At 35.6% G+C, this 71729-nt stretch overlaps 3 protein-coding genes and 1 pseudogene across 4 annotated transcripts; 3 read left to right on the top strand and 1 right to left on the bottom strand.

Annotated features, from left to right (window-relative positions):
• The first annotated feature begins 6055 nt into the window (after positions 1 to 6055).
• LOC100786551 (cryptochrome-1-like) lies at positions 6056 to 11798 on the top strand. Of its 2 annotated transcripts, NM_001253926.1 has the most exons (5): positions 6419 to 6901; positions 7380 to 7598; positions 8434 to 9140; positions 9865 to 10667; positions 11320 to 11544. In NM_001253926.1, the coding sequence occupies exons 1-5, from the start codon at positions 6589 to 6591 to the stop codon at positions 11321 to 11323; spliced, it is 2046 nt and encodes a 681-aa protein (NP_001240855.1). In that variant the 5' UTR covers positions 6419 to 6588; the 3' UTR covers positions 11324 to 11544. The 2 variants fall into 2 exon arrangements, with proteins under 2 accessions (XP_025981060.1, NP_001240855.1); XM_026125275.2 differs by having other exon boundaries at positions 6056 to 6901; positions 9865 to 11798.
• A 138-nt stretch (positions 11799 to 11936) lies between these two features.
• Positions 11937 to 14181, bottom strand: NIP3-1 (aquaporin NIP3-1). Its single transcript, XM_003544160.4, has 5 exons — positions 14068 to 14181; positions 13699 to 13917; positions 13184 to 13390; positions 12543 to 12604; positions 11937 to 12370 (listed from the first exon to the last, which is right to left on the bottom strand). The coding sequence occupies exons 1-5, from the start codon at positions 14179 to 14181 to the stop codon at positions 12160 to 12162; spliced, it is 813 nt and encodes a 270-aa protein (XP_003544208.1). The 3' UTR covers positions 11937 to 12159.
• A 10950-nt stretch (positions 14182 to 25131) lies between these two features.
• On the top strand, positions 25132 to 27856 carry LOC100798908 (uncharacterized; annotated as a pseudogene).
• A 30197-nt stretch (positions 27857 to 58053) lies between these two features.
• LOC102669335 (uncharacterized) lies at positions 58054 to 59661 on the top strand. The gene is made up of 2 exons (XM_006596816.1): positions 58054 to 58290; positions 58372 to 59661. Exons 1-2 carry the CDS (start codon positions 58054 to 58056, stop codon positions 59659 to 59661), a joined length of 1527 nt encoding a protein of 508 aa, XP_006596879.1.
• The last annotated feature ends 12068 nt before the right edge of the window (positions 59662 to 71729 follow it).

Consider the following 71729-nt stretch of genomic DNA (forward strand, 5'->3'; position numbering starts at 1 on the left):
ACATGTTGCCTAGAAGTTACTATCAGGCCAAGAAGATACTGTGTCCGATGGGTATGGAGTATCAGAAGATTCATGCTTGCATGAATGATTGCATACTGTACAGGCACGAATTTGAAGAAATGTCCAAATGCCCTAGGTGCGGGGTATCTCGGTACAAAGTCAAGGATGGTGAGGAGTGTAGTAGTGATGAAAACTCAAAGAAGGGTCCCCCAGTGAAAGTGTTGTGGTATCTACCGATCGTTCCAAGGTTTAAGCGTCTTTTTGCTAATGGAAACGGCACTAAAGACCTTACATGGCATGCAAATGGAAGAAATTGCGATGGAATGATCTGTCATCCGGCTGATTGCTCCTAGTGGAAGAAGATAGATTGTTTGTTTTTGGATTTCGACAAAGAGGCAAGAAATCTTAGACTTGAACTACCCAGTGATGGAATGAATCCATATGGTAATTTAAGCACTCAACACAGTTCATGGTCAGTTCTACTAGTAATTTACAATTTGTCTCCTTGGTTGTGCATGAAGCGAAAATACATGATGTTGTCTATGATGATATCGAGCTCCAGACAGCCAGAAAATGACATTGATGTTTATCCAATAGTTTTTAACCATTCAAAAAACAACATCTAAAAAATTAATGGTCACATCATCATTTGATGCAACTCTTTAACAACAGGGATAAAAAATCCAATCAAAAAATAGTTGAGGGATCAAAACCGATTAAATATTAATTGAGGGACAAAATCAAAAATCCTTAACTAACGTGAGAAAAAGTGAGAGGAAAAAGTTATAATTCAAAATTAAAAATTAAATTTTAATTACGATAGAATAATTAGAGTTTGTTTCGAATCATAATTAAGTATTTTTATTATATAGAAAACATAAAATTAAAATTTTGAGTTCATATGTAAGAAAAAAATATGTTTTTGTTCCTTATGAATATTTTTATTATTTAATGAACTAAAAAAATTTTCGTTCATAACTAATTTATAGTATAAAAAATATTATTATTATATAGATAAATATAAAAAATATAAATATTAGTTAAACTACTTTTCTTGTTTCTTAATTAATTTATTATGTTTAATTTGGTTCCTTTATTTTTAATAGGTTTAATTAGGTATCTTACTTCTTAAGATAAATTAAATTATATTTTTATTTTTAAAAGTTTTAAGTTAATCACGTAGAATGAATTTAATTTGGTCTTATTTTATTCTGTTAGCTTCAACTATTTTTTTAAAATACCCTCAAATTTGGTTTAAAATATGAAAAAATTGAAATAATTTTTAAAAGTAAGAACTTAATTAAAAAAATTAAAATTAAAACCAAACTAAATATATTATAAAAAATAATGACCTAATTAAAAATTTTAAGAATAAATGAATGAAATTGAACCTAATAAATGAATTTCTTGATTTCTTTCTTAAAAATTTATTCACAAAAATATTTTTAACATCTATTTTATGTTAAATTAATTGATATTTTGTAATTTCTAGATGGAATTTATAAAAAAGTAGTTTTGTTTTTCAAATTTTGAAGGATTATCGGTATAACCGACTATTATTTGAAAACTGTCATATTTTTTATTTTAAAATTCCAAATTAGAATAGAAAGGTTGACTCTATTCTTGTTTTTTTATAAAAAAAATCACTATTATTTGAAAATAGGTTGTTTAATTTTATTTTTACAATTCCTAAATGTCATTATTTAAAAACTGTCCTTAAAAAAAAAAAAGAACGTGTAGATCAAATGGGAACCATTTTTATAATCTTTCCCTACCAACTATATTATTAAAAAATTATTTAATGATGGGTTCAGACGTTGTTATATACACATATGTTGTGTAATTGTATTGTTGCCTAATCGATTGCAATGAAGTACATCACCATTGATATCTCAAATCACACAAATAAACAAAAGATCAAAATAAAAAGGATAATAAAAAAGAAAAAAAATAGCAATCATTCTTATTTTAAGAAATTAACTAAAAATTTTCAATAAAATACATTCCTTATGGTATTTTTAAACACACAGGAACATTTTTTTTAAAAAAAATAGTAAAAAAGAAAAAATAATAAGAATCGTTCAGAACTTAATTATAAATTGGTAAATTTTATAGTTGATTAAATGGACTGTTTCATTAATCAACTAATAGATTATTTAATTTAAATTAAAAAAATAGACAGTTTTCAATTTAAATGAAAATTGGTTACTTGTCAAAAAAGAACTGAAAAAAAAAAGCTTTAACATCAATGAGATTAGTACGCGTTCAAAATTTAAATTAGTTATTTTTTTTCTCCATTATTTATTTATTTTTTGTAAAGGGAGACAATAATAATTTAAAAAATTACTTAAAAACTGAAAATTTGCAGTTATTATAAGAGTGTTTCACTGTAAAAAAAAACTTAAATTAAGAAAAAATAAATAGCAGTTGAAATATTGTTGAAACATAATAAGAATTCTTTTAAAGAGATAATAAAAAGAAATTTTAAAATTAGCATGATAGTTTAGAAATTTATAATTAAAAAAAACAAACTGTCCATTTTTAAATAACAGTGTATTTACGTTTATTGATCCTTAATTGGTGAAAATAGCATCTTAATTTATTATTCTAACAATTGTTGTAATATTTTCTATTGCTAATAATTGTGATACTTTTAATTTTAAGAAATTGAGTAGTTTAAAAAAGCCTAGAAGAAAGTAGTGGTTTAGTTTGTAATTTTAAAATTTTAAAAATGGAAATTATTTATCAATGTTTAAAAAATGGAAAATATCGATCAAAATCTTTAAGTGAAAAAGCAGGTTACACTCATTTCTTGACTATCAATTAAAAGTTTCAAATGAATGATAACCATTAATTAATACGGGACATTTAAATACATACGAATGCTAAAATTAAGAATTCCCTTCTTCTTCATGTGCAATCATATGAGAGAGATGAATGAATGAAAAAGTCGTGTTCGTGTTCGCTAGTAATTTAAGGGACAGAGAAAAAAATGAATCACGGTTTAAGAGAATTCATTTATTCAATAGCTTTAATCAACTACTATATTTTTCAATAGCTTTTAATTGGATTTTTTTTAATTCTAACTTTAATCAACTACTATATTATTCAATAACTTTTAATTAGATTTTTTTTAATTCACCGTTGAATTAAAAGTTCATTTCACACAAATTATATATATAAATTTTATATAAATTTAAAATTATTTATTACCTTATTCATATAGATTAAAATCGATTTAGAATAAACTTTTCAAAATAGATTAAAATATAAATTATTTTATTATCATTTTATTGTTGTTCACTTTTGATAAAATCTGATATCAACGATCTTGATAATATATAGATATAATTTAATAGTTAGATCAAAAAATCACATTTTGTCAAGTTATTGAATGGATAATAATTGTTTAAGTTAGACGATGTAATTTTATTCATCCTCATATATATATATATATATATATATATATATATATATATATATATATATATATATATATATATATATATATATATATATATATATATATATATATATATATATATATATATATATATATATATATATATAAAAAACATAATATGATATTACACGGTGAGAGAGAGTGACCCTCCCCCCTTCATTAAGGGAGAGTGTGCGAGTGAGTGTGTATATGTGAGAGAGAGAGAGAGGAGAGTGGGGGGAATAAACACACACATACACATATATGTATATATGTTTAAAGGTAGAGGCATTTGAAAGATACTTGATGTATTTGAATAACCTAAATGATAAATTTTTCAATAAATATTATAAGAAAAAAATAAAAGGTACAATAATTTAATTTGTCTCATAATATATAGTCTCGTAGTATAAAGATTATTCTTCTAAAAATTAATTATAGTTGACCAAATAATTGATAGTTACATGAAATATTCAAATATGTAATTTTATTTATCTTAAGAATATTTTAGATTAAATATAAAAGTAAAGTAAAATATATTTTTTTTAAAAAGAAACCGGTTGAACCCGTCCTTTGTATTGTTTAACACCAATTTTGAGTTGGTTCTTTATCAGTTCTAAAATATTGTGATATTTTGAGGTGTTTGGACCGCTTGGCTCCCGGTCGGGGCCGATCTGATTTCTAAAACAATGATTAGAAGTATAAGAGGATATATCATATGCATTTTTTAGAGAGAATATATCATATGTATTTAAGGAGAGTAAAATTCATCACTTCATTAGAGACGAATATGCTAAAATATTTTTAAGATAAATAAAATTACATATTTAAAATAAGAACACATATAAACTTAGAGGTTCATATATACAAGGAGATTTTGAAAGAGATTTGATGTATTTAAATAACCTAAATTATAAATTTTTTAATAAATATTATAAAAAAAACATAAAAAGTTAAAATAATTTAACTTTTCCCATAAGATAAAACTCTTATGAATTTAAACTTTTATAAAATCTCTTTTTTCTAACTTTTTTTTAAAAGGTAAGATGTATTAATTATTTTAACTTGTAAAAAAAGTTTGATTAATTTATTTTTTTCTTTTAGCTTTTTCTTGTCCATCAAAATTTAAAACAGTCTAGTTTCATAAGTATAAATCGTGTATGCAACTATAATTAATGTAAGATATTTTTATATTATCATCAAACAAAATATTGTAAAATATTTTCAAAAAAAAGTTTTTTTTATCAATTACATAAATAGTATTGATGACTTATATAATAATTATTTTTAATAGAATATATACTAATAATTATCTTAAAATTCATATTAATAATTAATCGCTAGTTAAAATAAAGTTTATATAGTAGAAATTAAACTCTTGTTAAAGCTCCTTACCTTAACATGGGGAAAATAATTCCGTATGTATAATTCTTTTAGGCCAGCTGTAATTAGTCTCTTAAATCAAATTAGATGAGACACATGGGTCTATTAGTAAAAAAAATTCATTACAATAGAATGAAATGTCTATCTATTTTTCAAATGGTAAAATTATAAATTTGGTTTCCTATTATCTCATAATTGATTTTGATTCTTTTATAATTTAATTCCTTAGTTTTTTACAATCTTGTTATTGTAATCCTCAACATGAGGTTGGACGTTAACTTATTTGTCAACGTTGATCATCACATGTCATGTTTTTGTTGGATATTGACCACCATTTGTTGCAACGATAATTTCGTGCACACAATTAAGGTCAACCTCCAATAGAATTGTAATACGTGACTATCAAGGTGAGTAATTAATCATCAACGTCTAATTTAGGGATTAAAGATTAAAATAACATGATAACAAAAAAATTAAGGGATTAAATTCGTGAATTAAATTATAAAGGAACCAAAATCGAATTTTGGACTAAGAAAATCAAATTTATAATTTTTTCTTTCAAATTAAATATCTTACATCATCATTTTATGCCGTGTGTTTATATTAATGTAGCACTTTACTACATGCCGTGGGTTATATGTCATCAATTTTTTTTTTTTTTGAGAGAAGTACACGGGGATCTATATATACCACCCCTTAATGAATTAATTAACATATAGAAGTAACCAACCCGAATCGTTGCGTAAAACAAGGGAACATGTTACACAATTGACTAAAATAAAATGACGTAAGAGATTGACCATTCTTTTTATTTGGTTATTTATTTTTTTGTGCTTGATTTGCAATTCTACTATTACACAAATGAATCTTCTATATATTTCCGTGTCGAAATACAGCTAAAACTTGAAAAGATTCTAGACCTCAAAAAAGGAACGTAGGTTTTCAATGCTGGATCAGGAAAAAATAATGTGACATGCCCAGGTGGGTTTTTCTGAGATAGAAAATGTAACGTAAAGTACGTACGCTGAAAAAGAAAAGAGTGTAATAATTTTTTGAATAGCCATGACCATGAGGCAGCACTACTGTACATGTATCTGTATCCATCCTTTTTCTGATTCCGCGTCATGTCACTTGGACAGAAAAAAAAAATAGAAGAAACTAGAGACGTAGATCAGATGTGATTTGTTTTTGTTGCATAGGATAAATAGAAATACGAAAATCTACGTGACATAAAAAAGGTGTGGCTGTGGTTTGCCTATCAATTCATTGTGTATCCCCATTCAGTTGGCCAATCCTCTTCACTTGTTCTCTCTCTCTCTCCTCAGTGTCTCTTCTCTCTGGTTGCAACTTGGTCTGTGTGTGTGAAAGCACCAAAAATAAGAATTTTCTGCAAAAGAAATCAATCCCCTCTCTCCCAAAAGAAATGCTAAAGTGTGGGAGAAAAGGGTATTAAAAAAGATAAGTGCCAAACCTCAAAGTTGTGCTTTTTACCTCCCTCAGTTAAAGAAAAAACCAAGACCAAAAGGAATAAAAAATAAGGTAGAGAGAGAAGGCATTAAGGTAAGAGTTAAGACTAGTTAGCATTTCTTGGTGGTTGTGGTGTTCTTGAGGTGAAAGGGAAAGGAAGGAAAGAAAGAGATCTATCTGGTGGTTAACAGAGAGGTTGTATGTGTTTGTGTGTTTGAATAATAATAATAACAACAAGATCAACAACAATAGACTAGTTCTTGAGGTTGTGGTGTTGGTGAAATTTTTGTGTGGAGATGTCAGGTGGTGGATGCAGCATAGTGTGGTTCAGGAGAGATCTGAGGGTGGAGGATAACCCTGCACTGGCTGCAGGAGTGAGAGCAGGTGCTGTGGTTTGTGTCTTCATTTGGGCTCCTGAGGAAGAGGGTCAATACTACCCTGGAAGGGTCTCTAGGTGGTGGCTCAAACAAAGCTTGGCTCACCTTGATTCCTATCTGAGAAACCTTGGCTCCCCTCTAATCACCAAACGTTCCACTAATAGTATTTCTTCTCTCTTGGAGGTTGTTAAGTCCACCGGGGCTACCCAACTCTTTTTCAACCATTTATATGGTACAGTTTTAATTTTATTCCTTTTCTTACATGACTTACTTCTCATGCTTATGTATGATATATGATATGATTCTAGTGCTTCCTAATTCATCTTCTTTGCTTTTCTTTTCTTTGATTATTATATATCATATCATACTATTTTGTTTTGTTCGTCAGATATAATTGTTTTTGTACAACTATTTTCATGTATGCAAACATGATACCAACCAAGGTTTTGGAGATTTGATTACTTAGTAATAAAAAACATCATTGTAGACTATAGGATCCTTGATTATATCAATTAGAGTTGTGTATATTATAATTTGGTAACTTTGTCTGTTATTTTTTAGTTGTTTGATTACGGTTTCTTCTTTTTTTCTTCTCTATTTAAATAATTGGATTTCCTTTTTCATAGTTTCATGAGAAAAGTGAAGTTCATCCCTTCAGCTTCATGATGATGATATCAAAGTAAGTAAGTAAGTAATTATCTGTGTTGCAGATCCGTTGTCACTTGTGAGGGATCACAAAGCAAAGGAGGTTCTGACGGCTCAAGGCATTACCGTACGTTCCTTCAACTCGGACTTGTTGTATGAGCCATGGGATGTGAATGATGCTCATGGCCAACCATTCACAACTTTTTCTGCTTTTTGGGAAAGATGCCTTAGCATGCCTTATGACCCACAAGCACCTCTTCTCCCACCTAAAAGGATTATTCCAGGTCTACTTTTATTCATTTTTTTCCTCCCTTGGCCGCACATTTTTTTATTAGTAGTATTATTATTGCGTGTTGATTGGGTGCTATTAGCTGCATAAGTCATTTACTTCTGGCTCTAGTTTGAAGTCGTCACTTCAACGAATTATCCAAATTGGGAAATGAACAATGATGCTTTTAACTGCTTTAAAAGTTCCTTTGTAACATAGCGAAAAGGTACAGAAGTTAAATCATATTATTTAACAAGTTGGAGTTTTTTTTAAAATTTTAAATGCAATTAAAAATTCATAGATCATTCTGCCACGTCAACTAATAGGCTTCCAATGTAGTTGACCAACCATTGTAGAAAAAAAGAAATTAAAGATGCAACAAATATTCTATTGCGTAGTTACAGCTGGCGTCTCATGTAAAAATCGGATAAGTCTGCAAGTTTTGTTTTTCAAACGCCTATTTTGGTTATGTAGATAAGCTTTAGTAGTTTAGTCTTAGAAAAAAATTCACCATTTTATGCAAAATGTGATTAGTTAGTTCTTTGTTCAACGGGAAAAAAAATTCATGTAACGCGCAGGTCTAATTTAAAGACTAATTTCATGACAGTTTGAATGATTAATTGAATAAATTAATGTCAAAAACTTTGGAAGACCATGGTAACACTTTTCATTATTGACGAACAGAATCAAGAACCAAAGTAATGACATTAGTATGGGTCTTACTTTGGTACATTGTACATATATGTCGACGTGTACTTCAGTATATTTGGTACATGTTTTTTTCTTTGTAGCATTGTCATTTGTAATGAATTTCTTTTGCACTATGGTAACAATTTTTCGCCTTGTTTCAGGTGATGTATCAAGGTGCCCTTCTGATACATTGGTGTTTGAAGACGAATCGGAAAAGGCAAGCAATGCGCTTCTTGCTCGAGCATGGTCACCCGGGTGGAGCAATGCTGATAAGGCATTGGCAGCATTTGTAAACGGTGCTCTAATCGAGTACTCGAAGAATCGCAGGAAGGCTGACAGTGCCACAACCTCATTTCTCTCACCACATTTGCACTTTGGTGAGGTGAGTGTGAAGAAAGTGTTCCACCTTGTCCGCATCAAGCAAGTGTTTTGGGCCAATGAAGGAAACAAGGCTGGTGAAGAGAGTGTGAACTTGTTTCTCAAGTCTATTGGTCTTAGAGAGTATTCAAGGTACATTAGTTTCAACCACCCTTATAGTCATGAGAGGCCCCTTCTAGGCCACCTTAAGTTTTTCCCTTGGGTGGTGAATGAAGGGTACTTTAAGGCTTGGAGACAAGGCAGAACAGGTTACCCTTTGGTAGATGCTGGCATGAGAGAGTTGTGGGCAACTGGTTGGTTGCATGATCGAATACGTGTTGTGGTTTCAAGTTTCTTTGTGAAGGTGCTGCAGCTTCCTTGGAGATGGGGAATGAAGTATTTCTGGGACACCCTTTTGGATGCAGATCTTGAGAGTGATGCTCTTGGTTGGCAGTACATATCTGGCACTCTCCCTGATGGTCGCGAATTTGACCGAATAGATAATCCACAGGTGCAGTTGCTTCTGTGTATAAACTACAAAATCTTGCTTTAGTTGATGATGTTCTTTGGTGTATGGTCTTCTGTTCACATGTTCTTCTTTTTATATTGAAAAGGAAAGCCATGTCATGAGTTTCATAAGCCTGTTGTTATTACTTTTCTGATTTGTGTAATTTATGAAGTCATAAACTCTTATTTCCACCACTGAGTCTTTTCACAGAGAAATGAGACAGAAAGTATTTCCACCCTCTTTTCTGAACTTCCTCAAATAGTGCTATGTATATTACAAGCCAGTTTTTTGTTGGAACAACAATTTAGATGAAGCAAAAACTCCATCCGACTATTGTTTACATTTCAGTCAGTGGAGAAGCTTCAATTGTCTGATCTGGTATGATGACTCTTTTAATTCTCAACATGGATAAGACAACACTCTGGCTTCTTTTGCCTTATCTGAACTTTTTCGTGTTGAAAATTTGAGATAGTCATTTGTATCACTTGAATGCCGTTGAATATGGTTGATCAATCATAACTATTGAGTTAATTTTTTATCAATCATAACTTTGTTTCTTCAATTTTGGGGGCAATTGGATTGAACTCTTAAGATTTGTGTTATACTTTATGAACTTTGATATTGACATTTTGAGACTCGAGTTATATGCTACTGTCAGCACTTTGAATGCTTAAAGATGATAAATACCCTGTGATAAATCCACTAATTTGAGTTTTGTATTTTCTAGTTTGTGGGCTACAAATGTGACCCAAATGGAGAATATGTGCGACGCTGGCTTCCTGAACTTGCTAGATTACCAACTGAATGGATACACCATCCATGGAATGCACCAGAGTCTGTACTCCAAGCTGCTGGAATTGAACTTGGTTCAAATTATCCTCTTCCCATTGTGGGAATAGATGCAGCAGAAGTAAGACTGCAAGAAGCACTTATTCAAATGTGGCGACAAGAAGCAGCTTCAAGAGCTGCAATGGAAAATGGAACCGAGGAAGGGCTTGGAGACTCATCTGAATCAGCCCCTATTGCCTTTCCTCAAGACATACAAATGGAGGAAAGGCCTGAACCTGTTAGGAACAACCCACCTCACGGTACTCGGCGCTACCAGGATCAGATGGTCCCAAGTATTACTTCTTCCCATGTGAGAGTGGAAGAGGAAGAAACATCTTCAGACCTTCGAAACTCGGCTGCAGACAGCAGAGCCGAAGTGCCTATAAATGTAACCACACAACAAAATGCAAGAGAGACAGTGAATCAAGGGGTGTTACTGAATACAAATAGAAACACTCGAGTACAGAATAATCCTACAACGTGGCTGAGAAATGCAGCTGAAGATTCCACAGCAGAATCTTCAAGTAGTACTAGGAGAGAAAGGGATGGGGGTGTAGTTCCAGTATGGTCCCCCCCAGCTTCTAATTTCTCAGAACAATTTGTAGATGATGAAAATGGTATAGGAACCGGTTCATCTTACTTGCAAAGGCAGCATCCTCAGTCTCATCAATTGATGAACTGGACACGGCTACCTCAGACTGGGTGAGATTTCCCAAAGCACTGAAAAGATTAATATGTACTTTGTGCTCATGCTAGTCAATTTCATTACAAATTTACTAGGTCATTCTCCAACCATTTGAAGATTTTTGAAACATAGTATGGCTAGCCTGCTTCTGTTCATTAGGCTTCTTTAAGACCTATAAAACACTTTCCGTGTGCCTGCTTTTTTGGTTTTTTTCACTCTTCTGGTACTCTTCACAATAATTAGATAAGTTGTAGAATTTTGTTACATCTACAACCACTCATGCTCATTTGTAAAACATCAATCCTGTCTTTTGATTTAAGATTTATGTTTTAACTTCATATTAATTTTATATAATGTATTGTCATGCTATGTTCTATGATTTGTATCTGTAGTTTCTAGATGTAAAGAGTGTACTGCAATATTTTCATGTATTAGTAATTTATCAAGAAAATCATATAACGAATTCCAATATTTTGGATAATGTTTATGGCAATGGATCCTCTATTATATATTTTTTATTTTAAAATTGAGGTTTAGAAGAATAAACAGTGAGATCATAACACATGACCATGTCTAAGTTTTTGTAACCATTCCCTTGTTTCTGATCTAATGTTTATGATTTATTTTGGTCTTCTTGTTATCTTGTTACAATTAATACTTCAATTACAGGTAAATTACGTCTAGAACATGCCGATTAATATCAGGGAGATGGAAAATGCACTCTCCCCTCTTCTTTTGGGAAACATGGGATGGGCATTAGACATACATGTGATCATTTCCTACATCCTTAAACCTGTCTTGACACATGATTAACGGCTGACCTCCAATGTGCATGAAAATTTCAGTTCATGCAGGCGGTAGTTTCATCTGCGGTGCCTTTTGCTCTCTTGTACAAAATTTGTAGGCCTACTGTATAGTATAAATTTGTATTGTGGTGGAGAAAGAGCCACTATTCGATTTGGACCTTTGGTCCTGTCTTAAAACTCAGGGTTGTGCTTATCATTCAAGGTAGTTATTTACATTTCCTGTCCCGTTATCCTGTACATTTATTTTGACTACTGTAAAGTGCACTCATCTCAGTGCTCACATCTCCGAAACTTCTCTATGTGGCAAACTAAAAGACAGTGCCAAAGACACTTTTTGTTTTTTGTTTGCCCTGTCTTAGTAATGCTTATTCCTGAAATTTCCTATGGTTGAGTAAAGATATGCAAATAATTCCTGCAAGTTAGTAACTTACTCAACTGTTTTACTTTAGCCAGAATAAACTACATTTTAGAAAGATAAAGAACTTGCATTTTGTAAGGTATCTACTAAAGTAATCGGATTGTTTATTTTTAAGCTAACTAGAGATTATAGATCCTCAAAGAGTTTGATCAAGTACATGGAAGTGTATAGTTTGATGGTTTTTCTGGGTACAATGGTCTTAATGAAGTTTGAACTAAGACTCCATGCATACTACTCCAAATGCCCCCACCACTAGGCCGACCCTAGTGGTTATAGTTTGATGGATTAGAAAGGTAAATGATTATGATTGCATATGTTACAATGGCATGGTTCGGGTTTAACTGGTTTGTTTACTTCTAGGAATTTGTAAAGTGTACTTGCTGAGACTGCACCAAGAATTGGGCTTATGATATAAACCCAAATGTTTTTGTAATCACCAGATACAATAGCTGGACCTAAACTCCTTGCTGGATTCATTGAAGCTCCAGTAATAGGCCTGCAAATGTAAAACAAATGTTCTTATATATATTGGGCTTATGATATAAACCCAAATGTTCTTATATATGTTGTTTATATATAAGAACAAAATTTCTGATTGTCATTTTTGTCGTGAGGAGATTGCACTAACGAGAATTGTTATAAGATGACCATGGCAGTTGTCTGCTTACCCGGCAATGATGACGTTAATCAGAACTGAAATGCCTATTGCAACTCCAGTGAGATCTTTGCTCTGTTACAATCAGTAAAGGCACCAAATTAGTTCTTACCTCATCAAACAAAATAAAACAAAATTCCAGATTTATAAGTGGAATCTTGTTCTTCCTAAGCAAAACCATTCACTTTGGAGACAAAGATGCAGAAATATAGTCATTGATTGGAAAATTGTCCTTAATGATTTGTTACATATGTGCATTTATTATTTTTCTTAATTTTACTATTTTATAACTCTTTAGTTTTCTCTCTCAAGTGCATGAGAAATTATTATAGGATCTAGGATCATGTGATCTTGATCAATAATTTTCCAGTGGCACGTTAGTTACTCTTTTGTAAACTGACAGATATGATTACATTATCAAGTGGAGATTGGTCAGAATCATATAGTCTCAGACCATGAAAAATTTCTCCAATTACACCTATCTTTATAGAGAGACCAAATCTAAAGGAGCGGAAAGTTTCTCCTTTAGCCATTAAGATGTTCAAGTTCAACATAGTGCATAAAGAGTATGCTATTAATTGTTGAGCAGAGAAATAGAAAGAATAAAGATAGCTACTACTAAGATAATCCATGGTAAATTATAACTAATGGTACCCCTCTGTGATCAGTGGCAACACCGCGAATGGTGAGCATTAGTATGGATGTGGTGATGAATTCCCACACTATTGCTTCTAGATCAGAAGTTGAGCTCAAGTATTTAGTCACTGTTACTCCAATATCTGCCTTGTCATGATACAACACTTTGAGGGTGAGAGGGGCCAGTGTAGCACCCATCATCTGGCACAACACATAAATAGGCACCTAGGAAACAATAGGGACAAAAAAAACAATGGAATCAGTGGAAAGAAGAAAGTTTGAGCACCAAATGATCCTTGTGTTTGAATGATATATAATATTGCAATATTACATGGTACTATTACTATAAATGGTGTTACTACCAACAGGGACTGGGTTTAGCAGAAGGGATTAATCTCCCACATTGTGACAAACCAAGGTTTAATTTTTCGCTGAGTGTTCAACTGTGCTTCGAACAGAGCTTCCTTCGAAGAACGATATATAATGTGGGAAACTGGAAAAAGTAATGGGAGTTAATAGAACAAGTGTCTTACAAGTTTAAATTGAACTTTTCTGACAGCAGCCAAAGCAATTGTGACTGCAGGATTGAAATGGCCACCAGAGACATGGCCAACAGAATATGTAGCCACCGTTAGACCTAGACCCGAAACCATTGCTATGCCTACTATTGTAAGGGGCAACTTCTCATTTACAAGAGCAGCTCCACATCCTGCAAATATAAGAATGTATGTACCAACAACCTCAGCAATAGCCTACACAAGCAATGGTGGAGTTAGACAATAGACATTAGACACATATGAAAATAACAAGAAATTGATCTTGGAGAAGATTGTTATAAAGATAAGTATATATGGTGCATTTTGATTATTTTGATGTATACATTATGCTTTAGAGCTAGCTACCTTTTGGATGTTAGATGGAGAGTGTTTAGCCTCATGGGTAGTTTTGTGTGCTTGTTCGGTGGAGAATTCAGACTTGATTGAAGAATCAAAATTAACCGATAGTGAATCAGCCATCATGGAACTTGAAATCTTGAATGCCAAACTGCAGCTTTGTATTCTTATATACAGGAATGCAGTGTCTGTTTCAGTTAAATGCACGTAAGGAGTCCGAGCAACACAGACTCTCTAATACTCTCTGTAGGTTAAAATTAATTGAAAATTACAAAATTATGTGAGGTTCATAGACTCACAATTTCATTATTTCCAATCAATAATAAAGAATGTTATAAAGAATGTACTAGAAAATATGTCACTAACATTTGCCATGCATCATTTCTTGGAGAATATTAACTTGAATTTTAAAATAAAAGCTTTACATATTCAAACGTGACTCTGATATATGACTAGTGAACTTTGGTTTTTATACACTTACCTACAACAATAAAAGGTCGAAACGATTTGGAGGTAACACTAGTTAATTATGGGTATGGCATCTATGATCCATGTGATTCATTGGCTGAAGTCAATGTGAGATTTCCATTTGTAATGTTAGGAGAAATATTTTAAAAATAATAGCATGCCACATAATTAAGGTCAGGTAGTTGACAACAGGAAAAGAAGAGAGAAATAATCTAGAGCTTCAAATCCTTGGCCGGCCAAAATGTTTCTTTGTTGAGCTGATTACGTTAGTGATGTTCAAATACTTGTACTATATTAATGTTGAGCAAATCAACCGTTTGATACATTGGCTGCATATTGAGTACGCTATTATGGCGACACTAGCTAGTGTCAAGGGTTGTCTAAGATTAGAGCAAAAAAGATCATATTAAAATATTTTATTTCAATAATTGTTCCTTTTTTTTTAACAAATACTAATCCTAATTTCTCATGATTAATTTTTTACCTTTAATTATTTAGGAAAAAGAAAGAGTAAACTCAACCCACCTGTGGACTTTTCTCTCTTTTTTCTGTAATAAATTAAGGAAAAATATATTTTGTTCCATCGAATTTAAGATAAATTTGTTTTTTATCCTTGAAATTTAAAATTAATTTTTATTCATCGGTCAGAAACCACAAATATCTCTTATCCTATTAGACTAATTCTGTTGGTTGTGCATGATTAAAGGTCATTGGTCTAAACTAATTTTGCACACAATCCTATCAAATATAGATTGTTCCTTCAAATGTGAATTTAGAGATGTCTTATATCATTACATCAACTCTATAAGTTTGTTGGTGAAAGCTTTATTACACCTATAAGCATTTATTTATAATTTTATATTTATCTAACCCAATTCATTTGATTTTTAAAAAGTTATAATTGGCGTTTCAAGGATCTTGATAATATGATTTGTGACAACTAAAAAATTACTAGTATTTATTTTAAAATCAAATTTAAAATGTCTAGTGATTAAAAATTATTAGTATTTATTTTAACTCAATTACCCCTCTGTACACCAACAACTCCTTGACGCTAATCTTTTCTTTACGCCACATTTGGATCTCGAACCATTTTGTAACAGTTTTCGTGTTTCTTTTTATTTTCAATTTTTTAGTACGAAGGGGAGGGGGGTGGGGGAGCAGGAGGGCAAGGACGACTGTAACATCCCATTTTTTATAAACTAATTTAAAAAGAATTGTTATTTATAAATAAATAGAGTTTTAGAAAAATGATGAGATTTTATAAATAAATAAATAAATAAGGAGATATAATTATTAATTAAAATAATGATTTGAGAGAAAATAAAAAGGGTATTTCATTTATTTGTTTGATAGAAAATAAAATAGAGTTTATTTTTTTAAAATAAACAAATAAATAAATATAGAGCAAATAATAGGCTGAGTACCCTAGGTATAAATAGTTATGTTAAGTCAGATGCCTCTTTTTGGCCTCATTTTCGAGCTATCCAAGATATGTATGATAGGGTATCGACTAGTGTTAGGACACAGGGTGGAGAGTCAGACGATTTTCCCATCACAATTGGTTTACATCAAGGGTCAACCCTTAGCCCCTACCTTTTTACCTTAATTCTGGATGTCCTCACGGAACAAATCCAAGAGATAGCGCCGAGATGCATGCTTTTTGCAGATGACATAGTCGTCCTTGGAGAGTTGAGGGAGGAGTTGAATGAGAGGTTGGAAACTTGGAGACGAGCTCTAGAAACACATGGCTTTTGCCTAAGCAGAAGCAAATCGGAGTATATGGAATGTAAGTTCAACAAAAGAAGGAGGGTTTCTAACTCAGAGGTGAAAATAGGAGACCATATTATCCCTCAAGTCACACGGTTTAAATATCTTGGGTCTGTAATACAGGATGATGGGGAAATTGAAGGGGATGTGAATCATCGCATTCAAGCAGGATGGATGAAATGGAGAAAAGCATCGGGGGTGTTATGTGATGCAAAGGTACCGATCAAGCTAAAGAGAAAGTTTTATCGGACTGCGGTAAGACCGGCGATTTTGTACGGAACAGAATGTTGGGCGGTCAAGAGCCAACATGAGAATAAAGTAGGTGTAGCGGAGATGAGGATGTTGCGGTGGATGTGTGGTAAGACTCGACAGGATAAAATCAGAAACGAAGCTATTAGAGAGAGGGTTGGAGTAGTGCCTATTGTAGAGAAGATGGTGGAAAATAGACTTAGGTGGTTTGGGCATGTAGAGAGAAGACCGGTAGACTCTGTAGTGAGGAGAGTAGACCAGATGGAGAGAAGACAAACTATTCGAGGCAGAGGAAGACCCAAAAAGACTATAAGAGAGGTTATCAAAAATGATCTCGAACTTAATGATTTGGATAGAAGTATGGTACTTGATAGAACATTATGGCGGAAGTTGATCCATGTAGCCGCCCCACCTAGTGGGATAAGGCGTTGCTGTTGTTGTTGTTTCATTTTTCCCCTTCTCCTCTCAAAATCCTTTCTTTTTCCCGCAGCCCACCAAACCTGTCTCAGAAAATGACGATCTCGGACTCATTCACCGTTGGATCGTCGTGAAATTTGAGTACCACGTTCGCAACCCAATTTCGAACATTCTCACCGTTAGGAATTTCAAAACCATATCTGAGCTTAGAGGAAAATCCTTCGCATTGTAGCATTTTAATTTCCCATAGAAACCCAAAACTGTCTCGGTAAAACTATGATCCCGATTTTGTTAACCGTTGAATTTTCATGAAATTTGGATATGTTGTTCGAAATTCAGTTGTGCACACTTTCACCGTTGGGATGTTTGAGATAATATTCGTGGAGGGAGAAAAAGGAATCTCATGAAGACAGTACAAGGGGAAGTTTGAATCTCTTCTCCGTCTCTCTGACGTTTGGGAATTCTATCGGAGCAGTCGGAGGAATAACTGAAAGAATCTTAGGAAACCGCTGGAGATGTTACTATCGCTGGCTAAAGACACGTGAGTCCGCTCAGAGGTAAGGGATGAGTTATTCGCAATTGGGGGTTAGAATGAACATGTGTAGGGATCCTTAGAGAACTAAATTTGGGTTTATTTTGGGATGTTTATTGAATTATAATTTTTCCTTTATGATTATAAATACAATATTATTGTGTTCTATGTACCAATTGATGTCCTGATGAGAATTGATTGATAAACTTGAGTGCTTTTGATGTCTTTGTGTTTAACCCATGAATTTGATTAATTGATTTTGACACAATTGTGAGAAACTATTTCAGAGGTTTTACACCCCATGTTGTGATAAAATCTTTTGTATAAATTGTTATGTTTAGGTTATGAAATGATGATTCAAACTGTGCGTATGTGATAAATGGAACATGTGACGGATGATGAAATACATGTTTATTGAGATGAGATGTATGTATTGAGTTGTGAACTATGAACTGTGCAATCACACAATTGTAAGACCCTTTAAGGACGACGAGTATTGTGATGGGGTCCACTGTGGGAACCCGACGAGTTAAAATAATTTTGAAAACAATTGAGTAAATGTGTGTATTGCATAGTTCATAAGTAAAGTGTATATGATCCATGAGGTGTGATAACATGCTATTTTGATATTATACCATTGTGATTGAGATCGAATGTATGTGATAAATTGTGTATGTATGTGATTGAGATATTATGTGCATTGAGTATGAACTATGAATTGTATAATCACACGACTATAAGTCCCTTTAAGGGCGACGAGTTAATGTTAAGTCCCTTTTAGGACGACGAGTTAAAACTATTTTGAGAACAATTGAGGAGTCATGTGTTTTGTACAGTTCATAGATAGAGTTTGTGTGCTAAAATGTTTTCTGGGTTGGACCTGAATCAGGAGGGAGAGGCCTTGACGGACTCTTCAGAGTGTAGGCCTTGGGGGTCACACGGTTTGAGTGCTCCTTTAAGCCTTTGTTGATCCCATATGGTTGGAGCATTCTCGCAAAACACTGTGACACTGACTGGTCTCCCTATGATATTACCTAGTGAGAGTGACTTGACTTACTATTGTGTGGTTTGTCTTGTCATGTACTCCTAGGCGCTCGACGAGGTTTTTCACTGACATGGTACCACATTGCATATAGGCTTGAGTCTTAGTATAACTGTTGCATACGCTTGCTAATTGTTTATTATGAAATTGGTGTGTTATTATGTCTTGGTCGAAGTGTGTGATTCCTGTGTATTGTGATTGATGATTGAAAGGTGTGATTGATGGATGAAAAGTGTGATTGATGAATGACAAAGTGATGAAATAATGTGAGATATGCTAAATAAATTGTATTTGGCTACTATATGTTGTGTTGTTTCTCTCTAGTAGTTAGAAATGTGATAACTCACTCCCGATTTGCTGTTTGTGTTTGGATCCTGTGATGATCTTGAACTTTGTGTTCGGGGGAGCAGATGAATAGGTGGATGACTATGAAGAACCTCATGCTAAAGGACACGGGAACACTACGCTCTGATAGGATGTGACATTAGGATATAGGTTCTATACTAATTGTATGAAACTTAGATGGCCTTCTTTGAGCCGAGATGACTTTATTATTTATTTGGACAAATTTGAATATGATGTAGAAAAAAGTGAATGTGAGCCTTTTACCCATTTGAAAGGCTTGTATTTAAAAATGTTTTAAAAATACTTTTAATTAATATTTGAATTTTTATTCCTTTATTAATATATATGTGAGGGGTAGAGGGTGTCACAACGACGACAAGGTGGAGGGGCAGGGTGAGGTTGAAATCAAGAGCGACGGAGACGACGAACCCGACCGCAAGAGCGGGGGCGAGAGGAAGCAGAGCTCGCAAGACATAGAGGTTGTGGAGAGGGAAGAGACTCAGATAGTGATGCCAAGGACAGCGGGTATAGCCAGCGTGGATTGAAGAGGTCCAACCACTTTCTCACTCTTCTCAATCTTCTCTGACCACCTTCTCATGGAGAACAACACTACATCGTAACCCTCGACGCTCGTGTAGGAATTTGGTGTTGGAGATCTAGAAGCCCACGGTGGTGGCGAAGTGGGGACCCACTGTAGATTGGCACCGACATAGACGCAAAGGATGCAAGAGTGGTTGAAGGCGACGGTGCGGAGGAGAAGGTGGTTGCGACAACACTTAGGCTTTTGGAGCCACTCAAGGCAGAGTTTCCTATATTTTGAGCTACACCAATTTCTATCGTGTGATGATTTTTTTTTTCATTTTTTTTAGATAAGAGAATTTGTTGTTACTTGTCTTTGGTGTTTGTGCGCTTATTTATGTCTTTGTGTTGAACACAATTGGGGTCACTGGTGGACCTGAAGTTTCCTTTCATCCTTTTTTAGTAAAAAAATAAATAGATACGGCAAGTTCCCTTCCGTTGAGATCATGGTGTTGAATTATTTTGGTTTATTTATTTATTTTACTTTAAATGATTCCAGCAGTTTTGAACCCTCAAGAAAATTAAATTTAATTTTAAAATAAATATTTATGATTTTTGAATTATCACAAATTCACGTTATCAATGATAACGTCATCAGTTAGTTACTTATATTGATTTTAAAAAAAAAACTTTTTAAATATGAGAAAATAGATGAGAATGAAAAATTTATCAACGTAAAATTCAGTACTAAGCCATATTTTTTTTATATAAATAAAACAAATGTACCTCTTGTGCATTTGGCACTAATGGCCACTTTTCACATTTCTTATATGGGGTTGTATATTTTTTGTATTATTGAATTTAAAATTTGATATTTGCTCGATTCCTTTTCTCTTTGCCATTTTTTTAATTAAGTACCATCAATGCTGATATTGTTACCCAATGCCAATCAATTTAATTTTTGGCACCTTAATAGGTGAAGACAGTTGAAGGCATTTCTGAACTTCAAATACCTCCTGGTACCCAACCTGGAGATGTCCTTGTACTAGCAAGGAAAGGTGCACCAAAATTAAACAAACCTTCAATACGTGGTGATCACTTGTTTATCTGTTAAAGTTAAAATACCGAAACGGATCGGGTAATGGGCATTTTCTAAATATTTTTTTGTTTGCTCTCTCCCTCATTGTTTTTTCGGGAATATCTTGAATCTGAAATTCTGAATTTGTAGTTTGGTATGATGGTTGTCTCCGGCACAATGGAACGTAAGTTGCTTGGGAGAAATTTCTTTGCTAAGGCTGTGTTCGGTTGCTAAGAAAGAAAAAGAATGAAATTGTGAGTAATGAAAAGAAAGAAAAGGAATTAAAGAGAGGTGAAAGAGCGTGAAAAATGAAATTGTTAGTTTGAGAAGAAATAAAGATGAAAATATAGAAAATATTTGAATTAGAGTGATTTAGTAGAAAATAAAAAAATAATAAAATCAAGTATTTTTATAATTCCAATTTTACCCATGTTATTTTTCATATGATAATAATTATTTTTTTCTTTTTTTAGAAATTTTTATACATTTATTATAAAACATTTTATTATATTAAATAATATTTGATTATATATATATATATATATATATATATATATATATATATATATATATATATTCCATTTAAAAGGACTTTAGAAAGAAGTGCACCAAAATGAATAGGGAAGCAACGTGTATATATTCCATTTTTTTTGTCATGATTTTAAAAAAAAAAATTAATAGACGTAATTAATTATGCCCTTAAAAAAAACTACTCGTGTTAAACAACATGTATTCGACTATGGGGAGATAGAATTGAATGTTTGTAAACTGGACAAGGGAAGCTGAAAGCTAAAAGAGTCATAGGTGTTTGAAAAAAAAGCTGTAAGCCATAATCGAATCCTACCCACAAATTCGATTTTGGTTACCAGCACATTCGATTTTATTTACTTTCGGGTGCACACAGACTCTTTTCCATACTCGACATCAACAAGGTTAAATTTGGAAGCGCTCAATCTCTCATGTTTACTGTATTATTTCTTCGCATTTCTGCTGTGTTTTGTGAAGAAATTTGCGTCAGTGGGGCCCATCGATTTCATACAGATTTTACTTTTTACTGTGACTTTCTTCAGAACCGAATGAATGAAAAATCATATTTCTTTTCTACGATCCAGTAACTTTCTCCGCTCCTCATAAGTGACACAACATTTTGAGCACGTACATTCAATCTTTGAAAGAATGCCATTTCGTTATACCTTTCCACACCATTTGCAAGTTGTAATTAATAAACAAACTTCTTTTAGGCAATGAGTAAATGTTAGATATTTGAGTTGTAAGCCATGATAATGATGTCTACTTTCTTCAGAAAGAAAGAAGTATAGAAGGTCCCACAGTTCAAAATGCTGAAAGTGCGGTAGGTAGCAACGATTGTGGAACTACTGCACAACCAGAAGACCAAAATCACACATGCATGGAAGAAATTGAAGAACATTGCTGGGTAATAATTGTCTCCTAATTATTTATTGTTACATTTTTATATTTTCTTTTCATTGATCTATAGTGTATATATCCTCAATTTTTTGTAAGCTGAAATTTTTTATTCTGACTGTACTTAGTTTTGCATTACACTTCTCTATAATAAAAAAATAACATGTAAGGTATTTTAGTTTAGTAACATAGACTTAAAGAATCTGTGGTAGAACATGACCTCTTAAAAGAATTAATAATTCTGCTACTGATTAGGTTTTATTAGAAAACCAGAAACATAGAAACTAACTGATGTAGAGAAGATGAAAGGAACAAACTAAACTGATGTATTTCAGATTTTGCATACATACTAAAACCATTGATTTAAATAGAAAACTAACAAGTTCCTGATTGGATAAAATAAACAACAAATTATGGCAAACTAAAACCAAGCATCATTAACTCACAACTAGCTATTAAACAAAAGCATGCTTAAAAAGTAAACAAACATGCTACAAGGATATTTAATAAAACAGTTAGAAAATTTTCATATTCTAACATTCCTCCTTGAGATTTTTCTTAATACTCCAAGCTTTGATTTCAATTCTTCAAACTTGCCTTTGGACAGTGCCTTTGCCATGATATCTGCAATCTGGTTTTCAGAATTGCAGTGCTCCAAGCTGATTTCTTTTTTATTTTTTTGCTTCTCTATAATAGCATGATACTTCACTTTAATGTGCTTAGTCCTTCCATTGTTGAACAGGATTCTTTGCTATAGCAATAGTTGACTTGTTTTCCACCCAAATAATAGTAGCTGCATCTTGAATTTGCCCAACATCTGATAAAAAAAAATTCTTAGCCAAATGGCTTGATTTGTTGCTGCAATAGCTGAAATATACTCAACTTCAGCTGAGAATCGGCCAACCACATCTTGTTTCTTGGAATACCAAGAGAAAATGCCACTGTCAAAGGAGAAAATATGGCTTGAGGTACTCTTTGCATCATCTAAACTTCTAGTGCAGTCACTATCTGCTTAACCTTGAAGCTCTCTTTCATTCTCCAAAAACCAAATACCATATAGTGAATTGTACCTCTTATGTACCTCAAAACGATCTCTTGTTGCTCCATGATGAACTTCACTTGGAGAATGCATAAATCTGGACAATAAACTTGTGGATGTACAGGGCACAAAACTAACACAATTATGGACGAAGCTCGTGCTCCCTAAACTAGGCTACTTCATCTTTTAAGTTATGTTTTATTTTAATTCAAATAACAATGTACAGGGCATCATTAATATGTGTGTGTGGGTCGGATTATAAAAGAACATCATCTTCATCGAGCTACTCTACTTCAATTAACCTTTTAATAGCATGAAAGTTAAATGATAGTAAAATAAATAAATAAAACATATTTATTAAAACATTTATTTATTTTACTCTTTTCTAGATGCACGGATTCACAAGCTAGTATCTTCTTAAATAAAAGCTATTACACTTTAATAATTAATAATAAAAATGCTTAGGGGAAAGGAGAAGCAAGAGAGTACATGCCAACGCAGCTACCTGCCACTGGGTCATCGAGAAAATAATTTTGAATTAAAAATTCTATCACAAATCTTTCCAACAATATTTTATAAAAAAATTTAATAAAAATATTTTTCTCTTCCATGATATTATTAATTTGATTGGTCCATCTTTATTATAAATATGATCCATCCATCCTTAATAGGATAAACAGTTAATTCCTAAAATTTTTCTAAATTTAATTTTTAAATAAAAGTTTGACCGGTCAAATTTCTTTAACTTTTTTTATTAAGGTTTTTAGTTCTTAAGTTTTTATGGGAGGGGTCAAGGTCTATAAACTTTTAAAAATTAGTTTTTAATCTTAAAATAAAAGTTTAAACTTATTTTTATTTATTTAATGAGATTTTAGGGTTGAAAATCAAATTTTTCAAAAGTTTTAAAAAAAATCTTAATGAAAAAGTTAAGGGACCTTGACTAATTAAACTTTTATTTAAGGACTAAAAATTAAATTTTGAAAAAGTTAAAAAACCTTGACCACTCAAACTTTTATTTAAGAACTAAAATTTCAATTTCAAAAATGTTTAGAGGTTAAAAACTTAGTTAATCTTTGATTAAATTGATTTATGAGTCCTCATATTGTTACCAATTTTTAATTAGATCCTGAATTTTATTTTATTTTTAATTGGATTCTTGAACATTTTTTTTTTCAATTGGATCCTCCCCTTTAATTATGTTATAAAAAATTAATCGTAGAAACTGAATTAAAAATGCAAGACAATCATGAGAAACTCGTGAATTGACATGCAAATGTCGAAACTCCTCAAGAAATCTCTCAATTGATTCAAATGTGTTCATAACACACCCTAAAAGCACCAATTCCCTATTTACACCTCTAATCAAGTGTTTGTGATTAATTTTTCTTAACGATAATCAGATAAAAAAATCAAATTAAAAGTTGAAGAACCCAATTAAAAAATTCAATAACCTAATTAAAAATTTAGTAAAAACATAAGAATCCTGCTAAATAATTAAACCTCTTAAATTAAAATTTTCTTTCCAATCAATATTTTTTTCATTTTCAATGCATAAGAATTCCAATTTCAGTTCACTTGAACTGATACTATATTGAAAAATAAAAATATTTAATATCTTAAAAAATTATTTAATTAATATTTTTATTTAATAATCTATCGGATCAGTAAAAAGATTCTATAAAAAAATCCAAAACTATTTTAAAACTTTTAGTGATAAAAAAAGGCCTCAATCATTGACCTCAACCTCACTCCTCACACCAACCAAATCACCAGACAAACAACAACACGTGATAGAAATACATGATCTACATTCCATATTCAACCTCCATTCCTCCTCATTAAAAACATTTTTTATTTCCCAGCCTACCCGTTTCATGCTTCTCTCTTCTATTCAGTCCTTTCTCATCATTCCCCTCCACATGGTTTCTCAACAATCTCCCTTCAGCGTTCACTCACAAGTAACAAGTCACAGCAATAACAACACCGTTCTCTCGAATCTTAATTCTCCTCGTTTCGTTTCTTTAACTTTTTACAACCTTGTTTGTTGCTAGTTGCTTCTAACTATTAAGCTCCTTATTTTTTTAAAACTGTTTCAGAATAAAAAATAATATCAAGAAATTTATAATACACTCGCAATCATTAATTCAACCAATTAAGGTAGATCCTAAATTGTTATCTATCTATCAATTATGACTCAGTGCTTGTTTAGCTTCATCGAGACCCGAAACCGGTGTTACCGATCGATATTCACCGGCTTAGGCCTTCGTTCCAAGATCACAGACCTAAACGACAGGACCGTGATGCATTGCTGGAAGCCGAAGGTCCGAGCCGAAGCGAAGCCTGCTCCTGATTGACAGGTTAGGAGCAAACGCGCTGTGGCAATGGGGGGACTTCATCCGCCACGTGGCGCCTCACTATAACATGTACGTGTCGGACCTTGTGTTCTTCGGCGGGTCCTACACGACCCGGCCGGAGCGCGGGGAGCGATTCCAAGCGAAGTGTGTGGCGCGGGTGATGGAGGCAAAGGGTGAGTTTAGTGGGGCTGAGCTACAACGAGTTTGTTGGGTACTGCATGGCGGCGATGGAGGAGGGGATGATGGTGGTGGAGAGAGTGGTGGTGTGTGGGTCTAGGGTGTGTATGGAAGAGAAGGATGTGAAGGAAGGGCTTTTTCTTGTTACGAATTTGGATGAGGCTGCGAATGTCTTGGTGCCGCGAACGCCAGAGAGACTTAGGGAGCTTGTAGGGTACACGTTTTTTAAGCCTCCTCCGTTGGGGTGGTTGGCCTCTTGCTTCCTACTTGATTTCATTGAGGTAAGAATGTTTGTTTTGTCTCAAGAATCATTTTTCTGTGTGTATGTTGTGAATTGTAGTTTGAAACTTACCAAACCAAAAACACACATTCTAATGCCCCAAAGTGAAAAGCTAAGTATGTTTTATTTTTTTTACTAAGAGGAGTGACACACACTCATTCAAATGCCTTTTTTTTCTAATTGATTAAAATTGATTAAAAATTATAAAATTTGAAGACAACTATTAAATATAATACCATTCAAATTTTTATTTTTAATGAATTTTAACCAATGAAACAGAATATATTTAAAAAATGTTTTTAATATAACACTTTTTCTCGTTAAGATGAGATCACTACTACAAAAGCACTTTTTTAAGACGCGAGTTCTAAGACGGTTGTTAAAAACCGTCTTAGAATACGGAGTGGTGGCAATTTTGTAATAAAGGAGAAAACTTTTGTCTTTAACGTCACACATTCTAAGACGGTTATAGACGACTGTCTTAGAATGTCTTTCGGTGGCAATATTGTAATTATGAGGAAGTAAGACAACGACGATTTTTACGAAAGACCGCCTTTGTATATCATTTTCACTTTTGGTATACCCTAGCTAGCGGACAAAGAACTCTTACTTTCCTTCTTACGCCGCGCGCCCTCTCGTCCATTTTCACAGTCTCTTCGAAACAAAACCCCCCAACATACATAGTGTCCCAACGCCAAGAAGAACTAAAATTTTGAACATTGTTATCGAAGGCACTTCTTTACAAAGTCATAAAGAAAGTATCTAGCAAACCAAACGGCACAGACAAAGTCATATCAAGGGCACTTAAGGTTTTCCTTTTGTGAGTGTTACTGGAAGGTATGTTCTCCTATTTTTCTTCCATTTGATTACTTCTAATGTATACTTCTGTGCATGTTGTTTTGACTATAGTAATTAAATCCTTGTTCTATATCCAACCGATACTCATTACTGAAAGGAAAAGCTACCAATTGTGTTGAGGGTTTGGCCATTTGGGGGTTTTAATGTTTCGGAGTTTGAAAATAGAGGTGAAAGAAGAGAGTGATTCGGTGTCCTCGAAGATTTGAGGAAGTGCAAGAAGACCGAGATTTTCAATGAGAGGAAGTTCCAGAAGACCGACTATGGCACCGATGGCGGTGGGTCTGACGACACCAAAGCGGATGAACTCCATCTTTGTCACTCGAAACCTTTGCGTCTTCGGTCCCGACTTGAATCCGTTCGCACCTTATATTGTCATCAATCTATCCCTTCATTAAACAATTCCTCAAACCTAACACGAACCTCCTTTTTCCTCTTCGATTATCTTTCTCCCCTCTCAAACCAAGACATTCAGAGGACACAATCTCAGATTCATTTGCTATTTTTTCAATTACTTTGGTTATACTCATGGTGTTCACCACCCTAATTAGTATAGTTTTTTGTGACTATAGTAATCATATTACTAATTTAATTATTTGTTTTGCATCCCCTGCCTTGCCTTTTACTTATGCTTCATATAGAAATGCTTATCAATTATTATTTTCAGTTGTGTCTTGAAGGTCACTTGTATAGTAATCAAAATATAAGGAAAAAGTGTCTGAATCAAGTTTGGGGATAGTTGAGAACTGGTTTAACTCAGAGTATGCTGTGAAAATAGGAAAGGATGAGTGGGATGTTAAGAAGGTGAGGGGAGAGATGGGACTATTTAAGATTTTAAGTGAAAGACAAATTTGAATTTTCACATGATTTGTTTGGTGTATTTGAGATTGGACTGGTGCACGAAGAATATCTACTAAATGAGGAAGGCCACAACGTAAACCCATTCGGACCCTCAAAGCCCACAAGCCCAAGCCACAAAACAAAACCCTAGCACATAACTTTATATTTCCAAGTCCCAACACAATCTCATGTAGGAGTAGTTGTTTGTCCATTTTTTTTGTTGGAATCAGTCCTGAAATGATGAATCATCAAAGCCATTGGTAGTGTCTGCATATTTCTGGTTGATTTCATTTAATAATAGTTTTTGGGTTTTGAATTTCTTGTCTGATTGCTCGGGTGTGAGTGTAGGTTCGTGCTGTTCTGGAGAGAGCTAGAGGAGGAGTTGAGAAGGCTTTGCTTGGCATTTGAGCAACAGGTTTAGTTTTTACCGTTCTAAGCATAAGAATATTTGGGTCATGTAGTGAATTAGTTGAATATTTTAATGTTTGTTGGATGTTTCTTAATTTACTAACTAATGGAAACAAAATTGGAACTCATTGAGCTGGAAGGAAATTGATTGGCTTAAGTATAGCTACTTTTTTCTTAGTTAAAACTACTCTATTGCTTGCTATATTGATTTAGTTTTTTGCTTAGTTGAGAGTTGTTAGGTTATATAGTATTAATTAACATGTGCATCAATCATGAGAGGCATGGATACATAGCAAGGAAGTCTATCTTTTTTTCCGACCTTTCTTATCCCCAGAGATATTTCATAAGTATAGAATAAGTGAATAATATGTCATATATTGGGAATACAGTGTGATGAGTTTTATAGCATATTGAAATATCAATTATGTATTGTACAAATAATTTTTCATATATTGGGGGTTTTACTTGTATTCTTACCATATATCATCATCATTTATATCATCCTCTCTGCTGTTAAGTTTTTACTTCTCTATAATTATCACATCATTATAAATTATCCTTGAAACCATATCTATTTATTCAGAAAGCAGAGAAATTAGAAAGCCGAAGCTTAATTGAACAAGGTCAATGTTGCACTATATTTAATTTCCCCTAATTAACAATGTCTAATTAATAAACTATGAATAACATAGCAGCTACACGTACAAGTTAATCCTAACCTTTAGTCTATATATAGGAACCTTTTTAATTATTTAGCTAAGCGATGCTAAGAAATATAAAACTAATCCGCAGGATATGTGGGTTAAGATAAAAACAAATTAACTAATAACCTATAAGTCTCTATTATATATAGTGGAGCAATAGCAATAACTATGGATTCTAGATTGCACCAAAGATGTAAGCATATACCTAAGCATATCACAGTTAGGGTAAACAAGATATATTTGATAATGGTTTTTAAGGTAAACAAGATAATGATTTAAGTACTAGTTCAAGAAATAATTTTTTATTTTATTTACTTTAGGTTTATAAGCAAGTGTGCTTGGGGATATTATTGTTCTAGCTTTGGCCTCTAGGCCTAGCTCTATTGTTTGGGCTGTATGTACCCTTTTTCCTGTAAACCTTAATGCAAAGTTGCAATATCAATATACACCTAAATGCACTATCAAGCATCTGAAATAGCTAGGATAAGATTATTCCAGTTTAATTAATTATTTTAAATTTCAGTCTTGAATACATAATTGAGTGAATGATCATAAGGAAAAAAAATACTCTCCATAATAATTCTATTGACTTTGAGCTGATGAGATGAGAAGATGATGGATGGTTTGATGTTATGAACAATATTGCTCACATTTTTCATTTTTCTATATTTCTCCTTTGATCCACCCCTTCTGGTCATTTATTTGTGTTCTTGAAGCTCAATAACTTACTGCATAAATAATTAGAGGGTGATTTGGAATGTTGTACTTTGGTCCGTATATGATTGCTTTTGGAATGAAATTTTTTCAGAAATGGTTGGTGTGACTTAGTTATATATAGTGATGGATTTGAGGTTAGCTCATGTCATATAGGTTTGGTGCTAGAATGAGAAAAGGTACCCCCCCCCCCCAAATCTGAAATTGGTGTATGAGTTAGAATATAATTATGAGTTGGATAGGAAGTGTGTTTTTTATTTTGTAGATAGCTAGATTAGAGTATAATTGTGTTCGCTTATCCAAAATAGTTTGTGTAGCAAGGATAATTAGGGTACCCCATGCACTAAGATACTTTGTGATAACATGTTATTAAATACTTTAAAACAAATTAATTAAACGTAAAGGATATCATAAACATATATACAATTGACAGTCAGTGTCCGTGTTTGTGAAGTCAAGTAGCAGCTTAGTATATTATTCAGTAGTTCCAAGTAGAATGTTTTTTTTACATATGAGGGATGACTCCATTGAATGTATGTTGTTAAACCCATATCTTGCATATGCTTGGCTATATTTAGGAAATTGCATTTGGAAAAAAGGACATCTAACAGCAGCAAAGAAGTGCCTCAGTCTTGCATTAGACAAGGTTAGCATAAAGAGTAAATTTCATACTAAATTATCCCTTTTAGAATACTTCAGGGCTGTGTTTGATTTTTTGTTTTTTGTTTTTGTGTCGTTGTTATACCATGCTTGGTGGTAGCATATAAATTTAGTATATGAACAAAGTAATTATTTGTAAGACGATTATAGCAACAACCGCCTTAGAAAATCTTACAAACAAATGACATACTAAGACAGTTACAGCAAAAACCGTCTTAGTATGTCTCACTTTCAAAGACGGTTTTAGCAACAACCGCTTTAGAAAGTCTTACAAACAAATGACATACTATGATGGTTACAAACCGTCTTAATATGTCTTACTTTCTAAGATGGTTTTAGCAACAATTGCCTTAGAAAGTCTTACAAACAAATGACATATTAAGACGGTTACAGCAAAAACCGTCTTAGTATGTCTTACTTTCTAAGACGATTTTGGTAACAACCGTCGTAGAAAGTTTGTTTATTATAACGGTTAACAACCGATAACCGCCTTTAATAAATAATACATTCTAAGACGGTTATCTCTAGAATCGTCTTAGAAACACCAATCTTTAAAGACTGTTTCAAAATCGTCATTGTAGATGTTGGCACATTTTATGACATTGCGTGTTATGACGATTCAAAACCGTCGTAAAATGACCTGCAGAATCGACTTAAAAAGCTTTGTTTGTAATAGTGGATGAAAGTTTGTTACTTTCTCATTTTATCTTTTATTTTAGTCTTCTGAGTTTAAAAAGTTAAACTTTAATATTTTAAAGAGTCATTTATTAGTTAGAGTTACTTTGTCTCTAGAATTGATTTTTGTGTGTATGATGTGTAAGTGTGTTTAGATTGCAATTTAATTTGAAACTTATTAAACTGGAAAATACACATTCTAATGCGAATTTGGTTTCTTTGTTATCTTTTTCTGTGCTATCCTAGTACTTCTTTTAAAATTATACAGTTTTCATAATTTTTAAAATTAAATGTCACCATTAAATATTAACGCAATTGTTATGTATTAATATTTTAATGGAGTAACACAGGAACAACATAAAAAAGAACAGCAAAGAAGTCAAATCTGTATAATGACTAGTTAGGATGCATTAAAGTAGGGTTTAGGGCAATGCAACTCAAGATTGTTATACATCGGTCATATATGTATTCCATAGTTACAAAATTCTTCGGCCGTCAACTATCAAAGTCTTCACCACTAATATAATGCATAACTTAACTCCTTTTTATGCACAAGATGAAATGAAATATTTTTATTTCATAATTCTTACATTAAAATGGACCAAAATATATTAATCTTAAGAATTATTTTGAAAATTAGACTAGACCGGTTGGTTCAACAAATCTTATCGAAAACTAGCCTGTTGACTGATCCATTCACTAAAGAAAACTTATTATTTTCATAATCGATGAGAACCAATGAAATCATTCAAAAATCAATATATAAACTTATTATAACCAGTATTTTAAAAAAATATTTTTATTTAATAAAATTTAATCAAAAATATTTTTAAGATAAATAAAAAGATATTAATAAGGCTTACAAATTGGTATCAACTATTATTATTTAAAAAAATATATATAATTTAAGCATTTACATTCATTTATATTTTTATATCTTAATTTCTTATAATTTTATAGAATTATATTAATTTTCATTTTTTCAATTCTATATGGTATTGTTAATGACATTGTTGTATTTTATTATAATATAAATATTATGATATATTTGATTTAGATTTTTATGTTTACCTTAAATGTTAAATATTCTAACGTGTGCAAAAGTTCACGCTAGAAGTAGTCAACGGATAAATATGTCATTTGAAAGTAAAATATATACATTTTAAAAATGTAAATAACTGAAAAGTAAAAATTCATAGACAATCAATGTGTCACGAAAGGGTAAAATAAATTGCAAAACTATAAATAACTGAAAAGATAGTAGTGGATCGATATGTCACTAGAAAGTAAAATAAATTGTAGAAATATAATAATAGAAAAGTAAATGTTACTGGCATAAATATATGAAAATTAGTAAAATGATTACTTTAAATTTTTAATTGTTTATGTTTGAAATTTTTATTATTTGGTGATAGAAAAACAAAGGAGTAAAATGGTACAATATAGAGTTAGGGTCACCCTATGACTCAAAACAATTATATGTGATAGCATTACTAATACCAATAGCAGCAATAGTAGACCAAGGAGGATTAGTAAAAGGCCCACGTACCTACAAGAGTATGTATGAGCTTATGTACGAGCATAATACTCGAAGGAAGCTTGACAGTAGCAGGAATCATCAGGGTAGTTAGTAATAATCTGTATTGTTGTTCAAAGAGAATGAATAGAATCAGCTTGGAAATTCAATTGTATAAATACTGCAACAAATTAATAAAACAGCAGATGAACTTAGTTGAGTTTTAGTTTCTTATCTTAGCTTCTCCCGATACTCAGTCCTCTATCAACTGGTCCGACCTGACCACCGTAACTACTTGCCCAACCACCGTAACTACTTTCCCCAACCACCGTAACGACCTTCCTCAACCACCGTAACCACCTCGATATGCCTGAGCACCATACAAGACAAGTAACCACAGAAAAGCTCGAGGAGGCTATTAGAAACCTCAACAACACAAACCTCGACAATAAGGTGGAATCAATTCATTCTCTACTCACGGCCAAGTTCAACTCTCTCGCCGAACGTTTTGCCGCCATGGCTATTCCCCCACATTCCCCGGCATCACCTTCCATGCATCCTTCCCCTACACCCCTTCACCGCCATCATATGAAACTTGACGTGTCGCGGTTCGACGGTCACGATGCGCTGGGCTGGATATTCAAAATATCTCAATTTTTCGACTACCAGGGGATTCCGGACCCGGAGCGTCTCACGGTGGCGGCCTTCTACATGGATGGACCAGCGCTGTCCTGGTACCAATGGATGGCTCGCAACGGTTTCTTTCCCTCATGGCCGGCGATGTTGCAGGCCCTGGAGTCACGATTTGCGCCTTCGTATTACGACGATCCCCAAGGAGCCCTGTTCAAGCTCCAGCAAACAGGCACGGTGAGTGAGTATCTCACCGATTTCGAGCGCCTCGCGAACAGGACCATTGGTCTTCCACCTTCTTGTTTACTCAATTGCTTCGTCTCCGGCTTGACACCGGAGCTTCGCCGGGAAGTGCAGGCTCTACGCCCTCTCTCCCTTCCTCAGGCGACCGAGCTCATGCGGTTATAGGAAGACAAACTTCTGGATCACCGCCGCGGTCTTCGTGCACCCTCGTACAACCCTAGCCCTAATCCCTTGTCCAAAACCCCTCCACCTCCTGCCAAGGTTCCAATTAAATGCCTCACGCTGGAAGAAATGGCCACCCGCCGCGAGCAGGGGCTCTGCTACCAGTGTGACGAGAAGTGGTCACACGGCCATCGATGCAAATCGTGCCTCCATATTCTCATCGCCGATGAGGAACCCGAACCCTCCATAGGTCCGATAACACCTGCATTTCCTTCTGGAATGGAAGCGGATTCCACTCTCACCCCATACATCAGTCTCAATGCCATGGAAGGCACCCCGACGCCGCAAACTTTTCGACTTCTGGGTTCCCTACAACGTCACCAGGTGGTCATACTCGTGGATGGAGGAAGTACACACAACTTCATCCAATCCAGAGTTGCCAAGTTTCTGGACCTGCCGTCAACCCAGACACCACCATTGTAGGTCATGGTGGGCAACGGCCACACCCTTGCCTGTGATACTTTATCACAGCAAGTCCCGGTTTGGATTCAGGGACACGAGTTCACCCTCGATTTACATCATCTCCCTCTTTGCAGGGCGGACCTTGTATTGGGCGTCCAATGGTTAAAGCTTCTCGGCCCAATTACAACCAACTATCAGACGCTGACCATGTCTTTTACACATTTGGGCCAATCTATAACTCTTAACGCTGATGCACCCCCCACCCCATCAACAGCTTCAGCCCATCAGTTCAAAAGACTCACCTAGACCCAGAGTGTATCGGCCCTCTTCCTTCTCACCACCATTCCACTCCCGTCCTCACCACCTTCTTCGTCTTCCCCGACTCCCCTTCCCTCCGTGATCACCTCTGTGTTGGACAATTATGCTCACATCTTCGCGGAACCCACCCAACTCCCTCCACCCAAAAACATTCAACACCACATTCACCTCTTACCACAAGCCACCCCAGTCAACGTTAGACCCTATAGGTACCCCCATTTCCAGAAAACGGAGATTGTGAGACAAATTACGGCCATGCTTGAGGCTAACCTCATACAACCCAGCCACAACCCTTTTTCTTCCCCCATTCTTCTCGTCAAGAAGAAAGATGGCTCCTGGCGATGCTGCGTGGACTACCGTGCCTTGAACGCCGTTACGGTCAAAGACCGATTCCCTATGCCGACAATAGACGAACTTTTGGATGATCTAGGCCAGGCGTCTTGCTTCTCTAAGCTCGACCTGCGTCAGGGATTTCACCAAATCCGCATGGCAGACGACGATATCCATAAAATGGCCTTCCGCACTCACCTAGGCCATTATGAGTTCAGAGTCATGCCATTTGGACTCAGTAACGTGCCGTCGACGTTCCAATCGGCCATGAACGATACCCTCAGGCCTTTCCTCAGAAAGTATGTCGCGGTGTTCTTCGACGACATATTGGTTTATAGTTCCAATCTGGACACCCATGTAGCTCACTTGGACTCCGTTTTGGCCACGCTATCAGAAAAACAATTTCTGCTCCGGCAATCAAAGTGTCTTTTCACGCAGTCCCAGCTTAACTACTTGGGCCACATTATATCAGCCCAATGTGTTGCCCCTGACCCTGAGAAGATTTCCGCCATGCTTGCGTGGCCTGTTCTTGCTTCTCTGACGGCACTTTGTGGCTTTCTGGGCTTAACCGGCTTCTATAGGAAGTTTATTAAGGGCTACGCGGCGATTGCCTTGCCCCTTACTTCCCTCTTACGCTAGGACAAGTTCTGTTGGTCCCCCGAGGCCCATTCGGCTTTTTCGGCCCTTCAACAGGCCATGACCATTGCCCCTGTTCTTTCCAATCCAAATTTTTCGCTGCCATTCACCATAGAAACCGATGCGTCGGCCACGGCAATGGGCGCGATGCTGCTCCAAGAGGACCATCCCATCGCTTTCTATAGTAAGGTTCTGTGCCCTCGCTTGCAGAAGGCCTCTACTTATATACGAGAGCTACACGCGATTACTTCGTCGGTCAGGAAATGGAGACATTACCTTCTCGGTGCCACCTTCACCATTCTCACGGACCATCGCAGTTTGAAGGACTTAATGACTCAAATCATTCAGACACCGGAGCAACAATTATATCTGACGAAGCTGTTGGGATACGACTACACCATTAGGTACAAACCAGGGGCATCTAACATGGTGACGGACGCCTTATCACGCATCAATCCCCCGGACACCACGTGTCTAGCTTTGACGATGCCACATCCCCTCTTTCTTTCCCAATTGAGGCAAACCTTACTACAGGATCCCCGATACATCGCCCTTCTGCAAGATATCCAGGCTACACCGGCGAACCATCCGGAGCTCTCCATCCACCACGATCTCATTCTCCGGAAGAACCGAATTTGGCTTCCCTTCCCCTGCGACATCACACGGACATTATTGGAGGAGTTTCACGCCTCCCCAGTTGGGGGTCACTCCGGTACGACCAAGACACTTCATCGTCTTCAACAAAATTTCGATTGGCCCACTATCCGGGCTGATGTTCGTCAATTCGTAGCCCAATGTTCAGTTTGCCAGCAGACGAAGTACGACACCCGCAAGCCAGCGGGGTTGCTCCAACCACTACCCATCCCGGCTACCATTTGGGAAGATCTGGCTTTGGATTTTATCACAGGTATTCCTCCATCGCAGGGATTCACGGTCATTATGGTCGTTATTGACCGATTTTCCAAAGCCGCTCATTTCGCTGCCCTTCCCCCACACCACTCTGCCTATAAGGTGGCCGTCGTGTTCCTTGACTCAGACTGCAAATTGCACGGGTTTCCCTGTAGTCTGGTATCAGACCGTGATCCTATTTTCATAAGTCATTTCTGGCGGGACCTGTTCAAACTCAGCGGCACCAAGCTCAGAATGAGCACCGCCTACCACCCGCAAACCGACGAGCAGACGGAGGTCCTCAATCAGACCTTGGAGCAGTACCTCCGCGCCTTCGTCCATCACCAACCTTCTCGGTGGTTTCGTTTTCTGTCCCTGGCCGAATGGTCTTATAACACCGCCATTCATTCCGGGACCGGCCTCTCCCCTTTTGAAGTGGTTTATGGCCGCCCTCCACCAACCGTGGTTCAATATTTGCAGGGCTCGTCCGCCATTGACGTCGTTGACCAACTATTGACTTCTCGCCAGGACATGCATGCCCACCTGCAACGTCGTCTCCGTAAGGTTCAGGAGTCGATGAAAGCTTCCGCCGATAAGCATCGCCGTGATTTCTCGATGGCCATGGGAGACTGGGTCTACGTTCGTCTTCGCCCTTACCGTCAGACCTCGTTAGCTCCGTCCTACCACAAGCTGGCCAAAAGGTATTATGGACCCTTCGAGGTCGTGGAGCGCATCGGCGCCGTGGCCTACAAGTTGCTATTGCCGGCATCTTCACGTATCCACCCAGTATTTCACATATCCCTCCTGAAACCACACAAGGGTCCCTTGCCGACAGCTCCGGCGACGCTTCCTATTGCGTCCCTCGACCATCACCCTCTCCCTACTCCCTCACACATACTTGATTGGAAATTGGACCATTCCGTCGACCCTCCCGTGCCCTTGGTGCTAGTCCAATGGGAAGACATGCCTCCCGAAGAGTCCACCTGGGAACGCTGGGAGGAGCTCCGCCAAGCTCACAACCTTGAGGACAAGGTTGTTTTCGGGGATGGGTGTATTGATAGCATTACTGATACCAATAGCAGCAATAGTAGACCAAGGAGGATTAGTAAAAGGCCCACGTACCTACAAGAGTATGTATGAGCTTATGTACGAGCATAATACTCGAAGGAAGCTTGACAGTAACAGGAATCATCAGGGTAGTTAGTAATAATCTGTATTGTTGTTCAAAGAGAAAGAATAGAATCAGCTTGGAAATTCAATTGTATAAATACTGCAACAAATTAATAAAACAGCAGATGAACTTAGTTGAGTTTTAGTTTCTATCTTATCTCTCTTACCTTACGTGTTAAAAAATATTGCAGAAGTAAGCTTATTTTAGTTTTTGATCGGGTAAGTTTGCTAAAAAGTAACTTTAAGATAATGAATTTTGTTTGGATAAAAACAATCAAGTTTTACATTAATAAAAAAAACTTTAAAAAAAAAAGGTATGAAGTTGCTGGGAAATTTCGAGGTAATTTGGAGAAAACGTTTTTTAGGAGGGAAAAATTAGTAGAAATAATCATAAACTTTGCGGAAACAACTTTTTTTTTTTTCACCAAAGAACTTTTTAGCAAATTTCAACAGATGTCTGAAACACACTAATTATTGTTCAAATAATTTATTTTATAAAAACAACTTAACTGGAGAAAAATAAGTTGTTCAAACAAAGCTTGTAGTGTCAAATGTAAGAAAACTCAAACTTTTACTTAATTAGCTATTTATTAACAGTTTTGGTGGAGAGATTATTTTAGGAGATTAGTAGCTATTTATTAACAGTAAAAAGAGTGGTCCAGTCGCAGGACACTCTTTCATAAATAAAAAGGATAAAAAGTCTAAAATTAATTAACCTTTATTATTTTATTGAATTTAACCCAGTTACCTAAGTTAATGTCCTTTTTGGATAAGACAAGTTGATGACTTTATCTATTAATTACGAATTGTTTACATTGATTGATCAAAGGATGACTAAGCCTAACTCATTAAATAGAAAAATGTTGTTAAATCTTGATTTTATCTTTTACCATTATACTGTTGACTAGTCTTTGCTCCTCTTTTTACGTTGAAAGCTAATTCCAGGCCATTTGGCTTGTGTCGATAGTGTGATCTCTAGACTTAGAAAAATCAACTTAGTTTATTCAGATCATAGGGGCATTAGGTTAGACTTAAGTAGGCTAACTTCTAGTAGTTAAGAATTTAGCTGCATGTAGACTTTTATGAAATCAACCTTCATTTATATAGGATTTAGTTAATATGTGCATGCATGAACAAAAAATTGTTGACACCAGTATTTGGTATTTAGGTCCTTTAGTAAATGTTAGGGATTCAATTTTTAGCTTGGACATAGAATAATAATTAGAGGTCTATTTTATCCAAAAAAAAAAAAAAAAAAACCAGTCAACTCAGTGAAAGGAGGTCTATTTTATCCAAAAAAAAAAATGAGTCAACTCAGGGAAAGGAGGATTACACCTTCTGATGATATTAAAAAAAATGTGTATGCATGTAATGTTAAAGAGTTATTAAATTCATTAATTTATTTATTTTATTATTTTGTCTTAATCATCATAACTATATATTTTCATCTCTTTTACTTTCTAAAAAAAATTAATTTATATCTTTTATTTTCTCTTTTCTCCCAATTATTATTGACTCATTGGCAAGCGTATCAAGTTTTACAAATAGTATTAAAATGGTAAAATCGAGCATCGATTTTACAGGAATTTTATTGTACTCAGGTTATATATATCTAATGTTTAAGTAATTAGTGACTCAAATCAGATCTTATTCATTGATTAAATACAAGTATAAACTAAAGTGAATTAACTAAAAAGCAAGGAACGTGAAATGTTAAGAAAACAAACACTCAAAGTTGTGAGATGGTGTTGTGATAAGTTAAGGAACGTGTTAAGGGGCTTCGCATACTAGAACTACTCTTGATGTAATCGTAATAGATTTTTCTCTTTTTAACATGAATATGATTATTGCCTGTATCTTATAACATACTCAAACCATGATCCCTCAAGTAAAAGAGCCTAAATCACCTAATATCGTTCCTAATTCCTTAAGAGTTACATTAAATAATTTGCATTACGAGCAGAGATGCATGAATAGGCTAGAAAATACCACTTTATCCCTAGACATGGATTACCTAGATATTTTTTTCAAGTTCTTAGCATGTAAACATTTTCCAATGCCTAAAGTCTAAAACAGTTCATGAAAATGTATGATCAAACCAAAGACATGTGAATGAGCATAGAGAAGAACAGTAATATGAACACCATATTAATAGATAGTTTAGAATCATTAAATCAAAGAGAGTTTGGTTTGTAGAACTCCCAACAACGGGTGATTTTAGTCTCTTATTGTCATGAAAAAGACTTACAAATATAACAGTGGGATGAAAGGGAAGAAAATGGAAGAGAAATGGAGTGAAACAGATATGCCAAGGCTCTAGAAATGGATTCCCTTCAACAATGGTTTCCTTTGCTTTCTCTACTTCCTTGTTTCTCTGCTTCTGCTATCTTTATGTTAGACTAAACCTTTTAACTTGTAATGTTACAAACTACAAAAGAAACACAGGTCATTAACAAAATGTGGAAAATAAAAATCAAATCATACATCCAGCCATTGTCATGAAAGAGTTGCTTTGTTTTGGTTTTTCCAAGCTCTCTCTCTCTTTCTCTCTCTAGATGGTGTATCAGATGAATTGGAAGAGATGAGCTCAGGGACCAAATCCATGTGCTATATATAGGCATTCTACCATCAAGAATGCATTTAGTGGCCATTACCACTCATTATTGGTCATTACAACCCATTAATGGTCATTACCACCCATTAACAGTCATTCAATTCACTACTAAAAAAACAGCTTTCTACATCGCCCAATTAACATCGGTTATAGCTAAAACCAATGTTAACGAAAGTGCGGTGACATTTTTGTAAATAAGTAGACTTAGTTAACATCGGTTTTGTAAATCCATTTTTGTAGATAAGTAGACTTAGGTATGTCTCTGTTGTATGTTAATGATGAAAATCCATTGTTCAATGGTCTGTCTCTATTGTGATGTTTCGAAACCCTAGTTAGGCACAAAGGGTTAATCGTAACTGAATGTGTAGTGATTTAGGACCATATGTAACTACCTTAAGCAGTTATTGCAGAATAAATTATGGAGTAACAGCACGGGGGTTAGGCAGTTTTTAGTGGGTTTTTAGGAAGGGAGACATGAGGCTGTCAAATTTACATAGAGGGTTTCAGGGACAAAGCTTTGATTTACACAGAGGGTTTCAGGGACAAAGCTTTGATTTGCATATTGAATTTCATCCAAATTTTTGACAAGTCATTGTTACTTCCATGAATATTGATATTGTATCATGCTTAATTATATGCATTTGCTTATTCTGATCATTGTGTGTTGTGTGATTATTTCTTCCATGCAGGTACATGATTCCTATTTGTTGTGAGAGTGAAATGATAGGCAGCAGCACCAACTGAGGTGAGTTTATATTTCCTTTTTTTTGTCTTTATCTTTGTTAGTTTGTTATATAGTTTTTATTTTATATGTTTGAGTTTTAAATGTGTAAAAAATAGAAATAGAAAGGTCTGGTGATTTCTTAGGAATTCCTTGCTGTTTCATGGCATTCCTTTTGAACCTCAAAAGGTGCTTATGATGGCCTTTGGTTAAATTTCTGATTATATGTATTGGGGTCCTTGTGCTGGGTTATTGTTGGGTTTGTTTTGCTTTTTGGAAGGTGGCACTTTTGTGTCTTGTATCTTTTATTTTCAGTACCTGTGGTACTGTTCTGTTTAATTTTTTTTTTTGAACTGCAAAGATAATTTATATTGATAATTAGAAGTACCAGTGGTACTACAGATTACAAAGAGACATTTTTTTTTTGCACAGCAAAAATCAATATATTATATATGAAATTCAGTACTAGGTGTACTGAAGATACAAAGTTAAAAAGCAAGACAATTACAGTCTGCATCCCATTAGGAGAGACCGAATATAGCCCACAAAAATACAAACCCATCCCTTCTAAGAAAGAACATCCTTTAGATTGGTTGACCAAAAATTAAAGTGCATTTGGAAGTCCTTCTCCACACATTTTATGCAGGACCAGGTGTGGAACAAGGCATCATCCATGACCTTTTCAGGAGTGAACGGCTGGTTCTTGAATATCTTGGCATTTCTATGGTACCAAATGGAGAAGGACAGGGCTAGCCACAAAAATTCCCATCTTTTGTTGGTACTATCTTTGCTATTCCACTGGGTGAATTGTAAAAAATGATTCTTTGGATCTATGGAATAGGAACCCACTCTATTAACCCATCTCATTGTCTCCCACCAAAGACTCCTAGTCTTTTCACAGTTGAACATAAGATGATAAATCGATTCTTCTTCATGGTCACATAAAGGACAACTATAAGAAGGCAGTGTGTCCTGTGTCTTTCTAAGATTGTCCCTAGTAGGAAGTCTATTCTTGAAAAGTCTCCAAGAAAAAGCACTCACTTTTGGGGGAATTTTCAATTTCCACATAATGTTAAGAACATTGTCTTCACTATCACTATGGTGAGCCTCCTGCAGCACTTTGTAGGCAGAATTTGTTGAAAAAACTCCATTAGTGTCTAGCTTCCACCAAAGGAAATCTCTGCTGGATTGGTGAATGTGAACAGAATCGATCTCAACTAGGAAATCAGCTGCCAATTGAATTTCATGATAAAAAAAATTCCTTTTCCATGATAACTTCCATTCCCACCTACCCTCCACAAAATCTCCCATAGAATTGATTGATGAATTCTGCTGTTTACTTATTAAATATAACTGGGGATATTTTCCTTGGAGAGTACAGTTGTCCTCCATCCATTTATGCTTCCATAAATTGATGCTGGACCCCCTTCCCACTCTCCATTTTAAATTATCAGTTAAGCATTCATTGTGATGCTGCTGGAAGATACTCTTCAAATCCTGCCACCATTGGGAAGTGAAATTCCTCCTTCCACCACAAATCAACTCCTTCCACCCACCATACTTAGAGATTAAAATTCTAGACCAAGGCTGGTCTTGATTGTTAGCCAGTTGCCACCCCCATTTGCCAAGTAAAGCCGCATTAAATAAAGATAAGTCTTTAATCCCTAGACCCCCTTTGTTCTTAGGAAGACAAACTTTGTCCTACTTCACCCAAGGAATCTTGCTGGCCTCTTGGTGACTTCCCCATAGAAAATTTCTCTGGATGGAGACAATTTTTTGCACCACTTTTTTGGGGATCCTAAAGAAGGATAGAAGGTAGATAGGTAAGGCTGAGAGGACAGAATTAATAAGAGTGATTCTGCCCCCCATTGATAGAGTTCTTTGCTTCCATTTTGCAAGTTTGACTTCAAACTTCCTTACAATAGGCTGCCACACGATCCAACTCTTAGAGGACACCCCAACTGGAATTCCAAGATAAGTAAAAGGAAATTCCAAAGTACTGCAATTAAGGAATTAGGCAGCTTCCCTGCACCAACTTGCTGATTTACCCAAACAACCAAAGTGGCTTTTAGAGTAGTTTATCTTGAGACCAGATGCTTCCTCAAAGCACCTCAGAACACATTTTAAGGTTCTCACATTTTGCTTAGTAGCATCTCCAAAAAACAAAGTATCATCAGCATATTGGAGGATGTTCACCTCTTCTTTTAAAGATCCCACTAGGTAGCTTCTGAACAGGTTCTTGGACATAGCTGACCTCATCAAGCCTGTGAGACCTTCCGCTACAATGTTGAAGAGAAAAGGTGCAAGGGGATCACCTTGCCTTAGACCTCTCTTAGGACTAAACTCCTTAGATGGACTCCCATTAATTAAAATGGATATAATTGCAGTATTTAGACAACCATTTATCCATTTCCTCCAGCTTTCACAAAATCCCATCCTTTTAAGCATGTAGTCAAGAAAACCCCAAGAAACCGAGTCATATGCCTTTTCAAAGTCGGCTTTGAAGACCATGCAAGGTTTACTTCTAGATTTGGCCTCAGCTATAGTCTCATTGGCAATTAAAACACCATGAAGAATGTGTTTCCCCTTCATAAAAGCCGTCTGCCTTTCATCTATAAGGTGAGGTAATACAGCAGCCAGCCTCTTGGCCAAAACTCTTACCACAATTTTATAGACACACCCTATAAGGGAGATGGGTCTATAATCATTGAAAGATTGAGGGTCATTAATCTTTGGAATGAGGGCTATAAAGGAAGCATTAGAAATAGAATTCATCCATGAATCTCATGATGTCTGGTTTCAAAATCTTCCAAAAGTGTTTAATAAAATTAAAATTGAAGCCATCCGGGCCAGGGCTTTTGTCCCCCCCACAATCCCAAACTGCAGATTTGATCTCCAATTCATTAAATCTGGACACAAGGCTTTCTTTGTCTCTTAGATCCAGAGAGGAGAAGTAAACACCATCCAGTGTTGGCCTGTTAGAACAATCCTCCAAAAATCTGTCTTTGAAATAAAGGACAGCTGCATTTTTAACCCTGCAAGGTTCATGAATCCACACACCATCCATGAAAATACCTGGAATAGCATTTTTTCTTCTTCTATGATTGATCAATCTGTGAAAATAAGGAGAGTTGTTGTCCCCTTCTTTTAGCCACTTAATTCTAGCCTTTTGTCTCAACATAGATTCATATGCATAAGCTGCCTCCCACAATTGAACTTGAAGATATTTCTTAAGAGTGACTTCCACTTGGGATAGAGGTCTGTCATTTAGAACATTCTCCAAAGCATTTAGCTCCTTTTTAATCATAGTAACTTTTCTAGCATTAGCTTCACCATTTGTTAAGCTCCACTGCTTTATGCACTGTTTGAGGAGTTTTATTTTATGGTTCAAAACATATCCTCCCCATCCTGGAGGATGATAATTGCCCCACTGCTGCTGAACAGGCAGGTTGCAGTTTTATTTTATGGTTCAGAACATTTCAAACTTTACAGTGACTGGGTAATAAGGTTAATGGGTGGACAGGCAGGTTGCAGTTTTACTAATTCTGTTGCTATCCATGTGGTGGTATTAAGATGGCCACTGTTATTGTCTATAATTGAAATATAGTGTAATTGTTTTTTTTTTCTTCTTAAAATTTGAACCGACGCTATCATTCTTTGAATGCCATCATCTACCTTTAATGATTCACATCTAAATTGGTCCCTGTTTAATTAAATTAATTAGTTATTGCTTTAGTTTGACTGGATAGAAGTATGATATGTATTCTTAAAAAATTGTCAATGAGCTGTTTGATAGAATGACTGAAAAAGGCTTTAAATACACTCTCAGTATAATGTCTTTTGAGATTCAATTTATCACCATGAAGTGAGAGTCATATTGTTGATAAAAGGCTTTAAATACACTGTGGCTAATTTCTGTATGGTTTTTTTAGGGCTATCATTTACTACTACTAATTGGCGTTGCTGCGGAAGCGCTTTGATTATATCTTTGAAGCCTCAAAGTCAGGTATTTATATCTTTGATTCGAAAACTAATTTGAAATTGTTGTTGTATGCAAACCTGGTATATTTGTAACTTATGCTATGCCTGTCTACATGACCTTTGTTTCATTGGACTGATATCTTTGAAGTATTTACTGTGATTTAAACTCTCAGAACTTGTTCATTGTTAGTGTTGAAAGTTTTTGTAATTTTATCTGCTGCCCTTCTCTATATATATGTTGTGACTGCCACTGCCTTTCTCTCTCTCTTGTATTATCTTTTTTTTTTTATCAGCAAAATTATAATTTGTATTAATAACTGTGAGTACCAGAGGTACTAAATATACAAGGTAGAAACCAGCAGACTAGCAGAAGCATAGGTCCTACGAATCAGGTGCCAATCTAAATAGAATACAATAACCCTGCACTGTTACCCTAATCAAAAAATGTTGTTGATAAATTACTAGACCAATAGTTGTAGGGCTGGGCAAAGCCTTTCTCCAGCTGTCTTGTCCGCAAATTCCCTTTTTTTTTGCTCAGCAAAATTAGATATTATATATATTGAAAACTACCAGTGGTACTATGATTACATTTGTAGATATAAATGTGCATTTGGTTGTTGTTTTATAACAGAACCACTTACAACAAGCTAATTGATACATAGATTCTGAATCCTCTACAGCCTATTTACTAAACACTTCCTTTAGGTTGGAGGACCACTGATTAAAATGTGTTCCAAAGTCTGTCTCCATATTTCTAAATGGGCAGGCTCCTCATCTACATCTCCACAAAATGGGCACTGTACCTCATTTAATTATCACAACCTGCCGCCTTCTAAGATTCATCCTAGTTGGAAGTCTGTCCCTAATTAGCCTCCAAGCAAAAACCAGTGATTTAATTGGTATTTTGAGCTTCCAAATTCTGATTAGCTCCCATCTGTGCTTCCCATATCAAGTCATATCCGCTTTTTGTTGAGTAGTATCCAGTTTGATCATGCTTCCAGTTGCACCTATCCTCCCTATTTGGCTGAATCTGCTGCTGTGATAGTTCTCCAAGGAAATTATCTGCCATTTGAATTTCACTATAAAAAAGAGTCGTCCTCCAAGATAGCTTCCACTCCCATCCGCCGTTGGTGTTATTCCCTATATTCATAATGATTTGTTTCTGTTGATCAGAAATTCGGTACAACCTTGGTTATTTGTCCATTAATGGTATAGCATTATGTGTCCAAGGGTCCTCCCAAAATCTTAACTTCTTCCCACCTCCCACCTTCCAATTTCTTTCCGTTTTGACTACCTGATTCTGCTGTTGCTGCTGACTTGATAGCAGGTCCCTCCACCAAATAGAGTCTTGGCTTCCTCTAATGCCTTCCTCCAATGCCCTCCAGCCTCCATACTTTGAGACTATGAACTCTGCAGATTATCAACCCCTTCCATTCGCTCCAAGAGTTCCAATATGCTTCCAGCTTTTATCTTAGCTCTATCAGTTCCATTTTCTGACAACTCCTGCAGTGCTGCTTCTGCACCATGTTCTTTCGCTAGTTTTAATAATGTTATACTTTTGCCTTCCAAAAAAAACTTATGACTAATCCTCTTTTCATTAATCCAATTTTGTATGTTATTGTATAAAAGATCATGGGTTCTCCACCTGCCTCCACTACTCCTCCTCCTCCTCCTCCTCCTTCTCCTCTTTCTCCTCCTCGTCCTCCTTCTACTTCAGACGCATCGGCTTCGACGTCTGCCATGAAGCGGACACGCAAAGCCTCACGCCTACGATCGTTGTCCACTAGACCACCTGGTGTTGAGAGACCAGTGGTGCATGTTGATCCTGCTATAGGGAAGGCCGACGGTCCCCACAAGAAGAAATTAAGAACATATTTGGGGATTGTGGCACGTGATAAGGTGGACATCACCTACGAGAACTGGAAGGAGGTCCCTACTGCTCAAAAGGACCTGATTTGGGAGGATATTCAGGTATTTCTCTTTTCTTATTTGATTATGTGTAATTAATAGCCAAAAAATTTCATTATTGTAACAAATAAACTTTGTTTCATGTTGTCAGGCGGAATTTGATATCCCAGAGGCTTCTGACAGTAGGACGAAAAGGAAGTTACTACAGACCGTGGGGGAGAGATGGAGGCAGTTTAAATCAGACCTCACGAGGAAATGGGCCCTTGCAGCCGATCAGGACGATGTCGAGGGCACTATCTGTGACAAATACGGCATCAACAAGGAAAAGTGGGCCCAATTTTGCTAGACTCGCAGAGACCCTTCTTGGGAGGTATGTTCCTTTGCCATTTAAGTTTTTTTTCATATTAAACATGATGTTGTTATACTTCATTCTACCCATTTCAAACATTATTGTTTAATTTTTCCAGGATGTGCGCATCAAGGCACATGCCATCCAGAAGTAGAATACTACCCCCCACGTTTTGTCTCGTGGGGGTTATGATTATTTGGAGCAGAAGCTCCTGGTTGAGAAGACCAAGAAGAAGATGCAGGAAGCTGCATAGTCAGGAAGCGTTGATGGCGTCGTCGACCCTCCATCCCCGGTCAGACGCCACGTGAAGTGGAAGATGGCCCGCACGAAGAAGACAGGGGAGATGACGACTGAGGCCGCAAAGGAAATCACTGAGAAGATTGTAAGTCATTTTCAACTAACCATTACAATTATGTTCGAATATTTTGAGAATACCATGTACCACTATGTGTTTTCTGTGCAGGATTCGTTTGAGGAGCAGACCACACAGGGATCGTTCGTCCCCCATGGACGTCAGGATGTTCTGGCCGCTGCTATTGGACGTCCAAAGCACCCTGGACGTGTCCGTGCTGCTGGAGCCGGTGTCACCATCAAGCAATACTTTGGATCGGCTCCACGGACGTCCCGCAGCGCTTCCTCCCTGCCTCCTGACGAATTACAGCAACTGACTCAGCAGATCAGGGACCAGCTAGAGGAGTTCATCACAGAGAAAGTGACGAGGCAGGTCATGGCATCCTTCAACCAGCTTCAGTCACAGATGCAATCTCAGGGACCTCCTGAGCCTTTGGTTGGTCCTGGTCCCTCCGGTCCTCGGGTGAGCACAAAGGGGAGTTGTGTTGATCCCTTAGGAAACGATCCTGAGACGGGTGACTCTAACAGGTGCGGCTTGTACATAGAAGCAGATCCTGCCCGCCTGGTTGCCGCGGGGAGAGTTTATGAGGGATCCACTCTTGTTCATAACACTCCTTTGTTGCCTGGCCAAGTAAAGGTGAGTGTGGACGAGGTTAAAGATGCACATGCTGCAGTTCCTATACCCACTGCTGAGGTTTCCTTAGTGGGGCAGGCACTTCACACCTTCCTTGCTTGGCCGACACATCTGATCAAGTCTTTATCAAACCAAGTACTTGTTGTCCTTACTATATGTTTCTTCTTTTTAAATTAATTCATTAAGTGTGCCTCAAATTTGGCTATTTAACTTTGTTTCATGAACAGGTAGCTGTGTGTCCGCCAAAACCACCTCCGAAGCCCGATCCGGAGGTCGATGATCCACTTTATCTGATGACATTGACCATCCCAGAGCTTTTCTTGAGGCCTTATCAGGTTAGATGGGATGCCACCGTGTTCGGGGTAGTTAATCCAGATTTCCCCCTGTACATAAAGCACGAAGACCTCTTCGAAATCGCACACGGTGGTCAATGTCTCAGCATATCAGTGTTACAGTTGTGGATTCTATAAGTCTTTATATAAAAGGCTTTTATTTACCTAAGTTATGGCTTTCAATTCATAAATATTTAACTTTGACTTAACATAAACAGGCATCTCACTGAAACATGTATGCGAGCGGGGAATTCTGATATCTATGGATTCCTCAAGCCTCAGTCCATTTAGAGGTCTGGGCAATCACAGTTTGAATCTGAAAGTTACATAAAGAGTTGGATGCACAGTTCACAACGCGATGTGTATCTTGGAGCCTACCTAAATGGGTAAGTTACAAAATAACAAAATTTAATTAATGTTTACTAATGTACTAACCCATTTTAGGTTCCACTGCAGCGGACATTGGCAGATGGTGGTCATCTTGCCCAAGGAACACTTAGTTGTTGGGTTTTGTTCATTGCATAACAGGCCAGACAACTACCTTAAGGAGATTAGTAATAGATTAGTGTTCTTTTCAATACATTTGCATTGTAATACCTCAACGTACAACAGCAGTTTTTAATTGTTACTCATATGGAACAGTGTTATCAAGGGTCTTGATGATGCTCCACAGCCTAAATCAAAGGCTCCTGCTAGGTGGATTGTCGTCAAGGTACGTCATTTACATAAAACTTCCACTTATATATATTTCTTTATGTGTTTGTACACTAGTTGTTTAATTAATATCCAAATTTCATTATGTATTTAGTGTAATAGACAAAAAGGAACTACTGAGTGCGGCTACTATGTCATGCACTGGATGTCCACCATCATTTTAGGAAGTTTTAGAAATAATTGGGAAGCGGTAAGTTTATTTCAAACAAAATCGATTTATTTATAATTTGTATTACATTATTAACTTAATATGATTTATTTAATCATGCAGTATTTTAACGACCCTAGACCATTGGAGCCTGAGAGATTAAAAGCATTGCGAATCCAGTGGGCACAGCTTTATCTCCGAGTTAGAGATCAGGCCTAGGATTTAGGGAAATTTTTTAACATTTTTTACATTTTCTATGTAACATGAACATTGAATTCATTTGTTGATTGTTCTTTATAATATATAAATCTGCTATTTGATGTTTATTATCATTAAAACTGCTTGAAAGCAGAATAAAATGTTTCTTTGATGTGAATTGGGCCTCCTGAAATTGCATTTGACAGGTACAATTTTGGGTTTACTGTAAAAACAGAAAGTGTATATAAAAAAAATATTTGAAAACAACATCGATTATTAACAAAAACCGATGTTAATATCATAACCAACATCGGTTATAATACAAAACCAATGTTAACGTTTGTATATTAACATCGGTTTTTGGGGAATAACCGATGTCGGCGTTTTTATTTTAACATCGGTTATCTGTAGATAACCGATGTCAACTAGTGTACATTAACATCGGTTAATTATAATTAACCGATGTGAATATTTGAATATTAACATCGGTTATTTATAATTAACCGATGTTATACATAAAGAACTACAACAAATAAGTGTATGCATCATCAACGTTGACATCGGTTTTCTAGAAAAACCGATGTTAAGGGTATATATTAACATCGGTTTTTCTCGAAAACCGATGCTAAACTAACATATTAACATCAGTTTTACTGGAAAACCGATGTCAATGTTCATCATGCGTACACTTTTTTTGCTGTTGTTCATTGTGTTCAACATCGGTTATTTAGAGAACCGATGTTGTCATATGTATGTTAACATCGGTTCTCCAAAACCGATGTTAACATTCATACATTCAACATCGTCACTTTCAACATCGGTTTTAAAATCGATGTAGAATGTTCTAAATAACCGATGTTGAAAGTGTATTTTCTAATAGTGATTTGGCTTCCAAAACTGAGGAGCATTTCATTTTTTCAAAATGTTAAGACCAAAAATTATTACACTTTCTTCATGGTTAAGTATTCTAAAAGTTTTTCTTCCTTTTAAATGTGGAAGCAATGCTTTCCAAGTTTATTTTGATGATGCCAAAGACTCAAGTCAAGAATCAAGAATCAAAGCTAGTTTCAAGAATCAAAGAGTCGTTCAATCAAAGCAAGTTTCAAGAATCAAGATTAAAGTGAAAATTCAAGAGAAGACTCAATTAAGATAAGTATTAAAAGAGTTTTTCAAAATATTGAATAGCACAATTTTTTTCAAAAGAATTTTTCAAAGAAAAATCTTTTACCAAGAGTTTTACTCTCTGGTAATCGATTACCAGAAGGCAGTAATCGATTACCAGTAGCTAACATTCTTTTCAAATTGATTTACAAAACTGTAATCGATTACCAATGTTTTAAAACGTTAGATTTCAAATTTCAAGAGTCACAACTTGTGATAAAACATTTTCAAATCATTTCAAACTTGTGTAATCGATTACAGAATACTTGTAATCGATTACCAGTGTTTCTAAATGTTTTGATTTTTAAAATTAAACATGAAGAGTCACATCTGTTGATGGTAATCGATTACCAGTGACTTATTTTGAAAATTAAATTACCAAAAGTCACAATTCTTAAAGTGAATAGTTTCTGAAGATTTTTCAAAAGTCACAACCTTTAAAGTGACTAGTTTTTCAAAAGAGTCACAACTTTTAAAATGACTAGTTTTTCAAAAGAGTCACAACTTTTAAAATGACTAGTTTTCAAAAGAGTCATTACTTTTAAAAGTGACTAGTTTTGAAGAAATTGCCAAGAGTCATAAACTTTTAACTTGAGTCATCAAATGACTATAAATATGTGACCAAGGCGAGAATTTTAAAAGAGACAACTTTCAGATTTCTTTCATTCATTCAAAGCATTCTTCTAAGAGTTTTTGTTCAAAACTTTCTTTATTCAAGAAAAGCTCATTGACCAAAAACTTGTGCTATTCTTCTTCTTTCTTCCTTCTCCCTCTTGCCAAAAGATTCAAAGGACTAACCACCCGAGAATTCTTTTGATTTTTCCTCTTTCCTTTAAATAAAAGATTTCAAAGGATTAACCGCCTGAGATATCTTTTGTTTCCCCTTACAAAGATTCAAGGGACTAACCGCCTAAGAATTCTTTGTCTTAACACATTGGAGGGTACATCCTTTGTGGTACAAGTAGAGGGTACATCTACTTGGGTTGTAATACTGAGAACAAGAGAGGGTACATCTCTTGTGGATCAGTTCAAGTGGATGGTACATCCACTTGGTTGTTCAAAGAAAACAACGGAGGGTACATCCCTTGTGGATCTTTGCTTGTAAAGGATTTTACAAGGTTATTAGAAATCTCAAGAACCGGTGGTTGCTTGGGGACTGGACGCAGGCACAGGTTGTGGCCGAACCAGTATAAATTTTGTGTTTGTCTTTCTTCTTCCCTACACTCTTTATCTTTCTGCTGTGTACTTTTTATTTCTGCTTTACTTTTGTCTAAGTTGTTGTTTCTGTTCTTTACTTTCTCATAACTTAGTAGTAAAGCCTAATTGAATCTAGTAACATTAAGAAGGATAAATTTTTAATTAGTGAAGACACGTTCATAATTAATTCAACCCCCCTTCTTAATTATTTTGAGGCCACTTGATCCAACAAGTGGCATCAGAGCAGGCATCTTGAGAAAAGTTTCACAACTTCAAGATTCATGGCCTCTTCAAATTCTCTGTTTCCCGAAGGAAAATCCATCCATAGGCCACCCATCTTTAATGTTGAGGGTTACCACTATTGAAAAACCCGAATGCAAATCTTTATTGAAGCCATAGACTACAACATTTGAGAAGCCATAGAAATAGGACTTTATGTTCCCTCCATAATAGATGGAAGCACATCAACAAGCACAAAAATAGAAAAACCTAGAGATAAATGGTCTGAAGAAGATAGAAGAAGAGTTTAATATAATCTTAAAGCCAAAAACATTATTACTTTTGTCCTAGGAATAGATGAATATTTTAGAATCTCAAACTGCACAAGTGCTAAGGAGATGTGGGACACACTTCAACTCACACATAAAGGCACAACTGATGTTAAGAGATCTAGGATTAATACACTGACCCATGAATATGAACTCTTTAGCATGAACACAAATGAGAACATTCAAAGCATGCAGAAAAGATTCACACACATAGTTAATCACCTTGCCTCCTTAGGGAAAATCTTTCCTAATGAAGATTTAATTAATAAAGATTTGAGATGCTTAAGTAGGGAATGGCAGCCCAAGGTAACTGTCATTTCTGAAAGTAAAGATCTTTCTTCTATGTCTCTTGCCACTCTTTTTGGCAAATTATAGGAACATGAGATGGAACTCCAACGACTAAATCAAAATGAAGAAACCGACAAGAGGAAATGAAGCATAGCACTCAAAGCCTCCTCCTCAATACAAGAAGAAGAAGATGATGAAGAATCAGAAGATGAAGAAGACTTCTCATTCTTTGTGAAGAAGTTTCACAAATTTGTCAAGAATAGAAGAATCGAGAGGCGTCAAAATTTCAACCATGGAAAAAGATTCCAAGAAGGTTCTCCAACTCTTAGATGCTACAAGTGCAACCAACTTGGTCACATCAAAGCAAATTGCCCCTCAAACGAGCAATGGCCTGAGAAGAATGATAAGAAAAGCCATGAAGAAAGAAGGACCAAGAAGGCTTACATCGCTTGGGATGACAACGATTCATCAGAAGGATCTGAAAAGGAGGAAATCAATCTTTTAACAAAAGCCAATGAGAGTGAAGAGGACATCACTCAAAGGGATTAAAATCAAAATGGCAATCTGGTTTCCATTTCATTCCAATGATGAAGATCAAACATTCCAATCACGAAAAATGTATTATCTTATCCAATTACTCAACTAAGTGGTTCAATTCATTAATTTTGGATTAAATTGTTAACGTGATGACTAACATGTTTTTTTTATTGGTTTGGGATTGCTTTTAAATGATTGATTGTTTTCTTTGAACTTTCCAAGTTTTTAAAATTACCTTTAACAAATCTGAATGTTTGATGATGCCTGTGATCTATATCCTTCAATCCTTGTGTGATTCTTGTTTGATATGTTTGAATTACATGATTGATTGCTCAAAATATTTTTATGCTTTTCAAAATTATAATATTTTATTTCAAATAAAATTATTTTGATATGTTAAAACCTTCTATGTTAATAAAAAATCATCTTGGTAATTGTTGATAGTCAATTAGCACTTAGTCTTAGGAAAAAGGTGATTGTGTTCTAGAATTTGTAGATACAAAAAACCAACTCGCAGACATCTTCACAAAACCATTACCCAAAGATTCTTTCAACACCATTAGAAGAGAATTAGGACTTCAAGATGCTAGTGACTTAGACAAATGATTTGTTTTATGTTATGATGTCTTATGACTTATTTGATACATATTCTTTTATTATGATTTGTGGATAATTTATTATCTTGATTGATTTTTTTTATAAGTTTCTCCTTTTTCTTGTATGAATACATTTCTTGTATGTTTATCCATTTGTGTATGATTTTATGTTACAATGCACTTTGGCCTTTTCGATGTTGCCAAAGGGAGAGAGAAAATGGGTATTTTAGAAATCAAGATATTATATTTTCAAAGCTTTAAAATTAATAATAAATTCAAAAAGAAAGGGGGAGAAAGACATGAGTGAACGATAGAACAAAACTTGTATGTATTCTCTTGATTACAGGATTGTCATCATCAAAAAGGGAGAGATTGTGGAAGCAATGCTTTCCAAGTTTATTTTGATGATGCCAAAGACTCAAGTCAAGAATAAAGAATCAAAGCAAGTTTCAAGAATCAAAGAGTTGTTCAATCAAAACAAGTTTCAAGAATCAAAGAGTCGTTCAATCAAAGCAAGTTTCAAGAATCAAGATTAAAGTGAAAATTCAAGAGAAGACTCAATTAAGATAAGTATTAAAAGAGTTTTTCAAAATATTGAATAGCACAATTTTGTTCAAAAGAATTTTTCAAAGAAAAATCTTTTACCAAGAGTTTTACTCTCTGGTAATCGATTACCAGAAGGCAGTAATCGATTACCAGTAGCCAACATTCTTTACAAATTGATTTACAAAACTGTAATCGATTACCATAAGCATATAATTGATTACTAATGTTTTAAAACGTTAGATTTCGAATTTCAAGAGTCATAACTTGTGATAAAACATTTTCAAATCATTTCAAACTTGTGTAATCGGTTGCACAATACTTGTAATCGATTACCAGTGTTTCTAAACGTTTTGATTTTTAAATTTAAACATGAAAAGTCACATTTTTTTATGTGTAATCAATTACACTATGATGGTAATCGATTACCAGTGACTTATTTTGAAAATTAAATTACCAAAAGTCACAATTCTTAAAGTGAATAGTTTCTGAAGATTTTTCAAAAGTCACAACCTTTAAAGTGACTAGTTTTTCAAAAGAGTCACAACTTTTAAAGTGACTAGTTTTCAAAAGAGTCACAACTTTTAAAAGTGACTAGTTTTGAAGAAATTGCCAAGAGTCATAAACTTTTAACTTGAGTCATCAAATGACTATAAATATGTGACCATGGCACGAATTTTAAAAGAGACAACTTTCAAATTTCTTTCATTCATTCAAAGCATTCTTCTAAGAGTTTTTGTTCAAAACTTTCTTTATTCAAGAAAAGTTCATTATCTAAAAACTTGTGTTATTCTTCTTCTTTCTTCCTTCTCCCTCTTGCCAAAAGATTCAAAGGACTAACCCCCTGAGAATTCTTTTGATTCTTCCTCTTCCCTTTAAACAAAAGATTTCAAAGGACTAACCGCCTGAGATATCTTTTGTTTCCCCTTACAAAGATTCAAGGGACTAACCGCCTAATAATTCTTTGTCTTAACACATTGGAGGGTACATCCTTTGTGGTACAAGTAGAGGGTACATGTACTTGGGTTGTAATACTGAGAACAAGAAATGGTACATCTCTTGTGGATCAGTTCAAGTGGAGGGTACATCCACTTGATTGTTCAAAGAGAACAACGAAGGGTACATCCCTTGTGGATCTTTGTTTGTAAAGCATTTTACAAGGTTATTGGAAATCTCAAGAACCGGTGGTTGCTTGGGGACTGGACGTAGGCACGGGTTATGACCAAACCAGTATAAATCTTGTGTTTGTCTTTTTTTTTTTCATTACACTCTTTATCTTTCTGCTGTGTACTTTTTATTTCCGCTTTACCTTTGTCTAAGTTATTGTTTCTGTTCTTTACTTTCTCATAATTTAGTAGTAAAGCCTAATTGAATCTAGTAGCATTAAGAAGGATAAATTTTTTATTAGTCAAGACACGTTCATAATTAATTCAACCTCCCTTCTTAATTATTCCGATGTCACTTGATCCAACATTAAATACTTCACCAACTTATGAGTCAATCAGAACTTTCTTGTGCGCTTATTACAACACTTGTGCTGAGCGCGCATGTCCAACTGGATCATGTGGTCACACACTAAGCCGTAAGATGCACACTTCCTCGTGACAACTATCTTTCAATGTGGCTTATTGCACTAAACAGTTACGACTCACTAGGCGAAGTGGTCGCACTGAGCGTGACACTTCAGTTCTTTAATCCTCTTACATGCCTCTGATACATTTTTACACAAAATTCAACTAAAATTACTATAAAATCATTAACTTTATCATCTTTTGGATAAAAACTCAAAAGAAGCTATTCCTGTTGTTTTAATACAAAAGAAGCAATAAAAGAGAAGAAAATGAGATAATTGTTACGTGATTTTGTTATACAAATGTTGTATGCATAATACTTACCAATTACTTCTCTAATTTATATTATATATATTTTTTAAAACTCATATCCTTCTCTCGGTATCCTCTCTCCTTATTCTTCCATCTTCAAGGTTATATTTGGTAAGACCTTTGAGGAGCTTATAAACTTCTTTGTCCTTTGACCAAAATAAGTTTATTTGATACATGAACTTATTTTAGTAGCTTGTACAAAATAAGTTAACTTACAAGCCACTAGTTTTTTCTTCTTCTCAATTTTCTTCTTACTATTTTATTTGAAATTCTATTTTATCTTCTTTTTTTTAATTTAAAAACCTTTTATGGAAACTACACACTAGTTATTATGCAACTTGAAATTCTACTTTTTTTTATATTAGTTTGTTTAATGTAAAACTATTTATTTTAATGAATTATTGCATTGTGTTCTTTTGATATAGTTAAAATATTTGGTTAGTAAACCAAGGTTGATAAAAAAAATCAAAATTATATGTACTCCATTGTATAGCAGCAAAATCCCAATAAATAAAAAAGTTAAATTTTACCAATCAATCATAATTAAAAAATATGATTTTATCATGTTTCATAATCATGCAACTAAAAGACGTACACATCCAAATATTCATTATACAAATAAAAAATGAATATTTTAAAAAAATTATAAATAAAAAACACTTTTATTTTTTAAATAACATTATTTATAAAGTAATTAAAAATGATTTTAAACAATGTAATTCTATAAATTTTATTTAACTTAATTTTACTTTTCTAGAAAAAAATGAAAAATATAATTTTATCATTTTTTTAAAATACAAAATTTAAAAAATTATTAACCTACTTTTTAAGATGATAAATTATTAAGAATATTAAATATGCCATTTTACATATTTATCAATTAATTTATTAGCTAGCTCATAAACTTTTAGTTAACTTCAAATTTTTCATTAACTTATAAGTTAGTTTTATCCCACATAGTTCAAATTTCAATTTTTACTTTTGTCAACTACCCAACTTTGTCCCTACTCCTCAAAGGCAAAATCCACCTCACAATAAAGAAATGGGGAATAAGGTTGTCAGCATAACAAACATACAAGAAATATCTCACTCCTCACATCATGAATTTCCTAGGTTGACACAACAACACCAAGGGAAAGAAGCTGGTAGTGATTAATGGTAGGAAACATACCTCACGCTACATATGGCTCATAAGAATGTTGTTCTATGTATAGTTCTTATAAAATGAAGTTTGTGACCCTATGCTTCAACTATGTTAGATTAGAAATCCAATCACCATTCTCGTCCTGAAGTAGATTGAATCTGATCACCATGAAAATAGCTTGAGTCTGGATCACCAAGCACATGCCACTTAGACCCCAACTTTTGGAACCAAAGTAACAAGACTGTCTCAGACTCTCTCAAAGTAGATTGAATCTGATCAACCTAAAAAAGGGGAAGAGCTATATAAGCCTGCCTACAAGAAAGATTATTCATCTTCCACTTCAACCTCTCTTTTTTGGTAAAAACATTACCAAAAACCTCTTTATTTCACACATGTAAGGTAATACAAAAATTCTGCAAATTATTATTCCATGACACTACTGAATTCCAGTTCTCAATAACAAACCTGGAAAAATCAGCAAGAGTAACTCAAGAAACCAAAAACCAAACAGGCCTCTAATAGCAACAGCAATATACCAGACCCACAGATAGAGACCAACAACAGCATTAGCAATATACCAGACCCATAGACAGTGAGCAACAATAACATTAACAGGCCAAAGAGAGATACAAAGAAGCCCAATTACCTGAGTGACTACGTATGAGGAGAGCAACACTCAGCAAACTTGATTCACACTTCCACTACTCAGCCTTGATTCTATTTTGCGCAATTCCATCACGTGCTTAGTTATCACTTTCCAAATTGTAATTCTGTTATAACAAAATAGAATAGGACAAAGCTATGTTACTCTATAAATATACATGAAATCAAATAATAAAGGGCATGAGAAACTTATCTAATTTCAACATCTTAATTTCATTTTCAGCTTCGATTCTGCTCCTTACCCTATCAACTGGTCTGACCTGCCCACCATGCCAGAGCACAACACCTGCCAAGCCACCATCGAGAGATTAGAGGAGGCCGTAAACCGCTTAACCCATAACCACTCAGCCTTAAACACAAAAATGGATTCCATCCACTCCTCCCTCAATGCCAAGATCGATTCCCTTTTGGAGCGATTCATGGCAATCACCACCAACCCCAACCCATCCACTCCTTTGCCTACCCCTCCTTCTCCTTCCCTGCCTCGGCCTCACATGAAGCTTGACGTCCCTCGGTTGGATATTCAAGATATCTCAATTTTTTTATTACCAGGGTGTGCCTGACCACGAGCGTTTGACGATGGCCTCCTTCTACATGGACAGCCCGGCTTTGTCCTGGTATCAATGGATGTTCAGGAATGGCTTTTTTTCGTCATGGCCGGCGATGCTCCAGGATCTGGAATCCCACTTCGCCCTGTCTTTTTATGATGATCCACAAGGTGCTCTGTTTAAGTTGCAGCAATATGGCACAGTTAATGAATACCTTACCGAGTTCGAGCGGCTGGCAAACTGCATTGTGGGACTCGCCCGCTCGTGTGTACTCAGTTGCTTTGTTTCGGGGCTTTTGTCAGAACTACGCCGCGAAGTTTAGGCACTTCGACCTTTGTCCCTTCCTTAGGTGGCCGAACTCGCCAGACTTCAGGAGGATAAAATCCTCAATCATCGTCGTAGCTCCAGATTGGGCCCTGTCGCCCCACTCTCTCCTCTTCCGAAGCTCACAGGTGCTTCGCCGTCCACGCGTCTTCTCTTCAAGCACCTCACAATCGAGGAGATGGTCGTTTGTCGAGATCAGGGGTTGTGCTACCACTGCAATGATAAGTGGAGCCCTGGCCATCGCTGCAAACCGCGTCTGCATCTCTTAATCGCCGACGAGGAGGTCAATTTTTCCTCCGAACCTACCCTCTTCGACACTTCTTCCCCACCCACAGTAGAGTCTGCCCCAATACCCCACATCAGTTTGAACGCCATGGAAGGTACTTTAGTTCCCGAGACCTTTCGCCTTTTGGGGTTTCTTCACAACCATCGCGTCGTCATCTTGGTGGATGGAGGCAGCACACACAATTTCATTCAATCGTATGTGGCCAAATTCCTTCGTCCTCCATCATCTCGAACTCCGCTGCTACGTGTCATGGTCGGCAATGGCCATACCCTAGATTGCGACACTTTCTCTCTTCAGGTTCCTCTCTCTATCCAGGGCCACGACTTTACAATTGACCTATTTCAATTGCCTTTATGTGGTGCATACATAGTATTAGGGATGCAATGGCTTAAACATTTAGGCCCAATAACAACAGACTATACATCACTGACTATGACCTTCTCCAACTTGGGCCAACAAATTACTTTGCATGCTGATGCTCCACATACACCATCACCAACCTTAGCCCACCAACTAAAGTGCCTTGCCCAAACCCAGAGCATCTCTGCTCTTTTCCATATCACACCCATACCAGAACATCCTTTTCCTTTCCCGACCCATATTCCTTCATCCCCACCACCCCACATCACCTCCATCCTTGACCGTTACCCCACCATCTTCGCCGAGCCCACACAACTCCCTCCCTGTTGTACCATCCAACACCACATCCACCTCTTCCCCAACACACACCCAATTAATGTCAAACCATATCGCTACCCTCATTTTCAGAAATCTGAAATTGAAAAGCAAATCTCCACCATGCTAGCAGCTGACCTAATTCAACCAAGCCACAATCCCTATTCGTCGCCGGTACTTCTGGTCAAGAAGAAAGATGGTACTTGGCGTTGTTGCGTCGATTACAAGGCCCTTAATGCTGTCACGGTCAAAGACCGTTTTCCTATGCCGATGGTGGATGAACTATTGGATGATCTGGGCCATGCATCATGCTTCTCGAAACTCGATTTGCACCAAGGCTTTCATCAAATATGAATGGCGGAGCAGGACATATTTAAGACGGCCTTTAGAATGCACCAGGGCCATTACGAGTTTAAAGTTATGTCGTTCGGTCTCTATAATGCTCCCTTAACCTTTCAGGTAGCCATGAACGACGCCCTTCGCCCCTTTCTGCGCAAATATGTAGCTATATTTTTCGATGACATATTGGTTTATAGTTCGGACCTAAATTCACATGCTACTCATTTGGACTCTGTTTTGTCCTCTCTGGCTACACACCACTTTCTTCTCCGGCGTTCCAAATGTGTTTTTGCCCAAAGTCAACTCAATTACTTGGGCCATATAATCTCAGCTCAAGGAGTGGCCCCTGACCCCGATAAAATTGCAGCAATGCTTGCCTGGCCGGTGCCAACATCACCAACCGCGTTATGCGGGTTCCTCGGCCTCACTGGATTTTACAGGAAATTCATCCAAGGATACGCCTTGGTCGCCTCGCCTCTTAGCAACCTTCTTCGCAAGGACCAATTTCAATGGTCTCCAGCCACGAACAGTGCCTTTCAACTTCTCAAGTCTTCGATGACCAAGGCACATATCCTCACCACCTCTGATTTTTCAATCCCATTCACGATTGAAACAGATGCCTCCGCGTCTGCCATTGGAGTTGTTCTCATACAGGATTCCCACCCCATAGTGTATTACAACAAGGTCTTATGCCCCAGATTGCGTAGAGCTTCGGCTTATGTCAGAGAATTACACGCCATTACATCTGCGGTCCGGAAATGGCATCATTATTTGTTGGGTTCTTCTTTCACAATTCTTACTGTCCATAAAAGCCTCAAGGATCTTATGTCGCAAGTAATCCAGACCTCTGAGCAGCAAACTTACTTATCAAAGCTTTTGGGATATGATTATACTATCAAGTATAAACCCGGCAAGGCCAATGTCGTCGCTGATGCCTTATCTCGCATTGCTCCGGCGGGAACCTGTTTATCATTATCAGTACCTCATTATGATTTCTTGGATAAATTGCATGCTACACTCCTGCAGGATGCACAATATGTTGACCTTATAAGTCAAATTCGTTCAGACCCCGCTTCTTACCCTGATCTTTTGTTGCATAAGGACCTCATCCTCAGGCAGGGTCGTATCTGGCTTCCTTTTTCGACACCCTTTTCCTCCATGCTCTTGGAGGAATTTCACTCCCTCCCTCTCGGCGGCCACACCGGAATCTCGAAGACCCTCCACTGCCTGCGTCAAAGCTTCGACTGGCCATTAATTCGAGCGGATGTCCGCTGTTTTGTTTCACAATGCCCAACTTACCAACAAACTAAATACGAAAATAAACGTGTTGCCGGTCTACTTCACCCCTTGCCTATACCTTCCAATGTGTGGGAAGACTTGTCCCTCGATTTCATTACCGGGCTTCCTCAGTCTCACGGGTACACCGTCATATAGGTGGTTGTCGACAGATTTTCCAAAGCAGCCCATTTCGGTGCTCTGCCAGCTCACCATGCAGCTTATAAGGTCGCATTGCTCTTCATTGATATGGTCTGCAAACTTCATGGATTTCCACGAAGTCTAGTCTCTGACAGAGACTCCATTTTCATCAGCAGCTTCTGGCGCGAATTATTTCGTTTAAGCGGCACTAAGCTTCGAATGAGCACCGCTTATCATCCGCAAACAGATGGCCAGACAGAGGTTCTCAATCGGATCTTAGAACAATACTTGCGCGCTTATGTCCATCATCGCCCTTCAGACTGGTTCCATTTTTTATCTCTCGCTGAATGGTCATATAATACAACATGGCATTCCAGCTTAGGCGTGTCACCTTTCGAAATAGTTTATGGTAAAGCCCCACATACCATTGCCCAGTATGTACAAGGTACCTCCCCTATTGATGTCTTTGATCACATGCTGAAGGATAGGACCGAGCTTCATGCCACTCTGCAACGTCATTTTTGCAAAGCCCAGGAAGCCATGAAAGCCTCAGCCGATAAGCTTTGCCGTGATGTGCATTTTGAAATTGGTGATTGGGTTTATGTTCGCCTTCGTCCCTACCGCCAGACGTCCATAGCGTCGACTTACACCAAGCTTTCCAAAAGATTTTATGGCCCATTCCAGGTACTGGATCACATAGGCCCAGTGGCTTACAAGCTTCAGCTGCCACTTTCTTCCCGCATACATCCAGCTTTCCATGTATCCCTCTTGAAACCGCATCTTGGGCCATCCTCGACTACAACTGCCACATTGCCATCTACAGGGAACAACCACCAACTCTTGGTCTCTCCTTTATCCATTCTGGATTGGAAGTGGGACCATTCATCTTCCCCACCTAACAAGAAAGTCCTTGTTTAGTGGGATGGCTTAGCATCGAAGGATACTTCATGGGAACTATGGGACAAGCTGCGTGTTGCCTATGACCTTGAGGACAAGGTTGTTTTCAAAGAAGGGGGTGTTGATAGCAACAACAAAATACCAGACCCACAGACAGAGACCAACAACAGCATTAGCAATATACCAGACCCACAGACAGAGACCAACAATAACATTAGCAGGCCAAAGAGAGATACAAAGAAGCCCAATTACTTGAGTGACTACGTATGAGGAGAGCAACACTCAACAAACTTGATTCACACTTCCACTACTCAGCCCTGATTCTGTTTTGCGCAATTCCATCACGTGTTTAGTTATCACTTTCCAAATTGTAATTATGTTATAACATAATAGAATAGGACAAAGCTATGTTACCCTATAAATATACATGAAATCCAATAATAAAGGGCATGAGAAACTTATCTAATTTCAGCATCTTAATTTCATCTTCAGCTTCGATTATGCTCCTTACCCTATCAGCCTCCTATGCTTGGGCTGGAGCATCTGATCGTTAAACTTCACTAACAATGACCTATGATTAGACTTAAAAAGGCCCAATGCATAACAATTTCTTCCTGAATGTGCATCCTCAACTCCATTGTCAATTAATCAACAAATGGTTCAACCTTTGCTCCAATGTTTTCCTCCCAAGTCCCCCTCTTCCAAGTAAAAGGGTAACCTTGGAAGCCACCATCAATTAGGTCAAATCCTAAAGTATATGTTGAAACCCAGGGATACCTCGCAGAGAAGGCAAACCAGAACCACCTTTTTCATGAGCATGGAGAACAAAGTTAAAATCTTCAACTATTACCCACTCACATTCAACATTAACAGCAATCTTAGACAAATTGTCCCTCAAATCTTGGGGATACTGGAACTTTGGGCTACCATACACAACAATAAGCAGCCAATCAACTTCATTCTTCCAACTCACCTTTATATGGACAAAGTACCTAAAATGTCTCAAGACATCAACCTTCCAAAGACTTGAATCCCACAAACACCAGATTCCCCCTGAATGTTTAGAAGCCTCTTCAATAAAATAACCATATAAATTCAAAAATTATAATGGACTTCATAGTTTTCTGACAACCAGGCGGGAATAGGTATTGTCTCCCCAATCCCCAATCCTCAAACTCCCCAACATATCTCCTCCTCTTGTTCCCAATTCATATATGTAAAATAAGTTTTTTTTGTAAAAAAATTATATTTAAAATCTAATTTTAGAAAAAATAAATTGATTGTTATACATTTATTTTTAACTACTTATATATCAATAAATTCATTGTGGCGTATTTGTCTACAAAAATCGTAAAAAAAAATCTTAAATTATGTAAAAATTCTAAAATAAAATTTTAATAATTTTATCATCAGAACAGGTATGGGTATGTGTATGAGGTGAATAGTGACAACCCCATTCTCGACCCTGACTCCAATCCCGATTAAAAAAATTGGATAATCCCCGAACCCGTATCCGGTCAACTCCGGTATTCCTCGTCAAAGTTTAGGCGAATTCTAGCAGATACTCACGAGTACGGGTTTCGTTACCATGCCTAATTTTTTTTCCCACTAGAGTGAGTTTCTAATAAGTAAACAAAAGAAAAAAAAATTATGTTTTCCTTATGTCTCCAATCATAGAAGAAAATCATAAAAAAAAAAAAAGAAGGCATAGCCCCATCTGACACTAGAAGCTTTTATCTATATGATGCACCCATCTCCTTATCATTCTCTACTTCCATCTCCAATGAACTATCTCTCTCGTCTGTTTTCCTTTTGACATATCTATTTATTCGTAAAAGAAGATCATCTTCCTCCTATGAAGAAACACCAGAAACCCTAGCAAAGCACTCACTCCCCTCCATTCTAATTTGGTTACTTTAATAGTTAGTGTTATTGTAAGCGATAGATTTTCGAGTGTTAAGGGTTGGGTTTACAAGTTTTGTAAAGCATCGTACGTTAGCTATTTTATCAAGCAACTCTTTGTAATTTTCAAGCAATCTAGAACAACTTGTGCTTTGATTGGTTTTAATAAATTTGTTTTGCCTATCAGAAAAAATGAGTGCTATTGTAATTTTTTTGGTACAAAGTTGTATTTTTAATTTAATAAATATTCATGTAAGAAGAAAAAAAATAAAAGAAAGAAAATGTGTCAATATAAAATAAAAGAAGGGTAAATGACCATTTTGATACTTGGATATGTAAACAGGTGATAATTTAGTATGTTTGAAATACAATTAAAAAAATGGAGTTTTGTCGAACTCAACTTTGTTAAGTTAAGCATAGTTAAAAGTAGGTTTAATGTAACTTGATTTATGTTTGGAATTTTCTACACTTAATGAAAAAGTAAGAGAGGAGTAGCTTTGGAATTAATCTCAATTTGAATAGAAGTTATGTTTAACTCAACTTTCAAAATGATTTGTTAAACATGAGGATACAAATTTCTATGAGGATGAACCTTAATTTTGATGGTCAAACATCAAATCATAAACACCCTTAGACCTTAGAAGAATGAAAATTATGATTTAGTCTTTGAATATGTAAAAGATGTGACAATTATCTCAAGTATATATCTTGATGACAAACTAGTCAATGAACTTTACAACTTAATTTTAAATTAATTCTTAAAAAACTTACTTTAATGTCAAATTGATTCTTAAATATCACAGTTAATACAAGATGTATGACATGACGTAATTTTGTATTCTTTACACATTCGGAAACTAAATCAAAATTTCCATTCTTCTAAGGACTCAATTATCATTAACTTACATATTTAGAAACTAAAATGACATTTTGATGGAAGCTTGCTTGTGGGGCTTCTATGGAGGTTGGATCTTTGAGCTTCAATGAGGTCCTTTAATGGTGATTTTCCACCATGGAGATGCAGCGGAAGACAAAGGAGAAGAGGTGAGAGCAGGCACCATCCACTAGGGAATAAGCCATGGAAAAAGGAGCTTCACCACCAAGATGAGCCTTGGATAAGAAGCTTGGAGAGGGTGCTTCAATGGACGAAAAGAAAGAGGGAGAGAAAGAGAGAGGAGGGAGCAGGAAATTGAAGGAAGAAAAAGGGAGAGAAGTTGAACTTTGAGTGGTGTCTCACAAGACTCTCATTCATCAAAGTTACAACAAGTGTTACACATGCTTCTATTTACAGACTAGGTAGCTTCCTTAAGAAGCTTTCTTGAGAAAACTTCCTTGAGAAGCTTCTTTGAGAAAACTTCCTTGAGAAGCTAGAGCTTAGCTACACACACCCCTCTAATAACTAAGCTCACCTCCTTGAGAAGATTCCTAAAGAAGCTAGAGCTTAGCTACACACACCCCCTATAATAGCTAAGCTCACCCCCATGCCAAAATACATGAAAATATAAAAAAAAAAAAAGTCCCTATTACAAAGACTACTCAAAATGCCCTGAAATACAAGGCTAAAACCCTATACTACTAGAATGGCCAAAATACAAGGCCCAAAAGAAGGAAAAACCAATTCTAACATTTACAAAGAAGATGGATCCAACCTTGACCCATGGGCTCAAAAATCTACCCTAAGGTTCATGAGAACCCTAGGGCCTTCTTTAGTAGCTCTAGCCCAAGCCTCTTGGAGTCTTCTATCCAATACCCTTGGGGGTAGGATTGCATCATCCCCTCCACCTTGGAAAGGATTTGACCTCAAATCTCGAGGTTCTTCATACTCTGGGCTCCTTCCCTCGACACCTGTAAAAAGAATAAAAACATATGTATTAGTGGTGTTGGGTATGTTAGAGTAGGGTAAGGTCTGAAAACTCCTTTCATGGACATCTTCCCATGAGGGAACATGGTTCCTCACCAACTCAATGAGTGGTGCTACAAGTATAGAAAAATATGGGACAAACCTTTTGAAAAGTTTGTTAAGTCATGGCAGCCCCATATTTCCCTTATACTTGGTGGAGTGGGCCAATCAGGAATGACCTTTATTCTCTTAGGGTCCGTGGGAACCCCTTGATCACTATTTAAAAAATTAAGGAATGTAATGCAATAAAGCGTACCTTTTTCTGTATTTTATGTTGATTATTCCTACAAAAAAATACGACAAACCTAAGGTGTCCCATATGAGCACCTAAGTTTGTATTAAAACCAAAAATAAGAACAAACCTACCTAATGAGTCCCTATGTACATGAATCATGAAGACGTTGGGTGCATGACTGATTTTACAAAAGAGGGTTGCAACACTCAACAATTCATCATATCACTTATTGTAGGGATTTGGTGCCTAATAATACCTATTTTGGGCACCAACAAAGCACAAGGATTTAAGCTCTTACGAACCAAACCCTCATCCAACAACTCCTTTACTTGAGGAATAACCTCAAGCCCAAGAGGTGTGGCAGTGCTAACAAGTGTCTTTTTACAAAGGAGAAGATGTGGAGGTTGTCTAAGAGGGAAGTTTCTTTAATATTTGTCTTTATTTCAAAATGATTTCCTTCTTAACTAACCTCTTGGAGGAGACACTTACCTCCTTACACTCTCCTTAACCATTAAAGGTTGTCTTCTTCTTGGGGTAGATTTCTTCACTAGATTCTTCCCCTTTTGCTTCTTCACTTTCACTAGAGGAAGGTGACGTAGTAGCCTCATCTTGGCTACTATAAATTCTTGGCTCCTCATAATCATGGTTTTTTGGTGGGGCATTGAGAAGTAATGTGTCCTCTTCCAAGACATTTAAAGCACTTTATAGAGCTAGTCTTCTCTTGCATACTAGCCTTAGGGGCTTGTTTTCTATTGTCTTCCCCTTATCATCTTTGGGCTTAGAAGGTGTCACCCCTAAGATGCCTTGACCTTGGTCTTTCTTTGGATAAGAGTGAGAGCCATAAATTTTGATGTAGACTTCTTTTTAAGTTGTTGCTCTACCCTTATTTCCCAATCTAAGTTAGCCTCTACATTGTCCTTCCATGGAAGTATGGAGGTTAATGTTAGCCTCTTGAGGCTTTCTTTCCTTTTCTCTCCTATGGGAGTGAGGTCTAAGATGTGACCTATGCCTTCCTTCATAATAGTCACGAAGTTCTTCACTTAGGCTCTTGCAAGAGTTATGACTACTATAGGAGGCATGTTTTTCTCTTTTCATTTCTTTCATTATTTTTCTTCTTTCTTCCTCTCTTATTTTCTTTCTTTCATCTTGACTTATTTCTTCCACTCTTTTTTTCCTTTTTCTTTTCTCTCTTGTTTTTCTTTCCATAACTTGAGGGAACTCAACTCATCTAAGATTCTAGATAAAGGGTCTTTATGACTAGTACCCTCGCCATTAACACTAGATGAATGATGACTCATGTTGGTTCCTAAGTTGTGGTTCTTTCTTGTTGGAGGTTTGAAAACAAAAGGTAAAAGAAACTATGGTTGAAACTAGCCAAAATAAACACTAAAAGAGGTGTGAAAGATAAGGTAAAAAACTAATTGGTAAAAGGAAAGCTATCTAGGCGGTTTGACAATGGAAGGTAAAGGAAATAAGCTATGAAAGTAAGCAAGAAATGTAAACTAGGCGAATCCTAAGAGTGTTTGGATGACCACATTCAAGGTTCCCAACAAAACACTCACTATCCTAAGGAAAAATTGCCTAAAATTATTACACACAAATGGAAGTTTGGTAACCTATTGGAGGCTCCCAACACACTTCCAATGAAAGGCCTTTTTGTTACAAAACTTGAAAGCAATGAAGGTAAGTAAATTGCAATTACAAAATTACAAAACGGTCCTCAATTTTGGTGGTTGTTCTCTCTTTGGTGATTCACTCAATTTGGAGTGCTTCTTAGTCCAATAGCTCTTAAGGTGGTTGGCCCCTTTCTTCTTGACTCAAATTCTTCAAGGGATGGCACCAATCCTCCTTCCAATTCCCTATATGGCAACCCACAAACAAGGAAACAAAGAGACAAGCAATAACCAAAGACAAAAAAAATGAAATGAAAGCTAAACCAATGGAGTTTTAACAAGACAATTTTTCAAGGATTATTCAACAATTAAAGCAATGAAAAGGACATAGAAGCAAGCTAGGACTCAAAGAGAAACTTAGAATGGCTCTAGAGTAGAGTAAAAAAACTAAAAAAAAAAGACTCAAAAACCTCTAGCTTTGGCACTTGTTTTCACACTAATTTTCAATTGAAATTTCGGAACTAAGATTGGTATAACATAGGCACCAATTATAGAATAAATTTTGAGCCAAAACAACAAGCACACTTCCCTTTCACTTTTTTTTTCTGGATACTGATTTTCTGCCAACTTGTGTGATTTTTCGTATTTTTTCCTTTTATCCAAATCACTTGGTTCTTTTTTTATAACTTTTTTCCAGATGTCTAGAAAATTCAGTAAAAATTTCAGCTCAAAATTCGAAGTAACCAATTCTCAGTAATTTTTACAAGTTTGTATGTCCAAGCTGCCAGCACCAGCGATTTTTTTTAAGCATGGTATATTGATTGCCTTGGGCTTACTTTCAACCTTCCTATGTATGTTGAACTCACTAGGATTGTTTACACAGTTTTAGGAGTTCAATATTCACTTAGGATCAACATTTCAGCCAGCAATTCAATCACCAAAACTCAAATTCACAATAGACACAATCATAAGGAAACCTAAAAGTTCAAGAAAAGGTTCACAATCAAAGACTCTCTAAGAATTTTGCATGAACATGTTAAGGACTAATTAACATGAAAGATTTGACTCAAATCAAATAATAGGCTAAAATAATTTCATACACTCATGAACAAATGAGTTAGACAAAGAAACAAGAAAATAAAATTCAGCACAACATAAGAAATCTTATGTGACAAGTTTCATGACTAGACATGACTTCTATGACAAAACTACAATAGGTGAACAAGTCACTCTAGATTTTTGAGGTTTTCTTCTACTTTAATATTTTTGTAAGAATTTTATGGTTTAGGTTTCAGCCACAAAAAATAACAAGACAAAACTCAAAGGAACCTAAACTCAACACAATTCATGGTTCAAGAACAAGAACAAGAAATTTGAACCATAGAAAATCAAATCTAGCTTCTATAGCAAGTTTAATCGGTGGAAACTCTAAAGAATCATGTTAACAACATTTAGCACAAGACATGTGAGGAGATACATGGAGAAAAAATGAAGAAACAACAATGGAAGAGAAGGTAAAGCAAAAAATTAATGGAGGTTTAAGGAGCACCTACTTGAAGCTCTTGTGCTCTGATTACCACTTGATGGAAGCTTGCTTGTGGAGCTTCTATGGAGGCTGGATCTTTGAGCTTCAATGAGGTCCTTTAATGGTGATTTTCCACCATGGAGATGCAGCGGAAGACAAAGGAGAAGAGGTAGAGGAGGCGCCATCCACTAGGGAATAAGCCATGGAAGAAGGAGCTTCACCACCAAGATGAGCCTTGGATAAGAAGCTTGGAGAGGATGCTTCAATGGAGGAAAAGAAAGAGGGAGAGAAAGAGAGAGGGGGAGCACGAAATTGAAGGAAGAAAAAGGGAGAGAAGTTGAACTTTGAAGTGTGTCTCACAAGACTCTCATTCATCAAAGTTACAACAAGTGTTACACATGCTTCTATTTATAGACTAGGTAGCTTCCTTGAGAAGCTTTCTTGAGAAAACTTCCTTGAGAAGCTTCTTGAGAAAACTTCCTTGAGAAGCTAGAGCTTAGCTACACACACCCTCTAATAACTAAGCTCACCTCCTTGAGAAGCTTCCTTAGAAGATTCCTAAAGAAGCTAGAGCTTAGCTACACACACCTCTCTAATAGCTAAGCACCTTGAGATAGACTAGAGCTACACCCCCTATAATAGCTAAGCTCACCCCATGCCAAAATACATGAAAATATAAAAAAAAGTCCCTACTACAAAGACTACTCAAAATGCCCTGAAATACAAGGCTAAAACCCTATACTACTAGAATGGCCAAAATACAAGGCCCAAAAGAAGGAAAAACCTATTCTAATATTTACAAAGAAGAGTGGATCCAACCTTGACCCATGGGCTCAAAAATCTACCCTAAGGTTCATGAGAACCCTAGGGCCTTCTTTAGTAGCTCTAGCCCAAACCTCTTGGAGTCTTCTTTCCAATACCCTTGGGGGGTAGGATTGCATCACATTTATCCATAAAAGAAAGAAAAATGTAAAGCTGTGAAAATGTACCTGTTGAAACGAATTTTGTTCATTACAACTGAAAGTAGTGGAATAAAAGTGAAAATGGTAATTCAGTGGGACTGATAGAGACATGAAAGTTTTGAAATTTAGGTGGGAGCCACCAAAATTATTTTCGTTGCAAATGTGGTTGGGAAACTGGTGAAATGAACAGTGATCAGGATCTGCCTACTTTCCTGAACAATTCCTTTTTCTTTTTCACATAAGCGAATCTATTTTTTTGTATGAACCTTGTTAATTATTTTTCCTTTAGAACTTGAATGCAGAAGTTGGATGTGGAAGTATTTAAGGTTTGCATGCTTAGTTATGGCGTTTTTTTCTTCTTCATTTCTTTGGGTTATAGGAATACAAGCAAAATTGATCATGCATTGAGCATAATCAGTTATGTTATAAGCATTCTCGATTATGATGTATAACATAATTGATTATGCCTCCAACATAATTAATCTTGTTACTTTGGATATAATTGATGATGTCCTTTTAAAAAAAAAAGTTTTCGAAGAAAAAAACTTGAAATATTTTTGAGTAAGGGTAAAATAGGAATTGGCTTAATGGATTTTTTTTCTTACTTAACTAACTATTTTAGTTCAATTTTTTTTTTCTTTTTTTTTCATCTCATTCTTTTTCATTCATAACATATTATTTCTTTTTATTCCACTTTACTGATAAAGTAAGGCTTTTTTTCAGTTCTTTGAATTCATTTATTTAAGATTTAATTACTTTTTTATCTTCTAATTTGTTTTTTAAGTTCAATCTGGTCTTTTTATTTAAAGGTTAAATTAGGTTAAGCATTTTTTTTTTATAAAAATGATTCAATTAATTAGGTCATTTTTTAAAAAAATATTCAATGCGGTTTTTATTTTTTTTAAAATAGGTTCAATTTGGTTCCATTTTTTTTTTTTTTTGCCATTTGCTCCAAAAAATATTTAAAAATAGGAAAAAATTAATTTTAAGGGAGACCAAATTGAACCCATTTCTTTTTTAAAAAAAATAAGAAAACTAATTGAATCTTTTTAAAATAAAAGACTTAATTTAATCATTTTTTAAAAAATTCATAACCTAATTAAACATTTAAACAGTAAGATCAAATTGAACTTAAAACACAAGTAAAGAACCAACAGTAATGAAACTTTCATTTAACTATGAATTTAATTTGTATCTATGAGTTTTAAAAAATATATATGCTCAATTAATCAGAAATAATTACAAACATTTTTTTAAAATAATTTTTAGAAATGATAGTAAAGTTGTTATATATAGAAATTTTTAATTTAATAGTAGTATGAAAACTATTTACACTATTAACACACAAATTATTTACTTAGTTAATCCATCTTTTTTTTTACAAGATTAGTTAATCCATCTTTTCAAATAGAAAAGTGATAATTCCTATTTTATTTTAGTAAACCTAACTTGAATTCATCTGAAATGATGTTTTCTAACTCAAATAACATTGTCATATTTGAGATATAAATCATCCAACTTTTATTTAATAGTTTGATTTACACCTACAAACAGTCTCAATTGACTGACAAATGGGGCCAGTTGATAATCTACTGTGTTAACTTTTTTTAGAATTGTACTACATATATAAATC

The sequence above is a fragment of the Glycine max genome, chromosome 14 (genome assembly GCF_000004515.6).
Source record: "Glycine max cultivar Williams 82 chromosome 14, Glycine_max_v4.0, whole genome shotgun sequence".
NCBI classification, from domain to species: domain Eukaryota; kingdom Viridiplantae; phylum Streptophyta; class Magnoliopsida; order Fabales; family Fabaceae; genus Glycine; species Glycine max.

What these genes read in the sequence shown, in the direction of transcription:
- LOC100786551 (XM_026125275.2), top strand. Translation starts at nt 6,589, where the DNA reads ATGTCAGGTGGTGGATGCAGCATAGTGTGGTTCAGGAGAGATCTGAGG. An exon ending in CTTTTTCAACCATTTATATG is followed by an intron (nt 6,902 to 7,379) that starts GTACAGTTTTAA and finishes TCTGTGTTGCAG; the next exon opens with ATCCGTTGTCACTTGTGAGG. An exon ending in ACCTAAAAGGATTATTCCAG is followed by an intron (nt 7,599 to 8,433) that starts GTCTACTTTTAT and finishes GCCTTGTTTCAG; the next exon opens with GTGATGTATCAAGGTGCCCT.
- NIP3-1 (XM_003544160.4), bottom strand. Translation starts at nt 14,181, where the DNA reads ATGGCTGATTCACTATCGGTTAATTTTGATTCTTCAATCAAGTCTGAA. An exon ending in GAAAAGTTCAATTTAAACTT is followed by an intron (nt 13,391 to 13,698) that starts GTAAGACACTTG and finishes ATTGTTTCCTAG; the next exon opens with GTGCCTATTTATGTGTTGTG. An exon ending in ATTAACGTCATCATTGCCGG is followed by an intron (nt 12,371 to 12,542) that starts GTAAGCAGACAA and finishes TTACATTTGCAG; the next exon opens with GCCTATTACTGGAGCTTCAA.
- LOC102669335 (XM_006596816.1), top strand. Translation starts at nt 58,054, where the DNA reads ATGGCCTCCTTCTACATGGACAGCCCGGCTTTGTCCTGGTATCAATGG. An exon ending in TGGGACTCGCCCGCTCGTGT is followed by an intron (nt 58,291 to 58,371) that starts GTACTCAGTTGC and finishes TCCCTTCCTTAG; the next exon opens with GTGGCCGAACTCGCCAGACT.